Raw genomic sequence first — 71,015 nt, 5'->3', positions numbered from 1 at the left:
GTGAGTATTGATCTATTCAGCTTTTTAACTTGCAGCGTGACTGGTTGTCCCAATTGAACCTTAACGTCTGTTTGCACTGCTGGAGATTGTAGTGCATGTTGTGTGTCATGTACACAGTATGCAATTTATTTGGTTCAGTAATTATTTTAACATAAAGCTGCCAGGAGATTTGTCATCTTGCCTAGACATTCCTGCAAACGAGGCTGAAGATATAGATATAGCCACGTGATCCGTCTCCATCATAGCAATCGCCGTTCGACTGCACAACCACCACACTAAATGTTCGACACTGCCTCCATGAACAGTGAGTGATGCATTATTTCAGCCAGTAATAGGCCTTAAACATGTAACCCGTGTGCAATGTCCTGGGTAAATTGTGTTTTTTAAAAGATGCAAACGTGTAAACAAAGGGAGGGAATACACATAGCAGACGGGTCTATTTTAAAAGGGGTGAAGAGGCTGGTTTACAGCTTAAAATAGGGATGTCAGATACTTGCTTCGAGGATGTAATTAATTGCACGGTGCCCCCGTGAAGCCGCCTTAATCTGCCTCTGCTGTTTCCTGTTGTCACCGAAGATAAAGAATGTAGATCAATGTGTGCAGATGACTCGCTGCCGTTCATCAAGGGAGGGACGGAGAGTTTGGATTTGTTGCGCCTCTGCTGTATTTTACAAGTTCCAACTTTTTGACTTTTGCCAGAGCTAATTGTCAACCTGTCAAAACAGTCGTTATGTGCAATAAATTCAAAAACAATTTGGAAAAATTTGATTTCACAAGCAAGGGATAATCTAGAAGTGTGTTCGTACAGTGACAAAGTACGGCAGCACATAAAGGTGGAACAGTAATTAATGCAGTAAATATGCACACACATTTAAAATAAAGAGTAAAAACACAGATGAGTTATCCCAGCAGTAATTCAGCAGTTAGTTACTTAAGGTGTTTAATTAAATGGCAGATGTATCACTGACAGTTTAGCAACAGCTGCTTTAATGTAGAGTTGCAAAGTGGGAAATGCTGCTAGTTCTGTGTAGTTTTTTATTATTCAACAAAATGTAGAATCATAGCTGCTGAATTCAACCAAAACTAGCTCCAAGACTTGAAGTGAAATAATCTATGAACTGTGGCACGTTCGAAATCTGTCCTATTTTTTTTTTTTTAAAGAAACAGACTATTTTACATTCATATGCTTTACTTTGTCACACCTGGATTATTGCAATACAATAAATTCAACCTGTCTGGCTTCTACCCAGAAAGAGTAAAATATCATATCACTCTGGTTTTAACAAGTTTCCACTGGCTCCCTGCATGGTTTAGAATTGATTTTAAAATCTACTGATTACTCTTCATGGCCGTGCATCCAGCTATATTACTGACCTTGAACACCAGATGTGCCACTGTGTACTTTTAAATCCTTGGAAAAAGGTCTATTGTCTGCTCCAGGGGCCCGGCTGAAAACAAACGGGGACAAAGCGTTTGCAGTTTGGGCCCTTTGTGAAGTTGACGGATCTATTTTAAATCTCTCTTAACTGAGTTTTATGTGTTATGATCTACTGTGACCAACCAAATTTCCCATGTGGATCAAGTCTAAGTCTAAGTTTGTGGCCAGTAGATGAATGTACGTTGTGTTTTAATGCTCACTTTTGAATCTATTTCAACCTAGACTTGCATAGTCGGACTGAATTATTTTTAGAATATGAGGAACTCACCATGTGGATTTAACCATGGGCCGTGAAGGTAGGGGGCAGTTAGATAGTCATATGACCAATTTGAGCCATTGTTTTGCAAACAAAATCGAATAAGTGGTCTTCAGATGGTGTGTATGACTACACTGACGTTACGCATATATAAAAATAAGTAATACGATTTGATTGGTCCAGCAGATTTATTCTAGAGCATAATCAGTTCCCAACAAAGCAATTCCAGACTAACTTTCCACCACAAACTTTCTGTGTGTTGGGAACCATCTCTTCACACCATTTTGTAATAAAGCTTAAGAAGTAGAAAACCAAAATAATGTGAAATAATAAAATAATAGACTGCTGTAGAATGATAATAATTAAGGCTTTCACATGCCACAGAGAAAATAGTTAATTCCTTTGTTGAAAAACACTGATTAGTACAGATTTGCAAAAGAAATGCAAGTGAATCAAAAGGTGTTTTGCATATGGACCACCAAACAGGAAGAATTTGAGACCATCTGAAGCATTCACACAACAAAGTTTAAAATGAACAAAAAAAAGATCAACAAAGGATGAACGCAACCAAAGTTGCCTCGCTCATTTGCTGTGCCTAATTCTTCCCTTGTCTGACCGGAGGCGAGCTGTTTCATTATGCGAGCATGAAAGTTGTCTTTTGAATCGATTTCAAGCGTAGAAGGCAGAAGAGTTGTTTTCCTTTTTTCTTTTTCTTTTTCTTTTTTCTGCTCCCCAACACTCGCGAAGTGTTCAATCACACGTTGACACAATCCTTTTCGGTGAGGATTTATACCACTGACTATACAGCAGATATCTCACTTGTCTAACTCTCACTCTTAAACAATGTTGCAGTTCAGTCATCATTTATGCCCTCACCCTTAAATGTTGATACACAAGCAACAACCTTTAACAAGACTGAAGTTTACATAATGTCAGTGAACACAACTAAAAAATTACTACTATTTAGTATAATACCACAGTTCCGGTATGGCAAACTTATTTACACATAGATAGATAGATAGATAGATAGATAGATAGATAGATAGATAGATAGATAGGTGGTGTCATGTAGAGAGTGGTGGACATTGTTCATGATGGTCCGGATTTTGTTCAAGGTCCTTGCATGTGCCACCAATGTCAGGGACTCCAGGTCTGTCCCTACCTCAGAGCCCACCTTCTGTATCAGTTTGTCGCGCTGTGAGGTGCCCTTCTTCTTAGTGCTGATTAACCAGCACACCACAGCATAGAAGAGGGTAATGGTAGAACATATCCAGCAGCTTCCAGCAGTTCTTAACTGAAGCTGCTGGACACTGAGTCTATGTTAGCCGACCAGTCCAGTCCAGGTACTTATACGTGCCATTAGTTTTGCGTTGTAACTGTGTCCACCTGATGAATGCCACTAACTCCATTTAGCTGCTAATTGCTCAACTGTATTCACCAGCAAGTCGCTAACTTGGTATGGCAGCTGGTGAGGAAGTATCTATCCAATGAATGTTTAATGAAAACTCTTTCTCTACATTTCCCTCGGTCGCTGGCGCTGCTTTGGCCGATGCATACACTCTGGTTAGAAGAGTCTTCCATCACCAGATGCAGTCACCGAGGTTAATAAAGTCAGGAATCAGGCAAATAATGATGTTTCTGGTGTGTGTACAATTGTGAAAACTGTATTTATCTTAAAAATGATTGATTCATCCCCCACTCTTGATTAATAACTCTCCCCACTCTATGCAAACAAAATAGCAGAATTTCAATGAAGGCAAAAACAAACAAACAAAATAAAGTGATCTATGTCTCAGTTGGGTCTGCTTTTGCGATGCAGGCTGCTAATAAGGAAGCATTGTTACATAAAGTATGCGCCGCAGCCCTAAATGGAAGCGGGGAGGCGGACACCGGGGCTTTCGCTGACAAGTCGTCCTGCAGACGAAGAGGAGGCGTCGAGGAGACGGCGAGGAGGCCCCCGGAGGAGGCAGAGCTGAGAGTTAATGATCTTTCTGTATGCAAAGGCCACGGTTCAAAAGGCGCTCGGATGATAGGAAGTGGCAAAACCCCATTAACTCCGTGACAGAGTCTGCCACGAGTAATATGCTCCCTTCCGTTTTCTTCTTGTCTCTTCTTTCTTTTGTCCTGTTTCCCATTCTCCATCTCTCACTGAGGCCATCTTCCACCCTGCCTCTCTCACCTCTTCTGTTTCTGTTTTTCACTTGGGGTATCTCTCATTCTTTCTCATGCTTCTTTTCCTGTTCCCCTTGTTTTTTTCTCTCTCTGTTTATCTCCCCTCCCTGTCTGTTTTTCTTATCTCTCTTCACCTATTTTCCTTCCTGTCTTCTGCCTCTCCCTTGTCATCTGTTGTGTCCCTCGGTCTGTTTTCCCCTTATCCTTTATCATTTAGCTCTCTGGGCGTTTGCTCCTGTCTCTTGTACATCTTGTCTTTTTTTTTTTGCCCCTCCTCCCCCCGGTCCACTTCTCCCCCGTCTCTTCACACATTCACAGATTCAGTTTCGGTATGCACTCTTTGATTGTGAATGATGGAGGTTACGTTTCAGTTAATTCATGTACGGTTCACAGTAATCCCATAAAACCAGATCACATGATTTACTTGATATTGCCTAGAGTTGCTTTCATTTAAAGGAAACATCTCCGCGGTGCCAAAATGTGGCTCGACTGAGTTGTTGCGATGGTGGTTGTTGGTTTTAGCCTCATTATTTTATTTTAATTTAATGTCCAAACTCCATTATCAATGATGGCAGAAACATGTAATTCACTCTTTTTGTTCTTGGGCCATATAAATGTCTTTGTAACGTACCTCATAAAGATGCACAAGGAAGTTTATCCAGAATTATGAGTCATTTTGAAAACCTAAAGTTCATGATAGACCCTTTTATGAGAGCATATAATATCTGGAAATGTTTATTATTATTATTTCTTTTAACCTTTATTTATCCAGGAAAGTCCCATTGAGATTAAGAACCTCTCTTTCAAGGGAGTCCTGGCCAGGACAGTCAAAAAATTACAAAATTACACAGTTAACACACAGACAAATAAAAGGAAAAATAAGTAGATTAGAAAAAACAAGTGCATATTGTGAAGTCAGCCTCAGGTAGTCTCAGTTTGTTAGGATTTAAAAGTGCTCAGTGATATGAACTCAATTAGTTTCCAGTCGCACATGGACAAATGCCCTTTTTCCCAATTTGATTGTGCAGTATTTCACACGAGTGAAAAGTGTACCGATAGTGTGGTTCACTGAGCAAACACAAATGCAAAGCATGTACAGTCTCACTCATTTTCTGAACCTACTTTCAAAATAGCAATAATTTATCTTTGGATGATAGTTTATTATAAGGTCAGATGTACTATGCCAATGCATTGGCAGTGTTTACCACATACCCTTTTTATTACTTGTAATGTACAGTCATTTGGACCGTGACACTCATCAGAAAGTGACACTGATTCACATGACGCCTGAGGGAGGAGGATATCTCATTTTGACCATGAATGTGTTTTCCCTGCGTCTCTTGATGCATTTTATAGAGGGAGGGCCTAAAATGCAAGGGTGATGCCACTGGTGGAAGTATGTAAAGAAAAACAGCCGTGGCCCTGATATGCCCAGCAGATGACCTGAGGCTGTATCACCTCTCTTGTCACCTGAGCTCCACATACACACCTATCCACCTGCTCCCAGTTCATCGTCGGCTCCCTTCCACATGTACAGTCACTGCCATTTTACAGCCTGTCACGGACCATGCCATCACTGTTTCAATCCTGCCTGTGTGTGTACTCTGCGGTGAAGTCAAAACACACATGGTCCCACAACCTACCCACTGCTTATGCTGATTCCTAGTCGTCACACCAACTACATACACGTATGACTCATGTAAGAGGCAGTGCAGCCCAAAACTAAGTAAACTGGCAGTGTAGTATAAGAGGCATGCAGTCACCTCAATGTGTGTGGAATTTTACAGTCTCAACTTTTTGGATTCCCACTTGCTATTGGCACATTGGAATGCACATCAAGGGCCAATCCAAATGAAGGAGACTCTGTGAACAGAGTACCGATGGAATCCCAGCCAGGGCTCTCTGGGCATGCCCTGACTACCTGGTTGGAGCGTTTGCCAACATCTTTAACTTCTTAGTCAGTCTTGGGTCCCCACCTCCTTCAAGGCCTCTACTATCATTCCAGTCCCAAAGAAACCAGCAGTCTAAATGACTGTCGCCCTGTAGCACTGACATCAGTCATCATGCAGTGCTTCGAGTGTTTTGTCAAAACCTGCATCCCCTATAGAACAAACAGGTCCACAGGCGATGCCATCGCCCCGGCAACGCACACTGCTCTCACCCACATGGAAAGAGGAAACAGAGAACACTCTTCATCAACTGCAGCTCAGCATTCAACACCAAATACCTTTTTCCTGCTCCCCGACATTCGCGAATATCGGGTGTTCAGTCACACGTTGACACAATCTTTTGGGTCTTTTTTTCCATCTACAGTGAGGATTTATACCACTGACTATGCAGCAGATATCTTACTTGTCTAACTCACATTCTTAAATGCTGATAAGAAATACACAAGCAACAACCTTTAAGGAGACTGAAGTTTACATAATGTCAGTGAACACAACTAAAAAAGTACTACTACTTAGTAGAATACCACAGTTAAGGTATGGCAAACTTACTCACCATCTTTAAATTTGCTGATGACATGACCACCTTGGGTCTTATCTCAGACTATGACAGGACCACCCACAGAGAGGAGGTAAAAGTACTGGCCAGCTGATGCCAAGACACCAACCTCTCACTGAATGTCAGAAAAAACTAAAGAGATGGTTGTGGACTGCAGGAGACAACGGGGAAGTGGACACGCTTCTATCCATATTGGTGATGCTGAAGCGGAGAGGGTCACTCGATGTGCACATCACAGAGGACTTGTCCTGGCCACTGCACACTGACACTGGTCAGAAAAGCTTGCCAGAGGCTTTATTTCCTGAGGAGACTGAGACATCCTCATAAACCTCTTCAGGGCCACCTTCGAGAGCCTGCTGACAGGTTACATCACAGCATGGTGAGGGAACTGCTCCAGTCAAAGCCGGAAAGCTCTACACAGGGTGAAGGAAACAGGCACAATATATCACTGGAAACAGTCTCCCATCCATTCAGGACAGTTATCAGAAATGGTGCCAGAAGAAGGCACACAGCATAATCAGGAACTACAGCCACCCCGCTACAGGAGCCTGTCTGCACAAACCAAAAGAATGAGGGCAGTTTTTACGACCAGGCCATCAGACTCCTCAACATTGCAAGGGTCAAGAATATAGAAGTACTGGTAGTTGCAAAGGTGTCCAATGTGTAGAGCAAGTTTTCCAACACCGGTGCCTTGATGGGCGTCAGCAAGTAGTCATTAAAATACGTATTACACTTAATAATCAATGTCGCATATGTAAAACAAAAAGCAACAGCCAGGAAACATAACTTTGGTAATACCCAAACTCCCAATACCAAAACCTTAGGGTAAAGTGTGCTTTCCCCAAAAAACAACAACTGTGTATTTAACAGCTCATCAAGAAGGGATCCTGCCTGGAGACAGGGGTTGTGCCTGTGGGCAGTTTTACCTGAAAAGGTAGAAGGTTGCACCAGACAGGGGATGTGCATTTGTTACATACTCTGACGTGTATGCAGTGTGGGCTTACTTGTGGTTCCTAGAGTTTCTAAAAGTAGAATGGGAGGCAGAAACAGCTCCCAATTTAGGTTTCAGAGGGAGTTACTCTCACTATATCTAATATTAAGCCTAAAATGACCAATAACCATCCCTTAGTTAAAGTGCTATAGGCCTAGGCTGCTAGGGGATGCCCCATGACGCACTGAGCACCTATCCTCTATTTTCCTCTCTCTTCATCTATCCATGCATTTGTGTGGTACTACTGTATGGCTCATCCTTAATTCTCTCTCTCTCTCTCTCTCTCTCTCTCTCTCTCTCTCTATCTATTCCCCCTCCCCATTTCCTTTCTGTGAATGTCACTGGCCTGGAACTGCATGCTTCTAATCTGCAGAGGTGCATTTTTCTAATCTGTGGTCCTGGCCCCACCAACCTGCCCATTGTTGACCTTGCTTACAGTTATCTGTTCCTACCTAAATGCTATGCATAATTCTCTGGTTGTAATACCTTATATATTCATACATTATGGCAGCCAACTCACCTGAAATATAATAACTATGGCCTCTGACAGACCTTTATGCTTCGGTTCTCTGGGTCATTCATGTAACCCTGGGTATACAGTGTGCTCAAGTTATTAATTATAAAATTAATATTTTGGATGCAACTTCATTACATTGTTTAAAACTATCTCCCATAAATCATTCTTCACCTTGTATCATGTACTTTTGTTTGTGTCATAAATGTTGCACGTATGCTTTATCCAGATGTACTGTATGTTTAAATGTGTCTGCTTGCTTCTGCTTCTCTCTTCTCCACCTCCCCTCCCTTCTTTTTTTCTGTCTGTCTCTGCACGGCTTGCCTCAAACAGATGGGTCCTCCCATAAGAGCCAGGTTCTGCTCAACGTTCCTGTTAAAAGGGAGTTTTTCCTTGCCGCCTTCACCGGCTCTGTAAAGCATCCCCTAGACAGCTCGGATTATTGACACAGCATGCACATTCCCCTGTGAATTAAAGCATGATGTTCTGTACCATGTCAGTATTTTATAAAGATGTAGACTGTGCAGATTGTGCAGTGTCAGGCTCATGTACACATGTATGAGTTGCCTTATAACACAGTTTGGTTGGGGTTTTCTTTGTAAGGGAACCAGATGTGCAGTCACACTCTCCTCATCACCAGTGTCCTCATCTTGGTGCTGGCCGCAGTGTGACGACATCACCGGCCACTGCTCCCACACAAACATGGGCAATATGGGGAAATTACACCACAGGGTTGTGTTACAATGTACCTATGACTCAACAAGCTCTTTTTCTCAAAAATCTGAACACATTCTCACTCACTAAAGCACGTTTTGTAGCTCAGTTAAATACAGTTACAGTGCAGATGTAACTGCGTACACACAAAGAATCAGTCGTTAACGCTTGTTGCTTATGATGATGAAGCTAATATAAACCCGTTGATACCAACAATCAATGGAAATGATGTGAAAGGCAGAGGAGGGAGAGTATAAGAGGAACACGAGATAGAGCAAGTCCAAGAACAGTTGTATTTAAAAAAGCTGAGTCTACTATCAACCTATCTATTTTACTTTTTCAGCAGTGTGTTTGTGTGTGTTTCCCCACTTATTTTGGCCCTGCACTTGGACGTTCTGTGTTAGAATATGCCAACGGCCTTTCTGAGTGGTTTCTGCATGTGTTTTGGCTTCCTTCAACGGTACAAAGACATGTTCGGTTAACTGCTATAGACGTATGAATTTATCTTCCATCTCATACCAGGCTTAGGCTTTTCATCGACACAGCAAGCACATTTCTCTGCGTGCCCGGAGTGCACACTCATCTCATTATTTTGTGGTTTTCTGGTGATTCTAAACTGGTCGCAGGTGTATGTGTGAGTGTTAACAGTTATTTGTCTCTTTGTCAGCCCTGCGATGGACTGGCAACCCTGCAGCTCTCCATCTGGGACAGCCTCCAGCCCCTGTGATCCTCTACACGATATTGGGTGGATGGCAAGTTGGCTTTGCAGTCCTGTTGATTTAGTCTAATAGAGTGACTGCAGTGATGAGGGTTTTCCAAATAGAATAAATACATCTGTGGTAAATTGCTCTTCTTCTTTTGATAATAATTATTAGCCCATCAGTGCTAAAGTACAATTAAAAGTGTGTATCAGACAGTGTTTAAGCTGAGACTTGGCTGTATTTAGCTATGATATAATAAATTTTACATACATAACAGCTGTTTCATGACATGGTTTGCATTGCCTGTGTTGAATTGTGATCTCACGAGTCTGATTTGCGTTATCTGATTTTTCTACTTCCTGTTTAATTTGTTCTCAAGACGCTCAATCTCAGTGGAGCTACCCGTTAAATGTATGACAGCTGTTTAAAACTTGTTTGATGTGCTTTTATTCTTGTTTTTTACCCTCAGCGTCAACTAAAATTGTTTCTGCACGATCGGCCCCAATATGTTGGCTGTTTTACCACTATAATGTCAGTTTTGACATCAGAACTAAAGGAATCTTTCGAACGAAGGGTCTTCGGTCATACAAGAATCTGGTGAACAACTTCGTCTCACGGTGCGGAGCAAACCAAGGAGATGGTAGTGGGTTAGCGGAGGTTTAACATCTGCTGGAACCTGCTGGACATGCTGTACCAGACTATCATTGCCAGTGCCCTCTTCTATGCTGTGGTGTGCTGGGGAGGCAGCACTAAAAAGAGGGACACCTCGCGGCTGGACAAGCTGAAACAGAAGGCCGGCTCCGTGGTAGGGACAGAGCTGGAGTCCCTGACATGGGTGGCAGACGCAAGGACCTTTAGCAAACTCTGGTCCATCATGAACAATGTCCGCCACCCATAATCAGGCAAAGAAGCTCTATCTATTCATGTGTCCAAAAAGTTTGTCATACCGGGACAGTGGTATTGTACTAAGTAGTAGTACTTTGTTAGTTGTGTTCACTGACATTATGTAAACTTCAGTCTTGTTAAAGGTTGTTGCTTGTGTATTTCTTATCAGTATTTAAGGGTGAGAGCATAAATGATAACTGAACTGCAACACTGTCTAAGAGTGAGAGTTAGACAAGTGAGATAGTCAGTGCATAGTCAGTGTCATCTATCTATCTATCTATCTATCTATCTATCTATCTATCTATCTATCTATCTATTTATCTATCTATCTACAATGCCCAGTCTACAGGATTGATTGCAACTTTGTTGTGCAACTCATGTAGATTAATGTATGGTTATATGTCATAGAATGGACTGAGAGCAGAGACTCAAAGGTAGGGCCGCGGACAAGGCATGACACACAAGATGCACCCAGCAAGACACACACTAATGGCCAGGAGTCAGCCATTTAGTCCCTGTCATACCCGGCGAGCTTCAAAATGCCACCAACTGCGTGCATAGAAATCATCAGAGGGAGCGACAGAACAGGTCCAGTTGTTATTACAGATGAAGGAGTCGACATGGTGGGGATCTCTGTCGGAAAATAAGAAATCACAACACACAACACTGGTGTTTCTGTGCATTTAATTCAGGATCTACAGATGAGCTCACGGCACAGACAAAGCATCAAGCATTCAGAGTGGCAAATGAGCAACGGATACACAGTGTGGATGTGTTTCATACTTCTTATCTAGTGGAGGTCACGTTGTTCACTCCTTTCAGCTGTCTGTCTGGCTCCCAGACACAGGCCCTGAAAGAACATATGACAGAGACACCTCAATAGACTTACAGGTTAAAGCAGCATCTAAACCATGCAAATTGATTGCTTGAAAATTTTCCTTGACAGCAGGCGACTGAAAAAGCACTGCGCTCCTTATTACCCATTAAAAGTTAAAATAGCAGATGGCAGCGTTTTGACAGAAAGCACAGTGACCAGTTGGCCAGAGGCCCAAACAAACAAAAGCACGCAGTGCCATGTCACACATTTATATCCAGACCGTTTGACTTATTACACAACACATCAAGTGTAGAGAAGAAGGGACGAGATGAGTCTCTCATCCCACACACGGACTTTAATCAATTAGATGGCCCCGACCCCATGGCTTGACAGTTTTCCGCATCCCACCTCCCAAAGTGACGGAAAGAAAAAAGGAGATTTAAGGACAGGGGTGGGAGAAAACAGACTAACAACCGCCTGCCGGATTGGTGTTGACAAATGAGCTTGGTAACGGGGCATTAGCCTTTTGCTGTCACAGGGAAAACCCTGCGAAACAACATCCAGGCCTTTGCTTACTGTCAAATTGGCCTAACCGCTATCCGTCTCACCTAGTAAACCAAATTGAGACAGTGAACGTTCAGGTGGATTTAGAGACTTAAGAGGTTTTGTTTTCTACCATTAGCTTTTTCCTTTTTCTTTTTTTCTTTTTTTTTGCAATGCTAATGCTACCTAGCTGCTGATTAGTATCACTGTGATATCGGCCTCCTTCCCAAAAGACTGAGCATATTTCAAGGCTTACACACTATCCATGGGGCAGAACAGCAAGAGCGATATTAGGTTAAATATTTCAGCTGCAAAAAAGGTGCAGGACTCGCAACCCCACCTGAACCACACAGAGTAAAATCCTGGTTCACATACATACAGTATACTGCAGGCAAAAAAAAAAAAAAAAAAAGTGGTGAACTGTTGCCATCTACTGGCCAGATGTGGCAAAAGCTTCCTAATATTGTGTAGGTCTCCCTTGTGCCTCCAAAACAGTTGTGACTCATCAGAGAATGGACATGGGCCTTCTGAGGGTGTCCTGTGGTGTCTGGTAACAGAATGTTGTTGGGGGGGGGGGCCTTTGGGTGCTATGGGTTGAGGTTAAGGGCCTGTGGGGATCATCCCACAGATAGTTGATCAGTTTGGGATCTAGTGAATTTGGAGGCCAGGTCAACACCTTGTGCTGTTTTTTTGAGTTGTTCCTAAAGCAGGCTGCATCCTGCTGCTGGGGATGGCTGCTGCCATCAAGGAGTGTCATTGCTATGGGGTGTGGGGTGCCTGGTCTGGTCTAGGTGGGTGCTACATGTCTAAGTAACATCCACATGAATGAATGCCAGGTCCAAAAGTTTCCCAGCAGAACACTGGATTGTCACAAGATGGTCAACGTTATTCACTTCTCCTGACAGTGGTCATAATGTCACGCCTGATCCGTGCACATTTGGCTGTATAATTTATAATTAGCCATTAAAACAGGCGGTAGCAGTAACAAAGGTGGAGTAGCTGTGATATTTGAAGCGTGTCATTTTAACTGTCCTCGAGTTATTTCTTCTTTTAAGGGTTCTCGATTCCTCTTTAAGCGACGTACTACCGCGGTTAACATTTGTTTTACCGGGTGGACAATATTTTCCGTCCCTTCTCGTGCGAGGAGTAGTCGGACGATCCAACATCCCCCCCCCCCACACGTTTTCTCTCAGAAGCGGCGTGCTCTCGCTGTTGAAGGGGACCCGCTCTGATCCTGTGAATTCTAATTCCACTACAGCACAATGACTTCCTCTTTTTGTGTGTGCTCATATGGGTCTGTTAATAACGAACTGAAAGCTGCCACATTACCACATCCTGTTATCTTCACCCCTTCTCAGCGCAGAGACTTTAAAACGCGTTTAAAACGTTTTACAGGTGCCAATTAGCCGCAGTGGTGGACATTATCTGATAGAAACTGATAAAAAATGACAGTATGTTAATGAAACTGTTATTGTTATTCTAAATGCCACTTTAATAATCTGACCTGCCCACTCCCTGCCATGCACCGTGCTATTTTAAATCGTATTGACGGGATATTTGCATAATGCGGAGCCGGCGCCGGAGCTAAAGCGCTCAAACCACGAATCATGCGGAAAAACAAGTTTGGACAACCTCTGCATTTCACTTCCTAGTTTCTTTCTCTCCGCTCCGTTATGCCAGGCGGGGCGGCTGAGACTGCGACCTGTCTGGAGACCCTGAAGAGGACGCGCGTCGCAGGCCACCGGAGAGGTGCAAGCACGGGACTTTAAATCACGGCGAACGAAAAGGACGGAACGGACTTTCTAAAAGGAGCAGTGATTAGACTGTTATCTTATTCTTCTTCAGTCGGAAGCACACCTCGCCCCTGCCGAGAGCGCACGGGCTACCTGTGCGGACTTGCCCCGCAGCCCAAGTGGCGGTGGTGGTAGAGGAAGGAAGGGGGGAGTGATTGAAGCCCAAGTAGACACACCTTTGCCTTTTTGCGTCTCTCTCTCTCTCTCTCTCTCTCTCTCTCTCTCTTTCCAAAGGAGCGGAAGAATAACCGATCCGCGCGCTGAAATGTCGGTCAGTGAAAGAGCCGTTCGCGCACTACGAGAGATCCTCCACAAGCCTGGAAATGACTCCTGCGCTGACTGCGGCGCACCGGGTAGGTTAAAAAGAAGTGCAGTAAAATGGGATAGTGGGGAATCGATAAGGAAATGCCTTTTTTAGACGCGAGCTGTAGAGGGGGGTGGCAGTGCATTCAGGTAAACCTGTGCAGACGTGGTCTTTAAACGCATCTCCATATCATTTCTCTTTTATCATCCTGACAGTTCAACTTAAAGTAGCCTAAAGACTTCTAACCAAATGTTTAAGGCATTTTAAGTTGCTTTTCTGATTTATAATCTGTGACAAGGTGAGTCACAGAAATCTCAGGAGGAGGAGGAGGAGGGGCTTTCCTTGGGCTCTTGAAGGTGCAGATGAAGCCCTTGAGTTCTGCTGAAAGGTGGAGGCCTACCTCTGCCTGCAAGTCTTGACAGGAATGAATGTGGGGCTTGCACGCACGGGCCTTCTGAGGGTGTCCTGTGGTGTCTGGCAACAGTGTTGTTAATGGGGGGGCCTTTGCATCCTGTGGCTTGAGGAGGGGCCTCTGTGGATCATCCCACATATACTTGATCAGTTTGGGATCTAGTCAATTTGGATGCCAGGTCAACAGGTCAGGCTAGGTTGTTATTCATGTTTTTTTGAGTTGTTCCTAAAGCGTTTTTTGTGTGTGCGCCTGTGTCAGGCCGATCCTGCTGGGGATGGCTGCTGCCGTCAAGGAGTGTCATTGCTATGGGGTGGGGGTGCCTGGGCTGGTCTAGGTGGGTGCTACATGTCTAAGTAATGCCAGGTCCAAAAGTTTCCCAGCAGAACACTGAATTGTCACAAGATGGTCAATGTTATTCACGGCTATTGTCAGCGGTTTTAATGTTGTGGCTGATATAACATTAGCAAGACATATATATATATATATATATATATACTCAGTGCTCTCTCTCTCTCTCTCTCTCTCTCTCTCTCTCTCTCTATATATATATATATATATATATATATATATATATATATAGCACTGAGTCTACTGCTATGACTGTTACATTTTCAGTTTGTAGTTTAGCTTTTTATCAGCTGCGTCTGGAGTTAGCTGCTCTATCTATCTATCTATCTATCTATCTATAACATTTTTGACCATATCCGTGTGTTGCTGCAACATTCCAGTACAAGCCCTCATGCACGGAAGGCTTTATAATGCATGCATTTTCAGCATAGCATAATAAAAACCAGTCTCTCAATCCGTGCCCCGGGGACATACCAAAGATAATATCGCTGTGAGGCCTTATCTCCTCGTCTCCGCATCTTTGTTTATTCAAGGAAAGTCTGTTGAAGAAGCTGTTAGTTCCTCGCTCAAGGTGGACTTTCATAGCCAAGTTCCGAGATCACACACACACGGTCACACTCTGGCGCACGTTGCGTTCGGTTCCTCATTGTTAGAGGCTGCGGAAAGTCACTTTGTGTTAGTTGGCACAGGTGAGGCACCGGTTCGTTTATGTGCAGCTCTCTGGCTGCCCTCGTGAAATACTGAAACAATATTAAAGAAACAACATTAGGCCCGAGCGTTAACCAGCCGGGCGCATCGTGCTCTAATCTGCCTTTTTACGGCTGGGGAAATTAATGAGCGCACCTCTCTATTCAGACATCTGCGATTTGAACCGATACTCCCTTTCTCTCACACAGGAACAAGCTCTGTTCAGTCGCGAGCTGCAGAAAGGTTGCCAGGAAGATAAGACGGGTGTGGTCAAAGCAAAGAAAGTATTCCTTGCATTTTTGTGCTCGGAAAGGAAACAAAGGTTTTGTGGAAGTGATTTGAATTGAGCTTATCAACGTGTGGCTTATGTCGACGAATGCGCAGTTTATACTTCTGTGTCAGCCCAGACCCTACGCAGACCCTAGCGCCATAGCCTGACGTGCACCTCCCCAGAAATATAACTACGCAGACTACAAGAGCTGTGATTGGTCTGCTTGGTAGTAGCGTGTTTCCGCTTTGGTATTTCCGGCTGCTTCTCCATCTCCACAATGTTGGAATTGCTTGTTTTGGATGAATAAAGGTGGAACACATGAAGGAAAGGTTAAGTGAGGAGGTTCGGAGATACAAACATTTGTATGACTCGTCTTTGGTGAAATTCTGGCGAAGGGTTCAGTCGCCGTTGTTGCAGGAAGTAGAAACAGAATTTAACCCGACTGGCAAAAAAGACACAGCGCCGACTAGTGTCTGGGTGGTGTTTTTACAGAGCGAGCCAGACTGACGAGGCACAAGTATAAGTAGCTCGCACCAGCGTAGGCCACGTACGTAGGCTACGACATCTATGTCCCGCAGAGGTATAAACCGTGCTTAATGGCAAAAATGCCATCGTCCTCCCTGGCAACGACTCTGGGTTTCCCTTGTAATTGCAAATTCAATAATTTGAGATACCCCGCCTCCCATTCTCTCTCCAAGACCCTTGTCTTTAATCATTTGTTAGACAAAGGAGGGTTAAACCCAGGGGATGTTCGTCAGGTATAAATGTGTATGTCTCCCCATGCCCAGGGTCTTTCCTTTACCTTTATATAGAACTTTGTGCAGCCTTAATTTCCAGCCATATGACACATGGATTTCTCATCCCTCTTAGCCCTTCCCATCTTCCACTCCATCTCCTTCTCTTTATGTCTACATTTATGTCTCTCCACTGTCTTCTATCCCTGTCTTCAGATCCCAGCTGGGGCTCCTGCTCCCTGGGAGTGTTCATCTGCCTGGCCTGCTCCGGGATCCACCGCAACATCCCAGACATCAGCAAGGTGAAGTCCCTGACCCTGTCCCGATGGGATGACCACGAGATGCAGGTGAGACGCCAGTGTCAGATGCACCCATCCCCCCACTGTGTTCCATCTAGAAGTAATCCCAAATATAGCCTCAACCAAACCAAACTGGCAGAAGATCACATTTTGAGATCTTTCTTGTTCTTACATATTGCATTTTAAGTAAAATTTTCACCACTGGAAACTTTTGAACTCCACACAATGAGTATAGTCGTCAAAAACTATTGCTTGGTGGTTCTTTAACGTATTTCCATGCATTTGTTTAATTAAAATAAATAATAAAAAAAAAAAGATCCATAACAACTGTCGGCATGACTATGTTGGACAGGGACATGGCGTTGATGAACCAGCAGAGGCTACAGGAAGGTCATGGAGCCATCCAAGAAAAATCTAAACTAAAAACTTAATCAATTATTTAATAAAATTAAATACTTTTAAGGGGCGATTGAGTATGGTTTCTTTAAGCTTTAGTGGTAAAGCAGTTACTTTTACCTCAAGACAGAAACAGACACTGAACCCATTGCCCATTGTAGCTTAATTAGGCTTACTGGCTGCTGGCTCTAGACAGAAATGAGAGTGGTATCAACTCTCATATCTGGATGATTTCCACATTTTTTTCAGGATGTTGCCAGCGTGTACTGCAGCTAACTTAATGACAAATCTGATCTCATTAAAGTGGTGGTTATGGAAAAAGAACCGCTCCAAACACGTTCATTTACCTGGTTAGAGACTCTACATCTACAAAAATCCAGGATCTACGAACGTTCGGCATATACGCGGTTGCCCATAAAGTTGGAATAAAATACTTAATTGTGACAATTTTTTATTTATTCTCGACAGAAAGTGTATATCTTCTCAAAACTGCTGTGTATAAATAGGAATAAACGTCTTCCAGAACGCAAGCTTTACGTTCCCACACCACATTGGCGTAAGCTTCCAGTTGTAATGTCATAAACCGCTCTCATGTCCACGCCTTGAACTGAGAAAACATTCCAGTTTCAGGAGAAAAATGCGAAAACAGCCTTTTAGTGTCCAACTCTGACCGGAGGTCATTCACATGTTTATATGGACCAAAACACATTTTTGTCAGTGCAGGGAGATTTTTAAATAAGAAGCACCCTTAGGGCAAAAAAAAAAAATATTACTTTAAAACCTTAATGGAAAATCAATTATTTGAAATGTTAGGACATTTCCCCCACCCTGTTTTACAAGATTCATATAAATCAGATAACCAGTGGTGTGGGTTGTTTGCACAACGTAATCTTGAAATATTTGTTGCATTTATCATCTTAGCTCATCGTCGGTTTCCCGTAACATCAGTGAAGATTTGTTTGAGGAATTGAATTCTCCCGTTGTGGAAGTTTGTCCAGTTACTCAAGAACTGCCCATTTCTGCACTGCGGTGTCATAAATGTTCGATTAACCTGTTAATTTTCCACACGTATGCGTGCGTGTGTGTTTCATTAGTTCATGGCTGAGAACGGCAACGAGCTGATGAAGAGTAAATACGAGGCCGCTGTCCCCGTCTACTACTACAAACCAACCCACAAGGACTGCCAGTAAGTAACCATAGCAACACACACACACACACACACACACACACACACACACACCATTATTTCTTGTAAACTATAAGTTCTTATTTGAATAATATATTTTGCTATTTTTAACAAGGGCACCCGTGCGTATCCGTGTGTGTGTGTTTTCCTGTTGTGCATGAGTGAAATGAGGTATTTTTAAGGCACGTGTGAGCGCACAAATATTCAAATTAAACTTTATTTATCTTCAGACTTAATTCCAGTAACATATCACCAAACAGTCTCTTTTTTTTTTTTTTTTTTGTTAAAAACTTTTTGAAGTGTTTACCAGCACAGCTCTCAGACTAAATTACAGCTGTATGTGTCAAAGGTGAGTTGGATAGAAGCAGCACTCAAAGGCCTGAAACACATTTGTTTTGTACCAAGAGCAAGTGGTGCTTGATAAAAATAAGATTTTAAAAGTTCCTGCAAAGAAGAGGTTTCAAAGGTGAGCTGACAGCGTAACACTATATTCTCAATTGCGTTCACAGCTAATGTTTTGCATTCAGGAAGTGTTTGAAATAATACCTCCAAGGTTGCAACACTCAAACCTTTGTCCCGTCGCACTCTGAGTCGGTGGTATTTACCCGTGAGTTGTGCACCTTTTCAGCCCTGTGGCAGCACTCTACAGAGAGTGCCACTTTGCACTTTGCAGGAACTCGTGCACTATTTTATGTGTTTCTTTTGGGATATTTCTTGCTGTTCTACCTGGCAGATTTGGGAAAAAGTTTGCTTCTTCAAGTCAATGCATGAATCGTGATTGGAACCCAAGGCTGGGATCTGACTCTGCTGCCCTTCTGGTTCAAGAACTGAGCCCAGAAAGCAAAACTGTTGTGCTCATTTATAAAATTCAAGCCTTTTAGCGGCCCTGTTGGTCTTGTCAAGGTATTTTTTTAGCATGGCAATTTTAAAATCCCACAAATGCATACATTTAGAGTGATGCACGGTGCATACAAAGCTTATAACGGGGGGAGGGTTATTTTAAAATGAATTTCACTATAGTGCACAGAATATATATGCCTTATACATAATTAACAACATATTGTGTAAGACTACACAAAGTGAATAATCTACTTTTGTACTTTTGACCACTTCAACATTGTCTATTTGTGGAAGACACACAATGCTCACCACTCAGTGGAGCAGAATCTGCTTTAGCAAGGCAACCCCAGACTATGCTGACAATGCTAAAAGGCCACTCGCCGTGGTCTTGCAACTACTGCAGGTATCTTGCTGTTGGCACTTTGACTGACACACTTTTATTTTTAACCACACGAAAAATGAAACTTACCTTAAGGTGTTTCTCAGAAAATGGTGTGACTTCCTCTTGAGACGTGTCTCAACCGGGCATGTAGGCTACTCTGCTTGCATATCTAACGCTGATGTAGAAAGACTTCGAAGCTTTGTTTTAAATCAGGGCCTTATGGTAAATTCGGGATGTTTTTACATTTTAAAGGGCACAATGCAGACTTTAAACAAAGCAATCCATTTCCCCAATGAAAGTGTTCTATTACCATGTACAGTGTTTTATTTTGAAATGTAACTTAACAGCAAGGACCACATTGTTTCTGTCAGTATGTTACGTTCCTCCATAGACAAACTGACGCTATTTTCCCGGGGATATGAGCAGCACTATCTTGAGACTTTGAAGCTGGAGTCTGCGCAGTACGCAGTACTATTTATTTATTTTTTCCAACTCTCACAGTCCTGTGTGACTGCCTCACGGAGCGGTTGGCATGGCCGCTTGTATTCATCATGATGTCAAAACCTGTTTCTGCAGTAAGTAAAACCAAACTTCTCCAAAAAATGGACTGTTAATTATGCACCAGTATTATATTAACTACCTAAAATGACTGAAACCATCCTTGAAAAAAATGTATTTGATGTGTAGTTTTGTGTTTTAATTCGGCCCAAGTCCCATCCACTTAAATGGAGGAGGCGGAGCTTATGACCTATACTGCAGCCAGCCACTAGGGGGAGCTCTACTTGCATTGGCTTCACTTTAGAGGAGCTGTTCCACCGTCCATCTTTACACAGCATGGTTCCTCCCCAACACTAATGCTGTGTTCACACTTTCACAACAAAGTTACAAAAGGCCAAGCGTGGGCAGCTACACGGTCATCGAGTTGTTATGTTGTTATATTTTAATGAACTGACCCATGAGATAAGATAAGGTAATCCCTTATTTATCGCCGCTATTGTCATTGGAGTGCTGAACAACTTTAATTAGAAGGTAAACCACAGTGTCAGGCGTCAGTTTGTTTCTTTATTTCACTGGCTTGTATCAAAAATCACTTCTAGCAAGCTGCTCTTCTGTTGATGCTCTGAAGACGGTCTTAGGTTTAAAGGCAATGACAGCATAATTTGCGTTTGTCCAAAAAGAGTTTTCCCCTGTGGTTGCAGGAGTAGTACTTTTAAATGTCTCAGTCCTGAGTAATAGCCTTTTCATAGTGGGTTGTTAGTGGGGTCTCGCCAAATATAACAGCTCAGGTCAGAGTCAACCTCAATATTAGCCTTATCGGCTTGCAGTTTGAAGCTGAAGTTTACAGCCACGGGTGACAGCTAACGGAGATTAACCACTCAGTTACTCATACTTAACCTCTGATCTTTCTAAATGTTCAACAACTTTATCTAATCTGCAGAAAGCAGTTTGTGTGTGTAAAATCAAGATGTCATTTATTTCAGTATTTGTGAAATCATTTTAGAAGCTTTTTGCTGACTGTCTCTCTCTTGCAGAGACGCCTTCTTTTTTTTCCTGTCTATATGTAGGGGTTTACCTGATGACAAATGATTACTGTGTTTTTGTAACTGTGGCTGAGCCAGAAGCTCCCAGACAAGAATGTTTGGAATTATATGAATGTTGGAAAAGAGCAAATCTGCTCATGTGACACACAAACGTTTGTATGGCTAACTTTGTGAGGACATTCATTGACATAATGCATTCCCAAGCCCCTTACTCTAACCCTCACCATCTCAACTAAGTGCCTAACCCTAACCCTTACTCTAATCCTTACCATAACTAATTGTAACTAATTGTAACCTTAACCCTCAAAATGTCCTCACTTTGATAGAAACCGAAGTAGTCCTCAGAAAGATAGCTGTACAAGATCACACACACACACACACACACAGAGTACACCGTTTGCTTGACAGACATTATAGTGTGCGTTGCATTCGTATAAAAATCCCAGACAAGAAGCACAGAAGTTGTCCCTTCTGCGATCATTATATTGTTATGATTGTGTGAGAGAGAGAAGACAAACTGTACTTTATAATGATATGGTTACCAGAACCTAATTTAAACGTTTTCTGCGCATATTCTCCTTATTTCCGTTACTTGGCAATGCATGTGTTGTGTCTGTGTTTTTGACTCTGTTTTGACACCTTTTTTTTTTCATTTTTTTTTAAACGCCTTTTTGGGTAGTGTTTTTGACAGATAACATTATGAAACAGGGGATTTTTAACATGGTGCGATTCAGGTTAGGGCTAAGTAAAGAGTACTGCTTGCACTGCCAGAGGCTAACTGGATGATAAACAAATCCAAAATGGCAAACACAAATTTAAGTCCAACAACTTCAGTGCAGATCAAATGAAAAGGTTTATGGCTATTACGCTAGCATTATAAAGTTTTATCTTTATAAAGCTATCAATACCAATTTACCAATAAATTCCAACATCTCAAATAAAATGTCAAATCAAAGTAGTCATGGCATAGTTTCTCGTATATATCATGTGTTGATCTATTTTTTTTTGTCATTTTAAAAGAGTCTTGTTTTCCACGTCATGCTGCTCACATGTGGTTTAAATTGACCCCTGGGGACGAATAGAGTTTTTTGAATCTCATTCAGTGTTATTCTGAAACTTTACTGGAACAGCGAACTATAACAATTAAATGATTGATTAATGATTGACAGATAAATGGCTTCTTTTAGTGTTCTGTTGTTACTTATTATACGATTGGATTGTTATTACTGTTTCATTAACATGCAGAGACCATTTAAAACTGAGGCTGACCAACTGCTCATTTGTGTTGATTTTACTCATTGTTATACAGTCAGGTGTCTTCAGTTAATTTGTAACAGTTCATTGTATTTCACATCATGATGGGATTTTAAAGTCCATGAAGTGGACTAAAAACTACAACATTTCCCTCTGAAGTAAAATATTACCCAAGTTAAGTCTTTATTGATTTAATTTACAATACTGGATGTTCCAGCCTTCACTATAAATGCAAAAACCATCCAGCTGCTTTTAGTTTGTACCTGTTTTCAACCTAGTTGTATTGACATTTCCATTTGTTTGCGTGTGTTCAGGGTGTTGAGGGAGCAGTGGATAAGGGCAAAGTATGAGAGGAAGGAGTTCTGCGATCCTGGGAACAACTTAACATACGAGGAAGGTGAGCGCGCATATGCGTACACACACCTGCGTATACTACCTGCATTGAAACTCTCTAACGAATTACCTTCTCCGGCCTCCTGCAGGAACCAGAGACGGCATGCTGATGAAGAGGGGGCGGGACAACGGACAGTACCTGAGCAGGCGATTCGTCCTTTCGGAGAGGGAGGGGACACTTAAGTATTTCACCAAATTTGACGTAAGCATGGACTTTTAGAGATGGGATTTTCAGCTCTTTGAAGGGAGCCGAATCTTGTGGATCCATTCCTTTTAGAGAGTCGTTCAAAAGACTGGCTCATTTTGACATTTATTTATTTATTTGTTTGTTTATTTATTTATTTACTTATCAGATGCTATCCTAGTTTTACCTGGGAAATAATCAGTGAGAGGAATGATAGGGTAAGATTTGGATCCAAATCATTCAAACTTAAAACTCTACCAGTATATATTGTAATGGTGGGATATTCTGAAATGTATTATTCTAGATAGATAGATTATTTATTTATCTAGAAATTTGTTAAAATCTTTAGCATTGACCGACTTCTAAACTGGGTAAACTACTCTAAAGTTAGCTATAGTCACCACCGTACAACAAACCTATTACACCTTACGACAAATCTTACACTTTTGAGTCACCAGACGCCCCCTCAAATGAAGAGTAGTGATACATGGTACACATGATGCATTCATGTGTGAATCACAACAAAGAAAATGAAAGTATCACCACTGCGACTCGGTTTGTTCGATTCTTTCTCGAACGTCACAACTCTAGTGTGCAGATTAGCAAAACATTACCAAAAGTTCCCTTTAAGCACATGTGCAAACCACAATGCAAATACCTTGTAGTTATAGACTTTAAAGACATACTGCAGACAACATCCTCACATTATGTTATGCACAGTTTTTTTTTTTTTTTTTTTTTTTTTTTACACGTACACACATTTAGCTTTGTAACCACGTATACCTACCAGGAGACAAGAAAATAAATGCTTGCTCTCGCCATTGTGTTTGAGCTTGCTCAGACAAGCTTAACCAGCAGTCTGTCCTCTCTGTCAATGTGGCTGATTCGCTAAGCTGTGCACCACTCAAACCAATTAGGTCTGGAAACACTGGGAGCACTTTATATGTCACAGTAAACCAGCTCAGGGGAAGCGGGAATAATACGTTAAAAAAAAGGCTGACATGCTGTTTTTTTAAAAAGATGGCTTTTAATTGTGTTTTGGGTGTGTTTTGTTCTGGTATGTTTCGGCATGCAGGCGTACTAATGCCTCTACACGGTGAATGTTTTTTTTTGTTTTTTTGTGTTTTCCGAGATACGTCTTGCTGTGAAATACGTCTGCTTTCATATATTCAGGTGGAGTTACTCGGGTCCAGCTGACTCCCTCCTCAGCCAATTTGTCACTCTCTCTCTCTTGCTGCTTTATAATCTCAAAGAGTCAACATTCACCCTGAGCAAGAAGTAATCAATTGTCTAATCTCTCGTACGTAGACGTAGCTGTTTGTTTTCCGTTCAAGTCAAGGTCAGAAGGAAAACACAGATATGGATCGTGTTGCCCATTCACATTCTAAGCAGAGCAGGTTGAAACACAGCTCGCACGTAGGTTTGGTGGGATAAGTGTTTGCCTTATTATGGTTATCTGAGATGATGACCAATGTGTGGATAATAGCTTTAGATATTATTTTGATGGTTCTTCTGGATAGAATGGCAGCAAAAGATTCATTCGTCATGATTTGTGTAAATAGTTTTCATTCAGTTTTTTAATCGTCTGGTCTGTTTGACGAGAGTCTGCAAAAGGAAATTTGTCTGTTTGGATTTCTGCGATTGGAGTCGTACACTTGTTTGCACAAAAAGGGTGTTCTAGGGGGTATACAGGTGTGTTCCTTTTGGGGCAGACTGACCCCAAAATACATAGGATATTAGCACAGATTTATTTTTTCTTTGTTTCTCATGGTAACGGGTGTACTTGCATCTTGGTGCCATATGTTCCAAACGAAAAGGTGATTCATTGGACCAGGCCACCTTCTTCTACTGCAAAGCGAACTGGGATGCGTTGTCTGTCCTGCCACCTTTTAGTCAAAGCCAAGTCAGCAATGTGGTCTTCAATGAACCTTTGCTTCTCATGATGATGTTGCCAGTTGGAACCCCAAACAATTGACGCAACAAACACATATAGTTTAATAATTAACATTATTAATAAGGTAAAAGAACAAGATTAACAATGGTTTTTGTGTGTTTTAATCCCTTGGTTTATCTACTGACATGTACACACTTGTTTCATAGATATTAAATCTCTTCCACAAATCTCTTTACTGTATCCGGCTTTGGATTTGCTCCAAACCTTCTGAAGAGGGGGCCAATCTTTAGCTTATCTCGCTGTCCTCTGCATTTCACGCTAATACTTTCTTATTTTCTTGGTCTTCCTCGCAGGCGAAGGAGCCCAAAGCAGTGATCAAAGTGGACAGCATCAATGCAACCTTCCAGCCGGAGAAGATAGGAAATCCCAACGGCCTGCAGATCACCTACCTCAAAGACTACAGCACTCGCAACATCTTCGTCTACCACGACAACGGCAAGGTCTGTGTGGTTGTCAGAGTATACAGCAAGATCTAAAAAAAGATGTGTATATGTAAGCATATTTATTAAAAAAAATGCCCGTCACTTAACCGTTAGCTAATTTGAACAAATAAGGTGACATTCATATCAGATCCTGGTCATCTGTCACATTGAGAGACAGATGTGTTGAGACTGCCGAGCTTGCAGCGTTGTGGGCGAGTCTCCAAACCTTTTGAAAACCATCTGTACCAATTTTTGCTGCCTGATGGAATCCATTAGCAGATGACATCCGGACATCCCGCCCACCATTTCTGCATTATTCATAAACACATTGAAATTGATGGAGCAATTCTGCGTTGTGATCAGGGTTGAGGATTTATTTGCAGGGATCTGAGATGTCATCCGAGACCTGGGGCTGCAAAACTGCATCTCATTCATGAAATACCTTCTGATTTGAAAAGTGATTATTTTACTGTACACTACAGTCATACGAACCCATAAATAGTAGCTATTGTTTGGTGGGGAAAAAAATGAATGCACTAAAGGTTAGGGTATACTTTCTAGGAATCTTTTCGCATTTTATGGTTTGAACATGTTAAAACACAATAGACTTGAAGCCAGACGAGCTTTGCTCTGGAGTCACTCCGCTGGGAACTGATTATGCTCCAGCATCCTTTTGGCGGGGCTTCATGTGGTGATGGACACAATAAGAACAGGAACATAGTCGTACACCTCATCTGAGCATAGGCAGCCCAAAGTGTTTTGTCCAAAATTCTGGTTTAGCGAGCTGCAGCTTGACTACGCAAAGTCCAACTCTATGCTTGTTTCTGAAATGTTACATAGATGCTTTCCAGACTGTACAGAGATAATTAGTCCATTACTTAGATCCCCCCTGAACTATCTCAGCAGCTGAGATGCCGTAGACGTTATTGAAGATATTCGTGGTGCCTCAGTGAAGAATCCTATGTAACCTACAACATATAACATGATGTAAAACAGACATTTTATATTTTTGAAGACCGTTTCCTCTCTGTCTTCATTAGGTGATCGTAGACTGGTTTAATTCCATCCGCGCCATTCAGCTTCACTATCTAAAGGTGGCCTTTCCTGGGGCAACCGATGCTGAGGTGAGCGTGCACATCCATCTGGCTAAAATCTATATCTATATTAATTAGTTTTTCTTTAATACACAACACATAACTCTCGATGGCAGCCACATTTTACAGAATTTTATCCTCATGACATTGTTCTTAAAATTAGTTTTTCTTTTGCTCATTCCTTTCAGCTGATACCCAAACTTACCCGGAACTTTCTCAAGGAAGGATACATGGAAAAGACGGGTCCCAGGGCAAGTACACCTCCACTTGAAAATATATTACGTACCCCATATATATATATATATATATATATATATATATCTTTGCTGTAGTTCCCTCTTCTTCGGCGGTTATTTCCTTCTGTATGTCTCGTATGTGTAGACGTGATTCTTCTATAGATGGCATGGATGTTTCCAAGGTACGAATAATTCAGACTTTTGTATTTTGCTTCAGGGATTGTACACATGAGAGTGTATGTGTGCTAGTCTAATGCCTGCCTTCTCCTAGCTTATTAGTTAATCACTATTTTTTACTCCACGTATAACACATACAGGTTGATTATATTGGTAGACAGTTGATGTCAGTCTCAGTGTTTGTGTTAAGATCTATATAATGTTGGTGAAAAAGCATAGGACAGTAACGCTTGTGGGGTCAGGCCTTTTTTGTGTTTTTGTATAAAATCACAGTATTCAAACTTAATAAACATAAATTTATAAAGTATTTCTCAGCAAGATAGACCGGGCTAGACTTCCAAAGATGATAACATTTTCTTTTAATCTATTCCTCAACCCCAGCTTCTTTTAATATAATTATTCTATTAGAAACTGACACAACTAAAATTCTAAAAATCAAATTTACACAATTAAGCATGAACAGCAGTGGTTTCTTACTCCTGCTCATGTGAGTCACGAAATAAACGTATTAAATAACATGAGGTCCCAGTCACAGAGATGTATTTCACTCTTTCATAATGGACAACGCCTTGCTGTGACAGTTCATCTGCTATTGCTATGATACTGTATAGTATTGTGCATAAAGCTAAACTGGAAAAGTACAGGTACAACAGATCTAAAACTCAGCGCGGCTGCTTCCCGCCTCCGCCAGGCAGGCTGACTGACAGCTGAGAGCACCACCTGTACCTGCATGCCTAACCGTCCGTCCCTCAGTCTGTCTGACGGGGGAATGTAGGGCTTTCACCCGTGGATCGACTTAATCCTGAACTGTCAAATGCGTGCACAAAACAAAGGACATATGTTGGGATTAAGCTAACACACAAAGAGGCGTTTGTACATATGCATGTAGTCACGCACAGCTGCACAGACGCTTTGATATTGGCATATGTATACGCATGCAGGTGCTTCCACACATAGAATTCAGACAGAAGCACCTACGTGTGCAACGTCAAACAACCCGATACTCGGCGACACAACCGGTTCTGTATTCACATAGACACGGAGTCTCAGTCTAATCTCCGTCTGTCAGGCTTGGGAGATGAAAGAACACACTACCTCCCTGCGTTGGGTTGATTTGCTAAATGGATGTCATAGTTCATTTCCTTAACCCTCGCGTGAGACGTATTTGTGGAAGGAGTCAACCCCGCAAAATGATAAGGGAACAGTCAGCTGTTCAGCGCAACACTTTTATGGCGGCAATTTGGCAGCAGTGTGGGACCTGATCGCCCTCATTGTTTGAACCTCGGATCTGAAAGGATCGCAAGCTGCTCGCGCACTTCAGTAAACTCTCCGAAGGTGCTGTGCTCCGCTTTCCGCTGCTTTCAGAGTCGATGTTGGAACTGCTGCACCGATGTACAGATTCAACTGTAGCAAGTTTTTGAATTAAATATCAGTGCTCTGAAAGTGCAGTCCACATTCAGAAGAGAAACCAAAAGAAATCCCATTTGGAACGATTTAGCGCTGACAGAAACCATGCAAATGTAACAAACCTATCAAGCAGAATGCTTTCCTATCGCTTCTTTGTGTTTCCTTGGTGTTTTTTGTCTTGTGTCGCTTCCTGTGTTTTTCCCCCTTTGATTGTTGGATTGGTTTCTCCTTGCGTGCTCCGCCCTCATTTGTTTCACCTGTGTCTCGTCACCCCTCTCCCCACATGTATATATAGCTCTTGCATTCCCTTTGTTCTCTGCTGCGTCCTCTGCAATCTTTCCCCTGTCCTGATATAGGGGTTATAAGGGTAAAGGGTTGCCCTTGTTAGGTCCTTGCATTCTGAATGTCTCATTTTGGTTTTGGTCTTTATCAGTGTTTGGATTTTCCTGCCATCCCTGCAGCACCTTTTGTTACTCTTTTGTTGCTGTTAAATTCGTTTCGTTGGGTCCCACCTCACCGGAAATTGTGACAGAGATCAGTTTTCGTGCACATTCACGGTTGAATGACGGATGCAAGAAAGGGCTGCACTACTGATCTATAAAAAGGAAAGTACATCTCATAAAAAATTAGGCCCCAAACACAGTCGGATCAAAAGACTCATCTTGACGTTTAGGGCCTGTCCAGACGTGGCATTAACATCCAGTCCAGGCAATCTGATCGCAAATGACCAGCTTTAAGTATGTGTGTTCAGACCTGGGACTAAACATGCGCCTCCAGATCCGATCTCGGTTTTGCGCTCTATATGCATATAAACCCCAACATCATCTGGGGTGCAGTCAAATATTTGAACAGCTGAATGAAGAAAAACTCTTTAATGTGACTCAGGATGCATTGTGTTCACACCACCAAAGGAATGCAGACAAATGCCACCCGGACCACTGCCAAATGTGGTCAGAGATCGGATCTCTCAAATGTCTCAAGTGCGTCCTGGGTGTGTTCATCGCTGTCTGTTACGTGACTGTATCGCCCAGATCGGCTCTTAATGCAAAGTCTGAAAAGGCCCTTAGTCTAGTCTGACTTGCAAAACCTTTCAAAACATTTGCCTTTTTCTCAGACATCAGTCTTTCTCAATGTGGTGGACATCATGTTGAGATCCGGGAACAATGGACCAGCAGCACTTGCCTTAACATTGACAGTCTCGGATAAAGTATGAGGAAACTGATATGGTGTGGGTTCTCAACATCAGAGTATGACTCACTTTTTAATTTAAAGCCAGACAGACACCACTGCTGTCACAAACACAATGCCTCATTGTCACTGTACAATGGCCTTCTTTCTCTGTGTCTTACTCCATGTCTTCTTCTTTTGTGTCTTAATAGCAAACGGAAGGTTTCAAGAAACGCTGGTTCACTCTGGACCAGAGACGGCTCATGTACTTCAAAGATCCACTGGTAGGACATCGTTGCACACTCAAACATCTTCTCACATCTGAAAGCAGTCTATATTTTTGCAACAAATGACCATGTGCGGAAAAAAAAGATATAATTGAGAACTATGAAGTGTCAGGGAGAGTCATTTTTTTATCAAGGAAATTAGATTAAGTAGACAATGTTGGGAATATGAAGTCATGGCTCAGTGGGGAGAGGTGGAATATACGGTACTTTCATTCTCGACGTAACTTAATTACACATATGGTATTTCTTGGCATGACTTCTCCGTAGGGATTGCCTCAGAGTGAAACGCTAACCTGCAATAAACTACGCTGACACTTCTACAGTCACCTCCCGGTGTATCCGATAGCATTGGTCGAGAAGTTGTTTGGGAAGATACTGAATGATTAGAGCGGTATTTATTGTCATCACAGAGAGTTCCGACAAAGGCTTCGAGAGGGGGCGGCTCCGATTGCTCAAGCCCTGGCTGAAGCGCATATCAAGATAGCCGAGGCGGATTATCTAATTATTGTCGCTGATGTAATAGTTCAATGGAGAAACGCAATAACTGGAGATGCTAAGCGACTGAAATGTCGGACCTAACCCGGGGTGTATTGGACAATGAAAGCTGGAAGATGAAAGAAAGAGGAAATCTAGTGAAGTCGAGTGTGTGCAGGGAATATGTGGAGGAAGCTCCTCAAAACGGTTTAATTTGATCACTTGGATAATTAAATTATGCAATGTCTGATGTTGTATGCACAATGGTCCACTGTGTATGTAACATGTTCACACTTCTGCTTGCGACTCGGTGAGATCTGAAGCGTCTTCTTTGGGTTACAGCGGAACAGAATTTCCAAAAATGGAACCAAAGCAGCCTGACCTATAAACAATCCCCTTCCTCCGATAAATACCCAGAACGTACGCTGTGAAAACACCCGATCCTCTCATGGATACAGAAGCTATTATGTTAAAACAGCTGCTCTCATTGGTTGTTTAACATGTTGAAACAAAGGAACATGGCACACCTGATGCTTTGTTGAAAAAAATTAAAGTTCTAGTTGTCTTTGGAGTACGTCTGGAGAAGGTGTCTATGCTGAAGAAGGCCCTTCCTAAAGCTGCCAATGAGTACAGGCCTATAGGACATATCATGTAGGCATTTGATTCCCTGCAGCTACTGGTCCAGCCTTCATTAGATCTCCTCTAGTCCGTCTGCCAACCATATTTTGGAGTTGAAAACGTCACTGCATACCTGCTCCACTATTCCTGCACCGACTCCAACAGCTCAGGGGGTGTTGTCAGTATCATGTTCTTGTATTAGCATTTAGCCTGCCCTGCTGAGAAGTAAGATGACAGCTATGCAAGTTGATGCTCACCTTGTGTCCAGAATCGTGGACTCCTTCTCTTTACTGCTGAAGTTGTGTAACTTTACAACTTCCACAATCCCTAACATAAAGAAATATCACTGCAGAAAAGAATAAAGTTACTTCTGCATTACTGTATCTACTGAACAAATGCATTTGTTTTGTGATACGGCAGTACACGTATGCACGCTGCGCCATTATTCTGTTCTGCTTATGCTTGAAGGACGCCTTTGCCAAAGGCGAAGCCTTCCTGGGGAACAAGGACCATGGTTACAGCGCCTCCGCCGGCTTGCCTGCAGGCACCCACTGCAACGGCTCCTGGCAATATGGCATCACCATAGAAACACCCGACCGCAGCTTCCTGTTTACCTGCGAGACCGAGAGTGACCAGCAGGACTGGCTGAAGCACTTCAATAATGTCATGAGTGCTCCGATGTCCCCTCAGGAGTACACAAGTAAGATTTCAGGAGTTTTAGCAGTAATTAAATATTTAGCAGGAATCAGCGCATAACTTTTGACCTGCAGATTACTTCTTCTTCTTTGTATTATATAGTTCCTCTGCCCCAGGGATACACTGTGGAATTAATGCAAGCTACTGATTGCACATTTAAAAAGACTGTTAACTGTGATTGTTAGCATTATTTTAGTAAGGAAATCTTGTGCATCTCCCAACAGCTGCATACTGTATATGCATTATGTACCAAATCATCTCTTACTGGACACTGAGTAGTTCCAGTAAAGTAGAGGTGGGTTAACTACCTAAAGGACCCCAATTAACTTTTATTGCTTTACTAAACTGCAGTATATTGCCTTTACATCGCCAGTAGCTGTAAGTTGTAGGTAACAAGACTAAAGTTCTCTGCCTCATTCACTCATTGGTTACTCTTTATAACAGTATCTCCTAGTACTACATAGTAAGGTAAGGCTTCATTTTCTGGCTTCATCAATTTCCAGGAAACTGGGTATGGCTTTCTTATAAATTATCAGGTAAACGGAGAAAGTGTCAGGGCTAGATGATAAATTTCAATTATAAGTTCAAACAGAATGGAGACAGTTATGATTTGTGGAAATTGCCCTTAAGTTTGGACCGTTTCCATGTGATTCAACAAAAGAATAAAGAGGTTCGGAAACCAAAGGCTTGGTACTTGTTGTGAAAGACTCAATAAAGTATGAATGTAGTGCACTTAATTAATATAAGAGAAATACTACTTAAGATTGTGAAAGTGGTAAAATGATACACTTTAGTAAATCTCTGCAGAGTAAATCCAAATCCTTATATGGTTAAAAGTAGAGATCCATAGTTTGGTCTTGATCCTTGATCCTCAGTAGTCTGTGTTAGGGTTAGCTAACTTCCTGTGTTCTTTTTCAACGTGATAGCAGGTATGCAAATTAGCACAAAAAGTACACGATGCAAATATCATCAGTTTTGCATAAACCTAAGTATTTGATTAATCAAAACACCCAACGTGATAATATTTGAATTCAGGTTCATTTAAACATTTCATTTTTTTCTAGTGTTGTTTCTTTTCTAACTTTGGACCTTCATGTGTTTTTATTGTTTCCAAGTGGAGGCCTTGTTCAAGCACAGGCATTGATGGATCAGAGGCCCGTGGGACCATTTCTTCACTTCTCAGCCCATTACCAGTCTGACTCTGGACCCACAGTCACCCCTGCCACCGACCACAGCTCTGATCTCCATCGCTGCTATGGTCAACACTGGAGCCGGCTGATAAATCCCAAAAGAATGGTCGCAAGGTTAAGGATGCAAACGAGAGGACCAAGGCAATATCGACCGGTGCATAAAATGACAAGAGCAATGCTGTAATGTAACAGTGGTGTTTCACATTTATCTTCACGACGGCCTTTGGCGTCGTGCTGTTTCTGGACTGCTCATTCAAACGATCACTCATAGGGGATGTCAGTCACGTCGGGTACTGCTCAGGTTAAATAGACACTTCCTGTGTGCTGTGTGTAGAAGCACTATTCGCTGCATTTAAATGAGTCCATGGATTAGTAATAGTATAAAAAATGCAATTTATTGTACACTAAATGCAAATTCAAACAAAAAAGCCATTCAGAAGGTGAAGTGCCTTGGTCTTCTTGCATATCGTGCAAGTATTCCGTGTGATCAATTCTAATGAGGTGCAGCCAGTTATGTACACATGTTCAGAGAAGACATTTTGACATGACACCGTGGGAAAGGCATCGGTAATTAGGTTAATGACAGCTGAATTCCATTTGGCCGCTTTGGTTTCAGTTGTCCTGGTATTGTTTGTGCGGCTGGCATAGGGTGAAAATGCGGGGAAACTTGTGAGGACATGTCAAAATGTCTCCTGTGACAAACACAAATAGCTCAAACAGATACAGAGCTTTTTTTTTATTTTTATTTTTTATTATAACTATTATTAAAAGACATATTAGGATTGTTGTTTTTCTAAGAACTCCCCTCTCTCTCTCACTCATGAGCTCTAGTGTTAAATACATATTGTTTTTTTCCTCTTATCCTCTAAGCAAACTGATGTGTACAGTCATACATAGTGCAGTTAACATCACAAATCGTACTGGACGTTAATAAGTTTGTGCGTATTAGAAAACACAAATCTGTCTGTCAAATATGCAAATGAGCGTGGTCAAAAGCAGATTTGTAAATACATTGGGTTAAAAAGCTGGAAACACTACACTGCTGCTGAACGGTGTAACAGCACCTCCACGTGGCGTCAAGTACATGTGCCTTTGTTAAAACAAGCATCAGGTCCAGTAGTAAGTTATTGTTTTTCTGTATTCTGTCATTACTCATTATCAAACGCCAGCTGATACATGTTCGTGGTACTTTTTTTTCATGTTTTTCTTCTTTCGGTTTAAGAGGTACTCTTTTAATTTTTATTTTTTTTTATTTTTTTTAAAAAGTCATTTCTATGTTTGACCGTGGCTGACTGACATAGAAAATAATTAGGGTTAATAAAAATATTTCTCCTGAATGTTGTCAAGTTTTTTTTTTCTGTCCAGATTTGTATGTGGATTTAGTTGCATGAATAAACAATTTTGAATACAAATCAGCCTTAAATATCACACTGAAGGTGAGTTATTAAAAGCAAAAGCTGGATAGATGCAACATATACTCTAAAAGACATCTGGAGAAATAAGAGATTATAAATAATCTCTCAAACAATCATTTTTGCAATTGCCCCCACGCTTTTGGACTGAATGTAAAGTATAACGTGTCTGATGACTGTAGATGTGTTAGTATATTCGCAGACAGTTGCCCCCTTGCCAGCGATTTCTGGGTGTCTAAAACTACACCTTGGTGCTCATAGACGGCAGGTTGGGGCCCGGGAGGAATGCCACATAAATCTATAGGTCCATGCTAGTTTGTCACCTTGGTGTGAAAGAGGGAGGACAGAAGAGAGGAGGGAGGAGTGCTCCAAAGAACAACAACGGAGAAGCATTCTATCAAAACTGGGAGATAAATTGGGGCTCAAGATTTGAGCAGAAACTGATGGTCCATCTGCCACCAAATGAATCCACGGGCGCGTAAAAGAGCTGCAGGGAAGCATCATAGATGACTTGAATGCGACTAAGGATCTGTATCTTAATGCTTTGGGAGCCTTAGAAGAGCCAGATGAGCATTGACCGGATGCGTTACGGTTCCTGATTTGATCTTCACCTGTTTGACTTCGTCATCGTAAGACAAGAAACTTGCTTGAAAGCTGCTCCAGATCCAGTAGAAGATAGAAGAGCGGATATCCGATCACCGCCGGGCTGAAATGGACAGTGTAAATGAAACTCTCTGGAGGCGTCAGCAACTGAAGTGAACGTGTTTCGGCACTAGAGGAGTTTCGCTTTCAAAGGGACGTGGAGCACAGTTTGTCCGGTTGAAAGGCGGAGGACCTCCCTGCTGCTCCCAAGTGACCCTTGTCGGACCATCTCTCGTATCTGAGATGTTTTGCTAGCCTAAATCTTCGCTGGAGGCTTTACCGCTGAGATGGTTTTGGCAAAAGCATGGGATCATGTGTGTGCGTAGAGGAGCTTGCATTTGGGAATAAGCAGGCAGCTGTGAAGTCACCAATTCACGAGCCATGTCGGTGGTCAACCTTCATCTCCACTGTGGATTAATACAGTTGTTGTGCATGCACTTTCTTCTACTGCCCCTTTGATGCTTTCCCTTGGATTTAGCTCTCAAACAAGTTTCTACCTTATGCACTGTGTTCAAAGATTTCCCTTTGATTGTCTTTACATTCCCCTGTCGTCTGTACTGTTTACATCACCTCACGCTGTGAAATGTTCATACAGGCTTTACACCATTTCCATTTTTGGGAGCCAACCGTTAAAAGAGCGCTGTGCAAACTGGAAAGCCTGACCTCTGATCTGTGAGCTGTGAACCTGCAATGAACTGCACCTCTAATGCTACCATCACTCCCCTGCAAGGAGATGGGGATGGAGGGTCCCAAGGGAGCGGTAGCGATGCCGGAGGCAGTGGAGGCCTGTGGGTGACATCCCTGCTGGGTGCCACGCTGATAATCATGTGTGCCATGGGTGTGGCGGGCAACACGTACACGCTGGTCATTACGCGCTCAGCTGCTTTGCGCCGGACAGGTTCTATGTACGTTTACATCATTAATTTGGCCCTAGCTGACCTGCTCTACCTGTCCACCATCCCCTTCGTTGTGTGCACCTACTTCGCCCACGACTGGCTGTTCGGCGAAGCCGGCTGTCGCATCCTGCTGAGTCTCGACCTCCTCACCATGCACACCAGCGTCTTCATTTTGGTTGCCATGAGCCTGGAACGTTACCGTGCCGTGGCCAGGCCCTTCAGCGCGCACAGATCCTCGTCTCGCAACCGACGGATATCGGCGGGGGTTATTTGGGGGTTGGCTTTTGTCCTGACTCTTCCCATGATGGTGATGATCCGACTCAGGGAGGGCAAACCGACTGTGACCGGGTTGGTTAAGAGAATCTGCTTCCCTACCTGGACTCCCGACGCTTTCAAGGCTTATCTCACCGTCCTGTTTTTGACGAGCGTGTTAGTCCCCGGGTTGGTCATCGTTGGGCTGTATGCGGGGCTTGCCAGGCACTACTGGGCGGCGCAAGCTAGGTTAGGAGGAAGCAGTCGCTCTGCCCGGAGGGGTGGACTCAAACAAAAAGTCATATCAATGATCTTTAGCATTGTAGTCGCTTACTGGGCTTGCTTCTTACCTTTTTGGGGATGGCAGCTCGCCAAACTCTTCTCTCCGGAGTCCCTCAAGGCTTTGTCTCCGGCCGCTCATAATTACGTCAACTTCTTCGTGACGTGTCTGACCTACGTGAACAGCTGTATCAATCCATTTCTTTACACTCTCCTGACTCGGAACTACAAAGACTACTTGGCCCAGAAAGGTCAGTCTGCGGGGTCAAGCAGGACCGATCCCGCGTCGGCCGTGACGACCCCTCTGCAGGACCTTTAGTGCACGCGTATGAAGTCGTAAAATGTTTTTTGACAGCCTGAGAGAGGACATCTTAGGCTCTACACGGCAAAACATTTCAAGTCGGCTTAACTGAAGCCTGTACTCCCCTGCAGGTTTTAAAAATATGACTCAGCTGAACTTGATGTGGAATAATGTCTTTTGTGGGTGTTGAACTACCATAGTGAACTGCATTATATTTAAGCTATTCGCTCACAAATGAAAAGACATATTCAATTTAGATATAGATTCAACTGCATGCTATATGCAATCTAATGCTGTTTGGCATCCATAAGTGCAGATAGCAGCAGGTACAACATTAAACTACTATAACTATTACTACCAGCACTATATTTTACAGTAGGTTTCTTTTTTTTGTGAGATATTTGTGATCTGTAGGAGCACTTTCTACAAACTTTGGTAAAAGTATTTGGTTGTGCCTGCTCTGTTGAAGAAGGAAAGCATTAAAGGATAAGGAGTGAAAGATATTCAGCAAAGCAGGTGGAGGTTTTAGGAAGAGCTGCTTACGGAGAGACAGTGCCTCTCGAAGCAATACATTTGAAACTGACGCCAGAAACCAAATCTAACCGTTCAATAATGGACTCAAGTGTGAAGATTCCTCCACTGTAGCCTACCGCTGGACGACCGCACCGCACGCGTGACAGGAGTAGTTCATCTTCTTCCAGGGAATGTAGCTGGGTCGTGCGACATTCCTCAGCCCCGGGATGCGGTTCTTTTGAGTCCCCCTGCAAATTGTCTCTGCAACAGAGTGACTTTTCTCAACTCCGGCGTGCACCGCTCCCCATTTTAACCTTGTGCTTGTTCTCTCCTGCATCGTGCACACCGAGCTCCCACTGCAGGCCTTAATGCTCGATTTCCCTTGTTTTTGTCTTGTTGTTTTGTTTTTTTATATTACATTCAATGTGGTCAGTGTCTGTAATTGCAAATATGTTCATCAGAGCACCACAGATCGTGACGTGCATGCATGATGATAAAAATAAAACAGAGGCTATACTAATAATGTCATTACCTGCAGTCACACCGTTTCTGCTGTGCATGTCTTTTTATGTGTCAACACTGATTTTATAAATTTTAAATAAAACCCGTATTGTCTCAAGCTGCATCCAGAGTTCAACCTCCACTGTATCAGTGACCTAAATGAGAAACTGAAGTAATGCACTTGACTTATTCCAATACAAGTATGCCTTTAAATGATATGTCTGTAATAATGCATTCTAAAAATCAAAAGTCTTTTAGGACTTAGACCACATTGTAGGTTTGTTGTAGTGGATAAAAACAGACATTTTTTTATTTTTTATTTTTTCCACAGCTTTTATTCACAAGCAGAGTTGACAGCATGGCGAGGTGTGCTGTGGCTCCACCTGTAGGCCATTTCCGCTCGTTACAACATCACCCCACCAAGTTGGTTCACATGTTTTTGTTTTTTTTTTTTTATTTCTTAGCAGGGGTAAAGGCCAGGCCATCAGGCTCAGTGATGTAAAACGGACTTCATTTTACTCAGAAACTAGCAAAAGGCCCAGCTCTATTTGATCTTGATGCCGACGACCCTCGCGCCACCGCCGATGGCGAAGTACTGGTACTTGACGTCTCCCAGGCGGTTGGGGAAGTTCATCATGTGGCCATCGGGAAGCTTGATGTAGAACTGCTCGTTGTTGAAGTTGATGTAAAACTGAGGGAGAGAGAGAGATAGAGATAGAGAGGGACAGGCACAATTTATCTTTCTGTTAAAAAAAAAAGAAAAAGAAAAGATTGTGCATCTAAAAGGAACTACTAAAGTGGCGTTTTTAACACAGAACAATGCCCCACAGAGGACGTTACAGCTAGGGCTTATCTCTCTTCCATGGCAGCTATTAAGTTTTATGAGCCTATAAACCCTCACATATTCATCTGTGGACCCTGTAGCGTTGGTGAAACTCATTATGACTTTTGGACTTGGACCAAATGAGCCTGCAACAAAATATTCTGTCAAAAGTAAATGTGTGTGAGCCGTGCCCACGGTTACAATTGTTAAGCCTTTGTTGTGTGGCAGCACCATTTACGTTGCCCATCTATCAATTTTGGTGTTTTGAGATATAGTGATTGTGCACAAAGTCATAGCACAGATGAAGTCCGTTATACATTTTCCATTATTGTGCACTTGAAGCCTCAGAAGCATGTGTGCATAAAGGTTTAATTTCTCACACTGAACTTTGAATCTTAATGTCGGCTGGTTTCTAATAAATCAGACTAAGAGATTTTCAGATTGCAAATACTTCCCCATTGCGGCACCAACACACCTTGCATTCCTCCCCACGTGAGAAAGGGAAGTGTCCCTCTCGCTCCTCTTGACCCCAGGAACCCCCAGACAAAGAGTTGCACACGATGGTGTTGGAGTCCCCCTCATGGTCGAAGCGGGGGTTGAAGTGCATGGCGATGTTGTCGGGGTCGTGGCCGATGTTGAGGGAGAAGCTGCAGCGGGGCGAGAACGGGGAGCGCAGAGGTCATGAGTTGGCGGCGGCGCGTGCAGCGACAAGAAAAGGGGAAGAGGCGGACGAGGCCTGCCTCGCCGGACGCCACTTCCCCCACGAGTGAACTGAATCTGCGTCTATAAAAGCTGAACTGTATGAGGCAGAGAAACGGTTCGGCTCAGTTTGAGGGGGACTTACGAGCAGCAGTCATCCTTGGGCTTGATGCGGACCTTGAACTCCTGGCCCTCCTTGAATGACATCTCCTTGACTTTCTGCAGAGGGAAATGACAGAGAGGAATATTTCAGGTAAATGGGGGGATTTTTGCATTGAAATGAAAATATAGACCTTCACTGCGGTGACGTGTGCTTTACACATTTCAGATTACATTTCATTTTAGGAAATGCAGCCAAACGTGTGGCGTGAAACCCCGCAACGAGATAAAAATGATCTGTGCAGTTCTTATCTCGGCTGTCGATGATCAACCAGGATGAGCGGAGTACCCCGGGCTGTAAAAGTACCGAAACGGGAAGGGCGCCGTGTTTGCTCGTTGACATGCGGTCATCATATAGAGACAGTAAAATAATAAAAGGGACGCCCACACAGGGACCTTCTGCTGCGGCTCAGCAAACACTATACACCCCAGGCACCTATACGGTACCCCCCCAGGGAGCCCCGGTTTGTGTGCTCATATGACGATTATAGAAAACTAGAAAACCTAATAAGACGCCAGAGATTGATTTCAAATATTTGCACTCTGGCAACTCAACGCGGAACACCAGGAAATTTTCGTTAAAGTTGGTTGAGTTTGTTCAACGAATCAATAAAGCAATAAATTCCATCCACTTCCTATCTGTGTGCTCAGCATCACCTGAGATGTGGACTCCAACATGCTGGCCCCTACGTGTCCCACACACCCATAGAAACCTTGGTCCATGTCAGATTAGTACTGGTTTATCATTGACTGCACAGGCAGGTGTTAAAGTTATACGTGATCAAATACTGTGGGCATTTAAAGTATTTTAACAGTAGTTTGTGTTCCCAGACTACTGTCCGAGTATTATACCTTATAATATGTCTATATAAAATAGGCTTCCTTAGGATTTACTGTAAGACTTGAATTACTGAGCAGGTTATTTGATACCAAGAAGTGTTATTCATTATAGTTGAGAGCAAAGTTGATTTTTTCTTTCTTAACTGGACATAAACCACACAGGCAATGAGAATATTCAAGGAAACAATGACTCCTGACTGAATGTCAATGATTTACTACAAAACTACATGTACAAGTAAAAAAAGAAGAGGTAGAAAACTTGCAAAAAGTGATTTCTGTCAAGCATTCAACGCCTTTACAATACCTGGAGCTGTACTGATTGCGGAGAATCTCACACAAACCTCTGCGTAGTGCTCCGCGTTGACCTTTTTGACATTCAACGCTCACCTTTAACATGTGTGGACATTTGTTTGATCGCTTCACGGGCAGTTTGACAAGATCTGCTGTATCGCCGCTATGCACGCATCACGTCTTCTGTGCATTTACAGTGGAATATTGAACATCTAAGTTTCAAAGTCAGATTTTGAAAGCGAGGCCGAGTAAATCAGTGTTAGTGTAAAAAAAATAAAAAAATAAAAAAAAGTAACAGCAAAGATAACAAATGCATTTGATTGCCCGCGTGAAGGTTGAAGACTGAATGAACGCTTCCCTTTACTTACCATCTTGCCTGTCTTTGGTGGGTTGCGTCTCCCTCGAGTGACAAACGGGCAGCTGTACTCAGGTGAGCGGTTTTTATAGCCCTGGTGACGCTGGGGGCAATAATCGTTGTAATTCATTAACAGGTCGACGACAGTTGCCTATCAACACATTTTAAGAAATTGCCCTGCTTCAGTGACTAAAAACTAAAAATGCCTTTTTATTTTTCCAACACACAATGATGCTTCCCTTATGAGTTTTGATGCATATCATTGCAAAATATCTATTGAATTGTAGAAAAGAGACGGAGTGTCTATTCATCACAGTGTCTTACTTTTCACTAAAAAGATTTTGTTATGATAGATAGAATATAGATGATAGATAGATAGATAGCCTGCCTGATCATCTTCTCCTGCCCCGGCACACCACAGGACAGAACGCTGACGACCACACACTGACAAAAAATAAATCCCCAGGAGCTTCTTGCAGATGTTAAAGGATCTTAGCCTCCTCCAAAAGTACATCCTAGCACATCGGGCTATTAAAAACCTCTGTGCTGGTCCTTGCTTTGTGTCCTGTGATGGTTCTGACACCTTCCCAGACTTCCCTCATGTTGTTCTCTCTCAGCTTCTGCTCCACTTTCCTCCTGTAGCAGTCTTTTTGTACAACTAAGGGGGAATCCAGGAACAGAATCGTGCAGCTTGTGAGATGAATCATGATAAATAAACGCAAAGATGTAGTATTTATTAATATTTTAACTAATAACTATATTGTTAATGTTATATTTTAAAGATAAAATGCATTACAAATTCATAATTTCTCTTTGAGAACGTGGTGGAAGAAGCCTAAAATAGTATATTTGATTAATATTTCTTTATACATGCATTATTACTGTAACAAATAAGCAAATAATGTTAAAAAAAAAAAAAAAAAAAAACATTTAAGAAACCAAATTCTGAAAGTAGGTCATGGGTTTCAGGCTTTCACCCTTCACCCCGAGCAACATGCTGACCGCTTCTGTCTGTTGTGTTGTACTTTGTTGGAGTGGGCGTGGTTTGTGCAGTCCAGCCAATAGCGTGGCTCGATTTCATGGTGGGCGTGAGCAGCCAACGAAGCCAACCAGAATAAACAACTAGCTTGTCAGCTAGCTAACAACTTCTGGTATGGTTTTATTTGACTAGATATTTAACTATCTAACTCCATTTAGATGTAGAGCACTTTTAAAATGTACCTGCCATTTTACGTCCGTGGCGATATATTAAAGTTCTTAATTTTCTGTTGTGAGTGGAACATAGCATAAGAGCAAGTTCGATGTTTAGTTAGCTTTAGCTTTAGCTAGCAGGCTCCAGTAGCCCAACTTTCTGCCTCAGCCAGTGGAGCTTAGAAAATAACAAGAGTTCGTCTGTTTATTTTTTTTTTCTCATTTTGCATTGTTCGTCCTCTTAGAAATGGCGTCGTTAACGGCGACGGATCCGCTGACGTGCCCGAGCTCGATACCGGCGGCAGAGTCCGTAGTGCCCGCTTGCATGTTTGCACCGGACCGGGGATGTGACGAGGATCCATCCGGCGGAGAGGGCTTCGAAGACGGCGAGGGTACAAACGGAGAGGCCGCGGGTCATTTAGACTTAAGCAGCAAGGTGGGCCTCACTGTGAATTGTCGCTAGCGACGTTTAGTTTTCTTTTTTTGAATGTTGCATCCGTGCATACTTTTGCTTCGACTCTGTAAACGAATGCTGTGCAGAGACGTTGCAAGACTCTACCTGCACACAGCGCTTTTTTTTTTTTTTGTGCTGGCTGTGCAAAACGCCAGAAAGTGACACGTATGTAACTGCATCCAGCTGGCAGGCTGCTACACCACATGGGGTGCACTTGAACTGTCTCTGCAAACTAGTGAAAAGATCAGCCTCATGCATCAGACCCAATAAGCAAAACCAAAAGTTTGATTTGCAAGAGCAAACAGTTTTAAAAACCTGATGACTTGTTAAAGCGCAGACTTTCAAGACACTCACCAAAGATTCAGTTTGTGCAGCTCGGTGTTTTTCCCTGGCTGACCTTTCCGAGTCTTTCTTTTGTTCCTCACCTTTCAGGTGGTCCTCGTTAGTCCAACAGGAGAACAGTACGATTCACTGCTGCGACACCTGAGGGAGCGGATAGATGAGGGCTGCGGAGAGACCATCTACGTGTTGGGGATGGGCTCAGGTAAGAGTAAATAGCCTTGGAGGACGTTAAGGAGAGCGCCTTCATTTCAGCACGCAACTGGTCAAAGCAGCTGAGATGTTTGGTTACACTTAGTTCTGCAGATTGAAATGAGTTGCCTCGCTGGGTGAGCATGTTCTGACGGATCATTCGTCCTCATCTGTCGCGAGATGCATGCAGCCTTGAGTTATATTTCCAACCGTGCTGTGACGAGAAGGCGAACGTCTGTGTCACAGTTGTCAAAAGTTTCAGGAGATTTAACAGCAGCGCTTCCTAGTCCGACATCTTCCTCAACACTCAGCCGAGTAACGTAATCGTGATCCACCAGAGGGGAAAAAAGAGTCCGCTTTATCTGCGACTTGTCGAGACAGAAACGCTGAATACTTGTCGTTATGCTGATGGAAAAGAATACTAATAAAATAAAACACTTAATGAAATAGTTATTAAATCTTAATTGATGCAAAAACAGCCAAAAATCCACAGAGATACAAAGATACAGAGATAGTGTAAATAAGATGAAATGCCACGATCTTTTATGGTTATAAGTGATGACTATGTTCATGTATCTTGAACGTTAGTTTATTTTGGGGCCTGGTGCATCAAAGGCTTCAGTCTGGCTTGGTAAGAAAGTTATCTTTTCTGTCCTCTGGTGTCTGTTGTGAATAGTTCCCATAGATGGCACCAAAGACTTTTAATACTTCTGCAGGCGCGTTGATCTTAGAATAAACTTAGAAAAATCTGCTAATATGCTGAGGAAGGGGAGTGATTATCTAATACTTCATCTGACCTCCAGAAAATACCTGTTGTTCCGTTTGCACAGGCTTATGTTTTCTCACGTACGTATCACTTGTCGGGGGAAGTGTTTTTCCGGTTATATTGAGGTAAAAGTGACACCACCGTCGTGCAGCGGCAGAGCCGTCACTCCTGACAGCTGTGCCTCCCAGGCAGCTAATCCCGTTTGTTTAGTTTTCACTCTGAAACCTTCTCTCCACCCACAAACCGGAGGGCCTTTTGTCGGCAGCCGGGGTTATTTTTTGCCTGTTACAGCAACATGTCTGACCTCTGTGGCCTGTTGAGGGCGAGAGGGGGTCAGAGTTGATGTGTGAAAGGGGTGTCATTTATCCCCGCTCAGCACAGGGACTGCCACTTGTTCAGTACTTACATACTGTATGTTTTGTATTCATGGATGTTGGACAAGCAGCTGTCTGGCCCTTTGACCCGGCTTGTTGGTTTTGTTCCTCAGTCTTGTACAACATGACTTTGTGACCAGCGAGCAGTAGAGTTTTATTGTGGTGTTTACGTACTTTAACAATACAATAACTGACGGTGAGCAAGTGTAGGCTATGTGGTGCACAAATGTGTCTTTGGAAATGTACAGTTACATAAAGTTATACAGTATCTTGCTGTTTTAGGAGTTTGTCTTCATTGCGGCCACAGGTCATCTCATCTCTGCGCACCGACTCTCGTCTTTCACATACACCACCTGTTTCTTTTTCTTTTTGGCTCAATGCAAAGTCTGCTTCCAGCGTGGAATTTGACTTAGACTCATGCTGCCTTCCAGGAAGCTGGGATGTCGGATTTATCCCACTTGAAGTGTACTAGATGCGACCTCAAAGCGTTCCAAGAGAGCAAAGTTGAGCATAAACCAGAGGTTGCGCTACACTTTTTCGTTGTCTGTCATTTTGACTGACGGGGTCATAAAAATCCCATCATCATAATCTATTTTTACCCGTCACTTTATTTTTTTTAAATGATAATAAAGACATATTCAATAGCATACTTTTTTTCAGAACAGTATTGACTTTAAATGGTAACAAAAAAAAAAACTTTCGGCTGCCGACAGTCAGTGCTGCCGACACGTCTTGTCCGTACTCGGAACGGGACTGCTAGCGTAAACAGCTCTTAGACGGTACCGTAGGGTTGAAGTGCTTCGGTGGTATGCTAATTCCATTTTGGTATAGACGTAGCAATATATACTGCGTAGACATAGACAAGTTCCGCGATGTTTGGAACGCAAACTGTGATGAGAGACAAGAGCCGATTAATAACGTCACTCGCCACCAAGTGGTCAGGGCTGTGAATTGCAATCTGACAAAATGACGGATGGCCTTCAGATTTTTCCGTCACGTTTAAAAAAAACAAAAAAAAACGGTCAATAACGGAAAATATTCGGTTAACGTGACCCCGGCATAAACAACAAACACAGAAACTGAGGGTTTCCCAAAGTTTTTCCACCAGCAATGGGCAATATACTTCTCTCTGTGCTGAAAGCTAGCGGTAGACGCTCAGCAAACCTCCTCTGTTTTTATCAGACTCGTTTGTTGTTTTTTTAACTTTAGGCTACACTTCATCCAATAACTTTATGCAGAGACATTATAGCGACATATCCTCTCGCAAAAGTCATGTTGTGTAATATGATGATTTCTAGTATGACCAAAAAAAAAAACCAGATAAATGCATTTTATAGTCTAGTAAATTATGTTTCAGCCTTCACGGCGTGCATCTCCATGGGCGCCGCCATTGTTCTGTGACGTCAGGCTGCTGCATCTCAGTGAAGTCGGGGTAGATCGACTTGCCCTGACTTCGCCAGAAGGACCTCCGGCTTCAAGTGGCATTTCAGAGCACTTTTCTTAGTAGGAAGTCGGAAATTTCAGAGCTCCCCGTTTTATGGAACGCAGCATTAGACTAAGACTTAGATAAACTTTATTGATCTACAAGGGAAATTGCTTGGTCACAGTAGCTTAGTTGCGCATAAAAGAAACACTCTTAAGAACCACAAGTAAAAGAAATAGTGCAATAGAAGTCCATTAACATGAATAAAATGGAGTTATCTGCTACAGAAAGGTGAGTTGTTGTACAGCTGGACTGAGAATGGTATCTGTATTCCGCATCAAAGTAATTTTCCCTTCCTTTTTTAACTTCCTTCCCCTCTCCGTGTAGATGGAGGGGACTACGGTCTGGATGAGAAGGACATGGAGGCGTCGGTAGCCACGGTGCAGTCGCTGTGCGAACAGATCGAGGCCGACCTAATCCTTCTGAGGGAACGGACGGACACCGGCGGGAAGATTCTAGACTACCTCATCCGCCGGCGCGTGGGCGAGCAGGATTTCTTGGAAGTCAGGTATGAGAAGCAGTTCAGGAAAAAAAAACAAAAGGGGGGATGTGTACTTTTATCTACTTGATTATCTACTGTTTATGGCGTCCGCGAGCATGGCACTCATGGTCAGGCTCGGCTCGCGCTCAAATGTTCCTCGAACGTGTGAATAGCTGTTGCGTTATATGGAGTACACATGAGTGTTGAGTTCAGAAAAAAGTAAATGTGGATCTTTAGAGCTGTGTGAAGAGGGTGAGGCTCGCAGCTAAAGTTTGTGATCTCAGGAAGAACGGCGTCTTGAATTGTTGTTGACCGTGTTGTGCGTGGGCGCGGTTGTGTGCTGTTGAACTGAGGGCATGTTGCAATAAAAGAAAAAAACAAAAAGAAGATGAAAGTTTGTCTCGCTGTTTGCTCTGGACGTGCAACAGATAAATGATAGTCTAACATCTAAAACATTTTCCATTGGCACGTGAGCTACCGTGCCAATCGCGTTATTTGGGCACCCCTATCCTGGAAGGTTTTGTATCTACTCTTTGCTGTAAGAGTTTTGTCGCTCTGCCATCCAGTATTGTTAGTGCCATCTAATGTCATTTCATTCATTCATTCATCTTGTAACCGCTTGTCCTGTGAAGGGTCGTGGGGTCTGCTGGAGCCTATCCCAGCTGTCATCAGGGGAGCTGCACACCTACGGCCAATTTAGAATCACCAATTAACCTAATGAGCATGTCTTTGGTCAGTTGAAGGAAGCTGGAGTACCCGGAGAGATGAGTGCTAACCACCACGCCACTGTGCCGCCCATGCCATTTCAATTCACGACAGATTCACATCAGACATCCTGGATTCCATCAGAACTCAACTAATTTATTTTGGTTTCCTCTGACTAAAGGATGCCAATATTCGTCCATGTTCTTTGGCTTAAACGGGAGCGGTGGTATTTTTCTCGCACACCTCCATCCGTAGAGGCTGTATCGTGTATTATCCTCCCGACGCTCTCGTCGTTTTTGAAAGACTGCCGCTGCTCCAACTGTGTTTGAGCTCACGTTCAGCTGCCCACAGATGTCTTCCGTCTTTCTAAAGTCTTGCAGCCTGGTTGTGTATTTTGTTCAGGCAGTTCCTCACCATGCAGCGCCATGTTGACCTAGACCCAACCCAAACCATTACTGAGGCTGCTGCAGTGTTTACAGATCCTTTTTTATAATGTTGTTCATGCAGTAAATCAAAAAATCCACATGCAAACGCTTTTATTGCTGATTTATCACCGTGAAGTTACACCTGATATCACATAAACTTTAGCTAAACAAATGCTCTTAAAAGTGGCATGAAATAACTTGTACATTCACCGATCAGGCATAACATTATGACCACCTTCCTAATATTGTGTAGGTCTCCCTTGTGCCTCCAAAACAGTTGTGACTCAGTAGAGAATGGAAATGGACCTTCTGAGGGTGTCCTGTGGTGTCTGGTAACAGGATGTTGTTAGTAGGAGGGGCTTTGGGTCCTATGGGTCAGAGGATGGTCCTCTGTGGATCATCCCACAGATAATTGATCAGTTTGGGATAGGGATGCACTGAAAATTTTTGGCCGAAAACCGAAAATTGCTGCGGTTTGTTGCTTGCACGTGTTGTTTCAGTGATAAAAGTCCGAAAATTTTCGGCCGAAAACCGAAAATGCACTTTTGGCCATTTTCGGACGAAAATTTGTCGCCGAAACAACATAGCCGAAACAGGATGTTGTGATGATGCAAGCAACAACTGCAGCAATTTTTCGGCCGAAAATTTTCGGATCCCACTAGATCCCATCTAGTTTGGGATCTAGTATATTCTTTGCATGTGCCTGTGTCAGGCTGCATCCTGCTGGGGATGGCTGCTGCCATCAAGGAGTGTCATTGCTATGGGGTGGTTGGTGCCTGGTCTGGTCCAGGTGGGTGCTACACGTCGATGTAACACTGAATTGTCACAAGATGGTTAATGTTTGTTTACTTTCACTGTCAGTGGTTTTAATGTTATGGCTGATCGATGTATACTGTCTCAAAAGATATGTCTATAAAGCAGCGGTAAAAATGAAATTGACTGAAGTGGGTTGAACAAATGACATTCTTGTTTGTGGCGGTGGCAGTGCGTGCTTTATTACAGCGCAGCCTCTTGTTGTTTCTGGTTTTCCTAATGGCTGTATTTTATTTTGACATGTCCTCTCCATCTGATTGTTTGTGTCATCTCGATTTCATTTGTGTTCGCTTTGATTTAGTGCGCTGAAAGTTTATTTGAAATTTGATTTAATTTAAGTCTCGGTTTTTCTCAGGCTATATGTTCACTTCCAGCAACGTTCAATTTCGTTTTGTTTTTTTTCTCCTTCAACCAAATAACTATAACACAAGAACAGGAACAGACAAATAAATCAATGATGTATCCGTCTGCATTTCCTCACTCATTCGTGTTCTCTTATCTTGCCTTCAGAGTGGCGGTCGTGGGGAATGTGGACGCTGGAAAGAGCACCCTGCTGGGAGTGTTGACCCACGGGGAACTGGACAACGGCAGAGGCTTCGCTCGCCAGAAGCTCTTCAGACACAAACATGAAATGGAGAGCGGCAGGACCAGCAGCGTGGGGAACGATATCCTGGGCTTTGACCAGGAAGGACAGGTGAGCTTGAGTCTGAACGGGCTCATGGAATGCAAAAATTGAGAAGAAGGGTTATCTAGTTTATTTTTTTCTACTCTATTCTGTTTTTTTTATTCCTCTCACGTAGTCTGTTCTCTGTCCACCTTTTGTTTCTTTAGGTGGTGAACAAGCCAGACAGCCACGGCGGGGGTCTGGACTGGACCAAGATCTGTGAGAAATCCTCAAAGGTCATCACCTTTATCGATCTGGCTGGCCACGAGAAGTATCTCAAGACTACCGTGTTTGGCATGACGGGACACCTACCCGACTTCTGCATGCTCATGGTGAGAGAACCAAGCGTGTGTGTGGTTGTGCGGCAGTTGTACAAAGAAAAAGTTTGTGAAAAATGATGTGGATATTTACTACCAAAACTGAAAACCCTATAAAGTTTTCCATTTGTGTTCGTATTTAACTCACTGTCCTCTTTTAATCCTAGGTCGGCAGTAACGCTGGCATCGTTGGCATGACGAAGGAGCATCTGGGTCTGGCTCTGGCCCTAAATGTACCAGTGTTTGTAGTGGTTACAAAAATAGACATGTGTCCAGCCAACATCCTGCAAGGTAAAGAGACAAATACACCTATCAGCCACAGCATTAAAACCACTGACAGGAGAAGTAAATAACATCGACCATCTTGTGACAATTCAGTGTTCTGCTTTGAAACTTTTGGAGCTGGCATTCATTTATGTGGACGCTTTAGGAACAACTAAAAAAAACATGAAGAACAGAACAAGGTGTTGACCTAACCTTCAAATTCAGTTGATCTCAAACTGATCAAGTACCTGTGGGATGATCCACAGAGACCCCTCCCTTCAACCCATAGGACCCAAAGGACAGGATTAGATGTTACAATCCCCAAAACACATTTAGAGGCCCTGTTCAACTGAGAAACTCTAATAAACCTATAGTCGTGATATGACGCTTAACCTACAATCTTAATAAACTAAGTAAATGCTGCTGGCTTGTATGGCCCGCTCAGCAGCAGACGCTAATTCAAACCTTGTGAAATATAAGCTAACCAAATGCTGCTGGCTCGCTTAACCTACAATCTAAATTAACTAAGTAAATGCTGCTGGCTTGTAGGCCCACAGAGCAGCAGAGGATAATTCGAACCTTGTGAAATATAAGCTAACCTAACACTGCTGGCTTGTATGGCCCGCTCAGCAGCTAACCATAGCTACCAAGCAACATGAAGACATCAGGAACCTGGCCTGAACAACAGCAGTTTGCAGCATGTCATTGGGGTTTTCAATTGGGCACCTCCCTTCTCCGATGCTTCGTTAAGTTAGGCCCACGACACCGCGAGAAGGCTTAACAGTGACTTCCAGCGTCCTGGAGTCACCCCCCTCCACACTGCCACTCACCATTCAGTGTCTATCAACAACTAATATTTCAATCATTAGCCTAGTCCTTTTATGAACCACGGGCCAAACAAACAAATCTACCATGGTTCGCCCCGTTGATGCGGACTGAACCACGTAACAAACAAACAAATTACGTAACAAACAAACAAATCTACCATGGTTCGCCCCGTTGATGCAGACTGAACCACGAACTAAACCGACCACATCTAACATGATTTGCAAACATACTAAAGTCACGCAGCCATCCTTACCTTTAGCTAGTTCCCCAGCTGGCATGCTTCCTACGTACCCATAGCCACTCGCTCGCTCTCTCTGCTGCCCGACACTAACAGCATTCTGTTGCCAGACACCACAGGACACCCTGTTAAAGTTCCCATATAACCAGACTGCAAAGACAGTGAATGGTCAATGAGAATAATGCAACACAGTCATAACATATGCGCCATTCTGTTGTTAGAGACAGCTTGTAGACACTAATTCTTTCTATCTACGACTGTGCGTTAATGATGTCAAGTAAAGGTTTGTGGCAGTCAACATTTACCATAGACATCTCCCTGGGAAGGAAATGAATGATACCACCACAACTGCTGGAGGTGTTTTAATGTGAATCCACAGGAGAAATGACAGAGGAAGTAGACGGTCAAATAAACAAAGAAAATGGGTGTAATTAAGAAAATGGCAATTCTCCTTGGTAAAATACAAGTAAATGTGCTTGAAAACGCAGGGAGTCCCTGGTAAAAAGCTTGTTTCTACTCCATAAATTCACCTCATTACGACACCCACATGTCTGTTATGTTGTTCTGTGTGTTACCAGACTGTGTGACATCTGTTGTTTTGGTTCTGAGAAACACTCATCACGTGTTTGTGTGTGTTTCTTTTTCTTTTTCTGCAGAAACGCTAAAATTATTACAACGGTTATTAAAGTCGCCAGGATGCAGGAAAATCCCAGTGCTGGTGCAGAACAAGGACGACGTCATCGTCACAGCCTCCAACTTCAGCTCTGAGAGGTAGGTCCAGAGAGGAGGTGGGCGGGAGGATGTGGAGACACGAGTTCTCCTTCAGTCTGGTTCGTCTTTTTCTTTTTGGGCAAAGAAAGAGAAAGCTGACAAAAAAGATGGACATATTATAAATGGATTAAACAGTACTGCAGTTAATAAAAATCTATTCCTGAGTGGTATTCCTATCCACCCAGTACCAGAGCTGACCTTTTACCCACTTTTACCACCAAGTCAAATCCAGACCGCCCCAATCCATTAATTCAAGTTCTGCTACATGACCCATGATTTAACACAGCGGCTACACAGTCGTTTATGATAAATTGCCTAATTTTTACTTGCGCAACAGGCCAGAAAACATTATGCAAAAACGAATGTGTAATCATAGCCTTTTGCTTAAAGCACACAAAACATAATGCAGGGTAGCTTCTTCACATTAGCTCATGACTTGCTTTTATTAAACTGAATTGAACTGAAACCAGCTTACAATGTGGATGGATCAATGGGACCAGAAACTATAATAATTATAAATTGAATAATACTTTCTCAAAGGTTCTTTTAAATTGTGTCAAATGAAGGTCACTTAATATGACTTAATAGGCTCATTGGAGTATTACAGCATCATATAGTGGCCTATGATGTGTACGAGCATGAACTGATATCATAATTAATTATATTTTGGCTGATTAGGAATAGTATAATTAGATATACATCGATCAGGCATAACATTATGACCACCTTCCTAATATTGTGTAGGTCTCCCAAAACAGTTGTGACTCATCAGAGAATGGACATGGGCCTTCTGAGGGTGTCCTGTTGTGTCTGGCAACAGGATGTTGTTAGTGGGGGGCCTTTGAGGGGAGGGGCCTCTGTGGATCCCACAGATGCTTGATCAGTTTGGGATCTAGTGAATTTGGAGGCCAGAATCCTACTGGGGATGGCTGCTGCCATCGAGGAGTGTCATTGCTATGGGGTGGGGGTGCCTGGTCTGGTCTAGGTGGGTGCTACATGTCTAAGTAACATCCACATGAATGAATGCCAGGTCCAAAAGTTTCCCAGCAGAACATTGCATTGTCACAAGATGGTTATTGTCATTTTCGCCTCCTGTCAGTGGTCATAATGTTGTGGCTGATTGGTATATGTTTTCTTTTTTATTGAGAACAATGCCTCTTTGGCACCAAGGGAAAAAGCTAAAGAGAATGGCTGTGGGTTGTGACTGGTGCAACAACGTGCTGTGTTATCAGTGGTTTTAATGTTGGGGCTGATCAATGCGTATTCAGGGTTGAAAGTTGGTCCACAAAACTGAAATTAAAATGGAAATAGTGCAATAAAAAAATTACTGCTTGATATTAGGTGTTAAAAATACTGCACATTATTTATTTTTTTGGTAATTCTTGCTGTTTCTAGGTCTGGACATAGAAGTTTTTGTCAGTTAAGTTGAAAAACTAAGCCTCTACAACAAAATATAGAAAATTCTTACTAGCCAAAAAGCTGATTTTCCATCCCTTTGTTTTGTGCATCTACAGTTACTAGTAGAGCTATTTTGTGATTGAGCATCTACAATTTGGTACATAGATATACATTCAGAGGCATCACAATACTCATATTTATATTTTAACTACCCCTCCCCCCTCCCAGGAACACGAGTAGAGTTAATTTTCAGGTGCATATTTACTTCTTGCTCTAGATGGAAGTGTTGCCAAGTGACTGTATTCACTGCTGTGCTGGTAATTCATTTAACTCCCCTGAAATCTAACATTTTAATTTAGCTACCCACAACGCTCTAGCAAATAGTGCACACGGGCATGTCCACATCGGTTGTCTGAAGTGTATCATCTGATTAGAACCGTGTATTCCTGACTGGGTTGCCATATTTCTTTGCTCAGTTGCTTGCATGTTCCCCCAGTCTCCAGTTGCCTGGATCATCACTGACTTCTTTGTGGCGTGTGTCGTGCACTGCATTATATCACCTTGCTAGAGCTTAACAGAAACAAGAGCAAAAGTTTAATGCTGTTGATATTTTCTAATACAGTAGTATACGTTAACACTATGATATTACCCAAGCGTAGGCGGTGTTGTTCATATTTTAGGCTTTGTGGGACAGGCACGTATATCCCTTTCTTTTCTTCCTGCACCTTCAGTTTGCTCGAAATATCAAGTGTTAAGTCCCTTTTGTGTAAATATTCATGAGCTGGTTTGCTAATCCCTTCAGGGAGTCTGACTTTCCACCCACTGGGAGGTCAGATGTGTTGGCTAAGTAGCAGTTTCCTCGAGCGCTTAGAGCTTAAAAGTCTTGCCGAAGCCCATTTAGGTACATATTTGCTGACTCTCTGGCTGGAAGTTCAAACATGTAATTTATTTATTGGCCTTTGACACTTAAATGTCTTTGTCTTGTAAATTACAGTGTTGCTGAAACAAAATTTCAAAGAAAAGATTTTTTTAAACCGTTCTACTTCTCTTCTTTTCCAACTCCCTCCTTCTCTTAGGATGTGTCCAATTTTCCAGATCTCAAATGTGACAGGGGAGAACATGGACCTGCTGAAGATGTTCTTGAACCTCCTCTCACCGAGGACCACCTATAGCAATGACGAGCCTGCAGAGTTCCAAATTGATGACACTTACTCTGTACCGGTAAGAAACCAAACACAGATGTTGAATAGTTTTCATTTAGCATTTTAACAATTAAATGTGTTTGCTGAAAGCGGCAACTAAACCAAAGACTATTGTTGTCAAATGTCCAGATGCTAAGGTCTAGCCCAGAGGGGAGACAGTAGTCATTTAAAGGCTGTTACATACACTGCGAGAAGCCAGAAATTTGTTCTCGCAGCCATCGTTGGGGAGTTCTCGCAGCTTTTTCTCAACACATCAATTGAATGTGTTTGCTGAAAGTGGCAACTAAACCAAAGAGAATAGTTGACAAAGGTCCAGATGCTAAGGTCAAGCATAGAGGGGAGAAAATAGTTGTTTAAAGGCTGTTACATACTCCGCGAGAAGCAAGAAATTTGTTCTCGCAGCCATCGTTGGGGAGTTCTCGCAGCTTTTTCTTGACACATCAACCGGGCAGAACTTTCTTCTCATGTGGTGTCCGACAACTAACCTTGGAAGTGGGTGTGGTTAATGCGGAAATGCTAGTGGCCACTCTGTGAGCTTCCAGATAATATTCGTAGTGTGACCACTAATCTCTCCTGGGTAGAGATCGGCATACTCTGTGTGGGCGCATGCTGAATGAATGGTGTGATCCGATGGACGGACACGGTCGTCAAAACGACTGGTCGACATCCGAAAAATTGAGAAAAGTGCCTTTGATCCTCCATCTCCCGCATCTCCCACAATGCTTAGCGCATGTGACGTATGCTGCAGTGGGAGGGGCCCAGAGATCGAGACTTCAGTTTCTTGTGAAGTAAAAATGACCTGGCCAAAACGAACTTTGCTCTTGTTCTTGCCCAACTCGAGAACAAGAAAAAAAATTTTCGCTTCTCACTAAGTATATAAGACTCTTAAGACTCTGCTGTTGCAGGTTGCTACTGAAGCTTGTCACATACTCCGCAAGAAGCAAGACATTTGTTCTCGCTCCTTGGGCTGCAAGAACGAGAACAAAATTCGTTCTGGCCATGTCATTTATACTCAACAAGAAACTCAAGTGCCGAACTCTGTGGAAATCCTCATAGGGCCCTCCCACTGCAGCATGTGTCACAGACGGACAACGAGAGCCACTTTTTTTTATTATTTTCAGATGTCGGCCAGTCGTTTTGACGAATATGTCCGTCGGATCACGCCGTTCATTCAGCATGCACACACACGCAATATGCCGATCTCTACCCAGGAGAGATTAGCGGTCACACTGCGAATATTAGCATCTGGCAGCCCACAGAGTGGCATATCTAGCATTTCTGCTTTTCCGCTTTAACCACACCCACTTCAATTTCTTGGACACCACACGAAATCCAAGTTCTGCTCGGTTGATGTGTCAAGAATAAGCTGGGAGAACTCCCAAACGGGGGCTGCGAGGAAAAAAATGACGTCACGTCTCGCTTCTCGCGGAGTATGTAACAGCCTTGATGCAAAAGCCGACGTGTCTGTCAGCAGCTGTTGTGTCGTGTCAAAAAATGGGAAACAAGTGATCCGAGTGTGTGCACTCACTGTCAAGAGCCCGTGTATATAAATGTGCATGTGGGTGTAGAGACGTAACAGTGACAGTATTTTTTATTTGCACATCTAGGCTGCCACTGCAGAGCAGAATATAAAACAAGGGCATTCTGTACATTGCCACAACACATTATATTAAAAGCAGGCAGTTGCCATAGTGTTGAAAATAGATACAGGGAGGTAGTACTTTGCTGAATGTGAAAAGAAGATCGTATATGTGGTGTGAAAATTTATGAAAAGGTGTGAAGTTCCATTTCTTGAACTATTTACATTTATATAGAAAGTATTAAGAAAAATGCATCATTTGTTGGAAAGTTGGTGAGTGTCTTGAGTGCACTCTCAGGACTACTATTGAGGACACATAAGGACTGCCTCTATGGACAATAAAAGCACTCTAACCTTATATTGGCCTTTTCTTGCCAGGGTGTGGGCACAGTAGTTTCAGGCACTACATTACGTGGGTTGATACGGCTCAACGACACGCTGCTCTTAGGCCCGGACCCGCTCGGCACCTTCATGCCCATCACCGTCAAGTCCATCCACCGTAAGAGGATGCCTGTCAAGGAGGTTCGCGGGGGCCAGACGGCCTCCTTCGCCCTCAAAAAGGTCTGTAAGGGAACCGTTTGACCTGTAAAGAATAATGTAATCCCTTTCATCTGTTGCACAGCCAGCGAATAGACAACTTGACACAGTGTTTTGAAAACTTGTCAAAATTATTCAGAAACTTTTTGGATGTGATATGCATGTGAATTAGTTTCCCAACTTTATAATCAGTTTTATAATACATGCAAATCCCAACGAGTCGGAGCAGGTAGTGTTCTGGCTCCAATTCTGTTTTGTTTTTACTATTCCCCAAGCTTCATTTTTTATTTTTTTTCCTTCCCTTTTGCTCCTGTTGTTTTTCTGTGTGTTGTCTCAGATCAAACGATCTTCCATAAGGAAAGGAATGGTGATGGTTTCCCCAAAGCTGATGCCACAGGCCACTTGGGAATTCGAGGCTGAGATTTTGGTGCTACATCATCCAACCACAATATCTCCAAGATACCAGGCCATGGGTTAGTGACAGCTCACAATCTAATGCATCTAACACTGATATGTTCCTAGTTTGTATATCTTCTTTGACGTATTCCAATCTTTAGGCTTGGACACACAAAAAGGGCAATGAAGCCCAACTTTGACCACACCTGACATGGTCCATGTCTGAATTGGATGCTTGCACTTGAACAAACTGCAGACTACAGCGTCCTGCACCTGCTTGAGTGGAAGTTACTCTCCATGACAGAAGATTCCAGAAGTTGGTAGTCATCGTTCAAAAGGGAAATCGGAAGAGCTAGGTCAAGCTAGGTCAAGCTAGGTCAAGCTAGGTCAAGCTAGGTCAAGCTAGGTCAAGCTAGGTCCAGATAGGACCAGATAGGACCAGATAGGAAGCAAGGCAGAGCTCAAACCCGTTGTACAGAGCTGGCCTCTCCTGATACTACATCCAGAGGATCATGCAGTTGTGAAAATATTTGCGTCACACAGACACTACTAAAGCAAGTTTCTGATGGGTAACACCTAGGGATGTCCCGATCAGGTTTTTTTGACCCCGAGTCCGAGTCCGAGTCATTTGATTTTGAGTATCTGCCGATACCGAGTCCCGATCCGATCCGAAGTGACGTCATGCCGCATACGTTGTTTCTGTGTGGAGTTGAGACGGTCTGACTCTGTACCACCACATAACAGCAAATACTAAGCTGTTATTTTTCCCATTTGTTTTGAAATATTATAGATCTGATAAAAACAAATAATGAGAATAAATATAAATATATATATATCCCTGATCGGGATGTAACGTCCGATTCCGATCGAGTCTGAAACCACGTGATCGACCCCGATTTCCGATCACGTGATCGGATCGGGACATCCCTAGTAACACCCACAGATGTTCCTATTTAAACCCAGACTCCCCACCAGTCCTTTACAACTGAAAAAGCTACTCGGTTGAAACGTCTTCAAGAAACATCTACAAGTCCAGTTGCCTTACTTTAACATTTTTGGACGTACTGTAATGTTCAGATAAGAACTGAAGGACCTCCAGTGTGTGCCTGTGAGAGATATCTCTCTCACTGACAGGCTCCTCCACTGATTCAACAAACCGAATCTGCTGTAAAAACCACGATTACGATGTTTGCTTGGTGTGTCATGGCCCTTTTGATATGACCAGTCAAATATTTCACTACATTTTGTGCGCAGTTGCACTCTCTTGCTCTGAAAACTAGATTACCATGAAAAGAAATCTCACTAATAGAAACTTGGTCTCTCTTTTTCCATTTCATTAGTCCACTGTGGCAGCATCAGGCAAACAGCCACAATCCTGACAATGAACAAAGACTGTCTAAGGACAGGGGACAAGGCCACGGTCCACTTTCGCTTCATCAAGACCCCAGAGTACCTGCACTGCGACCAGAAGCTGGTGTTCAGGGAAGGACGCACAAAAGCTGTAGGCACCATCACCAAGGTACTGGAGCTTACAATTACTTTTTTATTTTAGCGTCATATCAGATTTTGTTTAATGCGTGTTATAACTTACACGGACCGGGTTTGCAATTTCAGCTTCTCCAGTCAGTGATGACCCAGGCAGCTAAGGCCCAGCAGTCGAAGACTCAGGCCAAGAAAACATTTAAAGACCCCAATGAGGAGGCTGGATCAGCACCACGGCCTTCTAGTCCTACAGCGGCACAGCTACCAGTGAGTAAAACAGAGCCCAACCTTTACATTTTAACTGAGCTAATAGTAGTTGATCCTTATACCCTCTTATATTATTGAATAGATATGATACTTGTTGTTTGTTGAGTATCATTTATTTATGTCATTTTGCTTAGTTTTGTGTCATTTGTGCATGTAAAGTGTTGGAGTTGAAGTCATTTAAAATGCTCCTTACACCCTTACTTCCTACTTTTGACTTCCTTTCAAACTCTGTCCCTTATCCCTGTCAGTTTATTTCTCCTCTTTACACAAGATTTCTTCCAAATCACCTTTCATTTGCCTTCTCGCCCAGCCCCCAGCCCCCGTCCTCCATCTCATCCTGTTCTCCCTCTCTGGCTCTTTTGCTCTTTGTTCTCTTTCCTTCGATTTTAACACTTTACTTTCCTGCTGTTATCTCCCTCCCTCCCTCTCTCCCTGTCTTGGCATGCTGCGTCAGACAGTGACAGAGGAGGAGGCTGTCTGTAAAGATGGCAACAAAGAAAACAAGGTAAAGAGGTTTCCATGGACTGATGCTGGCATCTCCTTGAGCTTGGATGTTTTTTTTTTTTCTGTTGTTGTTTTGTTCACTTTTTCTAGGCATATGTGTTTCCTGAGCATGCCTACTTATTTTCAGTGCATTCAACTTTACACTGATCAGCCACAACATTAGGACCACTGACAGAAGAAGTGAATGACATTGACCATCTTGTGACGATACAGTGTCTCGCTGGGAAACTTTTGGACCTGGTATTCATTGGTGTGGATGTTACATGTAGCACCCACCTAGACCAGACCAGGCACCCCCACCCCATAGCAATGCCACTCCTTGATGGCAGCAGCCATCCCCAGCAGGATGCAGCCTGACACAGGCACACACACAAACAGTTTAGGAACAACTAAAAAAAAACATAAAAAACAGCACAAGGTGTTGACCTGGTCTCCAAATTCACTCAAGTATCTGTGGGATAATCCTCAGAGGCCCCTCCCCTCGACCCACAGGACCCAAAGGCCCCCCCACTGACAACATTCTGTTGTCAGACACCACAGGACACCCTCAGAAGGCCCATGTCCACTCTTTGATGAGTCACAACTGTTTTGGAGGCACGAGGGAGACCTACACAATATTAGGAAGGTGGTCATAATGTTATGCCTAATCGGTGTATGTTTCACGTTTCATATGCCGACTGCTGAACTGGAGCCCAGTGGTTTTTGATTAATAAACTGTTAGGGTTAGGGTTAAATAGAATAACAGTTTTCCCCTGATTGTCCTTTAAGCATTCACAGTACTCTGATTTGAAATCCTACTACTTTATTACTGATCTTGTGTTTTTTCCAGCACTAAAATTCTTACTTAAGAATTTAACTTGCATTTTTGTATTTTGGTGTATATCTGCCAGGGTTGTCTGCAGTGTATTAGAGTGGAGGTGTTCCACCCAAACTAAAATGAAGACCACATTTGCTAGATGAAATGATTATACTTTAATTATACGTAACTATAACCTGCCGGGGAAAAAAGAAAGAAAGTTAAACAATGAGGAAATTCTATTCGTTTCATTACCCACACTTAAAAACAATCCTTGGATAAACCCTGAAGTGCTACCTTTTAATTATTAATTTAATTCCTTCCTTCCTTTCAAAACTTTACCCCCGTCTTTAGCCTCTTAATCTTTTTAGCTGAAGGCATGGATAAGTTCCCCTTTCTAAGAAATGCATCTGAAGTTGTGGACCCAGCCAACGTCACCTGCCGTCTTCAGGTTGTTTTGCACGACAGCTGGCTCACTCTGGCGTTTTTGTCCGTCTGCAGCTCAAGTCGGGAGGAGGAGGTCGCAGGAGAGGCGGTCAGAGACATCGAGGGAAAGGCCTGAATGGCGCGTCAATGTCGACGCCGATGCCAGCGGGTGCAGCAGGCACAGCCTAAAAACACAACCACGGGCTTCACGTTGGTTCGCCGTCGTCGTCATCGTCATCCTCTCACAGGTAGGAAAGGTGACTGTGCGACCCTCTGCTGTTTGTACAAAGACAGGCCAGTTATGCCATTTCCTTTAATAATATGAAACGATAAAAAACGAGGATTTAATTTTTTTCACTTGAAGTCAGTTCAAAGGTTTTTGGTGTAATCAGTCGTGGGCTGCTGAAACGTTTTTATTTGGTTGGAGTTCCGGTGCATTAACAATTGGTAGATACATGATATAACCCCTTTCTATTTTAATACAGATGTTTTTTTCGGGGTGTTTGCCTTCCAGCAGGGGCATATCAGTCACTTTTCCTTTCCTGTCACACGCCTCAGCATTATTATTTTTTTTTCTGTTGCTCTTTTCCTTTCCTCCCGTTCCTTTCCTCATTCTACATCCTTGTGATCTCTTGTACCTTACGTACGTACGCCACATAGCTCTGCCCACTGTTATGGTTCCAGTAGATTTGACGCTCCACAGAGGGAGGAAAAAATAAGATTATTTCCCAATTTTAATAACAACATTGGAAGAGAAACGATTGGATCAAGTGTTTACATGATTCCCTCTTTAATCTGATTTGCAAATTCCTTCCTATCAGGCCACTTCTGTTCTGCCTGAGGAGGTCGCACGAGGTATTGGTGTTGTGGTTTATTCTGATTATTATTAGTAGAATACTAGTGTCCATGTGAACATAGCCAGTAAGACTGGACACTGATAACGTTTCATTGCAGTTTTACTAAACTGAGTTCAGGAAACTGAGGGAGAAGGTGAATTATCCAGTTTTAACATGCTACTTTTTCCTCTGGTTGATGGGAAGTATCTGCGGACGATAACAAAATACTTCAAAGGCCTCTTAAACAAAAAGCATTTGTCAATTTTTTTTACCAATTTAATGCAAACGTCGCCAAACGCCAAGGAAGAACGTATTTCAAATCTCTATATTCGGAAGCACACGATCTCTTTGTATTATGAAGGAGCGAGTCGAAGCTAATTTCAAAGCCAGACACAGAGAAACAGTATTTTTGTATAGTAAATACTATACCAGTAATTCATACGGATATTTCTATATGATTCAGTTTTGTTAACTGGAGAGCTGAAGAACTCATCTCATATAAAGCGTCTAATAAGCTAACACAAACCACCGATCAGTTTCACGTAAAGGGAGCTAAAAGAAAAAAAAAATATAAGCTTTTGTTTGCTACACCTCTTTTCCGCTGCTTTTCCCTCCAAGATGTGTGTTTCACATTGAAAAGGTGATTAAACTACGTTCGTTATTCTCCAAGTTTTTCGATCTCCTCTCATATACATCTATTTTCAATGCCGGTCCGTCTCGTTTGAGAGTCTCAGACTCTCTCGGACAAACAGAACTGTCAGAATAATTCTCCTTTTGTTTTTTGTTTTCCCCCCACCTATTGATCTTACCGAGGGTGCATGGATTTATTTTTGAAAAGACACATTTCGTGTGTATGTATGTACAAAATGCAAGTTGTGCAGAAGAACCAAGGATAAAAAAAAAGGATGCCATTTAAATTAAGTGGTGCCAGTTTGTGTTGTAAATCCTTTTAAATAAAAGATGTTATAGAAAACTGTTTTTTTTCTTTTTTACTTTCAAATCGATTTGTGCTAGAAGGCAGCTATTCCAGACAAGACAGGAAGCATCACTTGTGTTCTGTTTTTTTGTTTTTTTTTAATATTATCTAATTGCTCTGGAGGTTTATTTGCGACCGCTATCAAATTGCAGTAGAATTGTACATTAACTGGTAACTGACCTCCCCCACAATGTATCTGGATGTCTGCTACATTAAATTCAAACTGCAGAGCAAACGATATAATCAACAATAGAGATTTAAAAATTAAAGATCTGTCATAAATGTTCTGAGTGAATGCAAAATAAGTGAGTTTCTGGCAGGAGGAAATGTACCTCATTCATATCCATGAAAATGTTAATAGCTGAATGAAGTCATCTTTTTATTTTAACACTGAAATTACTAAGTGATGCCAAAGAGGTTTATGAATAAATCGGTGAATTATCACCACCTTTAGCAGCTCCATTAATGCTTCTTTTTCTAAGTCACACTCAAAATTTCCCAAAAAGGTGGCAGGGATGTTTTACAAATTATTTAAACTTTATTAATTCATTCATTTTCTGTAACCGCTTGCTCTCTGGAGTGTCACAGGGGGTTGGGCTGGAGCCTATCCCAGCTGCCTTTGGGCGAGATGTAGGGTACACCCTGGACAGGTCGCCAGTCTATCGCAGGGCTAACACATAGAGAGAGACAACCAGTCACACTCGGACAATTTAAAGCACGTCTTTGGACGGTGGGAGGAAGCTGGAGTACCCGGAGAGAACCCACGCAGACACAGGGAGAACATGCAAAGTCCACACAGATTCGAAACCTGGAACCTTCATGCCGCCATGACACGTACAGTATGTGTTTTGGCGTTGTCTTGCTGAAATAAGCAAGGTCTTCCACGGAAAGGACAAAGTTTATCCCAAAGACACCAGATTTAAAACTCCTCTACACCCCAAAATATACAGGTGACTACCTTGACTTGCATGTCGTCATACTACCTCCGCCACCTACTAGACCAAACAACATATATGGCAAATTCAAGTCAATTATTATGTTAAGCTACTTAGCATGCCGCTTACAGCTATCCCATCTTGACAATCCATCAAACAAACCATCCAACTTTCTTTAACCACCCTGTCTTTGAAAGCAACACAACACACAGCAATTCTCTTTAGCTGGATTCTCCTTTTGTTCCCCTTGCTGCCCAAGAGGCATTGATGGCATGTTACTGCCCTACCCATCATTCAAGTGAATGAAGGAAACCAGAACGTATGGAGCACTGTCAGAGTTTGGTACAGGCTACTCTTTTTCTTACAACTTGAGTTGTTCTCAAGAAAAAGAGAATATATGCAACTAGCTAATGAAAAGACACTGTCTTTTGCTTTGCCTTAGCTTGTACCAGCCCTCAAGTGGTATGACATGCATGATACCGAGAACAATATCATGACGGCAGTGCTTGCCTCCAACATCCGTGGAAACCTGCCTTCACAGGTTTTCTAAAAGACTTTTTTTGCTGAACAATCTTAGAGTATTTATATTCACGGCCATGTCAATAGCCATTGTGGAACAGACCAGCAGAATATCACAGGCCCAGCTTTAAAATCTACTCTTAACTTCCTCTGCCTTTTGTCCACACGGGTTCAACGGAATGGATTAATTGTCGTCAGAGAGTTCCCGGGTTGCTCCAGAAGGAACTTTGCTGGGAAATCTGGTGCAACATCCTTGAACATCCACCCATTAATTAAGAGCTAATAGCTTTCTCCCGTTTCCACCAGGGAAGCTGATTTAATTGGATCGCTGCAGAGTCCCCACACTGCATATTGTTAGAGCCTTAGCTCGACAGCGGCCGCAGGGTTCGCTGTTGTTTCAAACCTTCAATCAAAGCGCGTTGAGCAGTGCAACGCGCCGATAACCTCCTCACGCTGCGCATCAACTTTATCCACCTGGAGCCTGCTTTGGGCCCCGTGGCTCTCATTCCCCATTTAACAGGGACGAGAGAAGATTTGCCAAATCCCCTACAGCCTGCCTCCACTGGGCAAACTTTAGGTTTCCAACCACGCTCTTTGGCCCCTGCTGCTCTGCATGCCGAAGCGTCTGAGGCGGTAAGCCATTTCCACCGCGGTGTTGTCATATCCTGGTACTGTCGGCTCCGCAAGATGAGAGGATCAACACGTCGAGATCTGATCTTAGATTAGAGGTTGTCGTCTCCAGTGGGACTTTAAGCTGTTTTCTTAAATCTACTCCTGTCTGCCAGTCTGGCCCTACCCTTAAGCTCCCCTACCACATACCAAACATATTTGATCTGTGAAGATAATGTTAATTCTTGTCACATTTTCAGTATCCTCTTTGCAGGTTTTATATTTTATTGCAGGTGTGTACTAGTAGAAGTCACTTTTGCAAATGGGCTATGCAGATTTTGTTTGTGTGGGTGAATTGTGATTGCTGCTAGGCACTAGGTTGATCTCAAGGTGTGTTGCCCTTTACACAGACCCTGCTAGAGCGTGCTAAAGTGAATCTGCACCTGGACACGGAGGGCATGGTGGAGCCTTGTCTGTTTGTCAACCTTCAGGATAGATGGAGCACAACTTAAATCGCTCCGTGCATGAAAATAATCCCACCTGCTTATATGCACCTCACTTCCCCCCAGCTTAGTTTCCTCCTTACCCAACCACTGGCCTTGCATTGAGCCGCAGCATCCTCTCTTCAGCTTGTTTCGTCGTTACAGCAGCTGCTGCTGTGCTTTGTTTAGCCTCTGGGTTGTCAAACCCAACCTCATGCCCTGCTCTACGACATGCATTCACCGATCTGGCATAACATTATGACCACCTTCCTAATATTGTGTAGGTCTCCCTTGTGCCTCCAAAACAGTTGTGACTCATCAGAGAATGGACATGGGCCTTCTGAAGGTGTCCTGTGGTGTCCGGTCATCAGAATGATGTTAGTGGGGGGCCTTTGGGTCCTATGGGTTGAGGGGATCTGGACAGATACTTGTTCAGTTTGGGATCTAGTGAATTTGGAAGCCAGGTCAACACCTTGTCCTGTTCTTCATGTTTTTTTTGTTTTTTTTTTAGTTGTCCCTAAAGCGTTTTTGTGTGTGTGCCTGTATCAGGCTGCATCCTGCTGGGGATGGCTGCTGCCATCAAGGAGTGTCATTGCTATGGGGTGGGGGTGCCTGGTCTGGTCTAGGTTGGTAACAGCCACCCAAATGCCAGGTCCAAAAGTTTCCCTGCAGAACATTGCATTGTCACAAGATGGTCAGTGTTGTTCAATTCACCTGTCAGTGGTCATAATGTTATGCCTGATAATGTCTAAATCTTCGTTAGCTCCCTGTGATTGGCTGTTCATCTCAGAAACCCAGGGCACAACAAGACAAACGGAAGTAACGTAAAGAAAAGGGATGCTGACGTGGGCAAACAGAAGGCTCTTCATCTCAAAATGATCATCTAGTATGAATGAAACGTAGACCAACTGATCAGCATCTGTACCATGGTTTGAAGGTTTTTCTAGCTTCCAGGCCTCCCAGCAAATAGTGGCACTTCCCATTTCGCCCTTCAAATGATGAACACAGACTAATGCCGCCTGCTGCTATCAACAGTTATTTCCTTTTCTTTCTGATCTTTGAGAAAATGCGCCGATGTGTTTCCCACAGCCGACGGAGCTAGTAATAATTTTACGCCCAAAGTGTTCGTATTGGAAGCATTGGTTGACATTTAGATGGAAAGCCAGCAATGCAAAGCTGGATTTGATATTCTCACAAGTTTCTTTTATAGCTGTGGCACATTTCACATACACCTGCTACTGATGCAAAGGGATTTCAATCAGATTTGCTTAATAGTTCAGAAAGAGTCCGCCTTCCGGCTGTTATTATTTTTCAAACGCCCCAGAGCTTAGTGTTTTAGTCTGTAACTGCCCAAATGTTTCCGTTGGAATCCGATCAAAGTCCTGCTCCGTGGACCCGTCAACTCATTTTCAAAGGTGACGTGCGCTCTGATGACATTAAAATGGAAACGGGAGCAGGTCTTTGATGCAGAGCCCGCGGTCAGCGAATGACTTGATGAATGCCGGCGGATGCGTTTCAAGGTTGCACCCTCACAGTTGATGAGAAAATTAAAACAAAACCACAAAAAAAACAATTCCCTTTAATCCTTTGTGTATCCATCCGTCTCCCCAGCTAGAATCAAACGCCAATAACAGTTTTTCACTTTGTCTCCCTCTGATTTTATTGGCTTGCACGCCGCGCAGCGTGATGGCCTCGTCATGGCCTAGTCTGCAGGACCATTGTGTCGTCTCAAGCGTGATATGAAGAGATGTAATTATTTCTTCACTGGAGATCCTTGAAGGGCAAAGATGGATTCATTGCGACGGGGCCCTCAACTCACACACACACACACATATTTTGCCGAGCTCACCCTGTTCGGTCAGCAACTTTAGTGCCACAGCGTTCGGTTTATTTTACATTTCGTACTTTATATTTATTGGTCTTATCTACTAAGAGAGACAAACGGTCAGATTCAGCCTATTAGTGGCAGGTAAATCTCTTTCTGGTAAGTATACCAGTGCTTTTAATCTGTTTCTGTTATCACTTTCCCACACCGGATCACTATTTCAATGTTTTTCTTATCTTCACCACCAACTGACGCAAGGCTCCAACAACTGGGAGATAATAAATTATTTAGGTATAGTAAGTGTACTCTACTGCTCCAAATATTTTACAGCCAGTTTGCCCAGAGTGCAAACTGCAACTATTACACCGATTGGCCATAACATTATGACCACTGACTGATTATCTGGTTATTGTGGATGGCCCTTGTCAGTGGGTGGGATATATCAGGCAGCAAGCTGAGCACTCTTAGTTGATGTTCGAAGCAGGAGAAATGTTAGAAAAAGAATACAAGGATTGGGAGACATGGACAAACTGTGATGGCCGGACGAAAGGAAAAAAAGGAGTAGGTGAAGAGGACGATGAGGAAGAAGAAGAGTAGGAAGAATAAGAGGAGGAGGAAGAGAAGAAGAAAGGATGAAGGGAAGGAAGAGGAGGAAGAAGAAACGGAGTACGGTAAGAGGAGGGGGAGGAAGAGAAGAAAGGACGAGTAAGGAGGAGGAGGAAGGAGAAATGAAGGAGTAGGGGAGGAGGAAGAGAAGAAATAGGAAGAGGAGGAGCAGGAAGAACAAGGGGGAGGAGGAGAAAGAAGAAAAGGAATAGGGGAAGGGGAAGAGACGGAAGAGAAGAAAGAGGAGGAAGCAGAAGAGGAAGAAGAAAAGAAGGGGTAGGGGAAGAGGAAGAGAAGAAAAGGCAGAGGAGGAAGATGAAGGAGGAAGAGGAAGATAAAAGAAGGATTAGGGGATGAGGAAGAAGAGGAGGAGGAGGAAGGAGAAGTAAGTAAAGAAAGGAGTAGGGGAGGAGGAGGAGAAGAAAGGGACGAAAAGGGCAGGCGGTCATAATGTTATGGCTGACCAGTGTATGCCTTTGAGATTATTCAAAACCTGAACACCAACTTGTTTTATAGAAATCCTCGTTGTGAGTTGCAGCACTTGGTGTGAAACTCATGTGCGTGTTGTCCCTGATAGCTTAGCTCAGGTCTGTCACATAGTTTAAAAAGAGTTCCTAAAAAAAGACATTACAGTTTGACAGCGTCCATGTGAAGAACAGCAGAGCCCAAGTGAAAGAGATGTGCCTGAGATTTTAGAAGCTAATACCAAGAACTCCACCATACCACATCACCGCGTGAGCACAGAGAGCCGAAAGTGCCGCTTTGTGTCTAACGTGCTCACCGTTAAACGTCTGTAATTGTGGAAAGTTAATGGAAAATAAAGCCCATTAAATTGCTCTGGGCGCATGACTAAAAAGAGCTATTCATTTTTGACGGGAGCGTGCTCTGGAATAGAGAATCCAACTCCTTTTAATTAGTTTAGGCTGTGCGTGTGTGTGTGTGTGCTCAGCTCGTAGGTTTTTGTACAAGAACGGATCCAATCAGTTAAAAACCGACTGGCGCCGCTCGGAGCCAGCGTCAACACTCATCCCTCTGGAAAAGGTTTCTGAGCACAAAAGTGCAAACTTCCATGTTTTGTTTATGACAAAACCACTTTCAGTTTCTGAATTATTCCCATAGGAGCATATGTTCCAGGATTAAAGACACTTATTTTCGAAATACTATAAATATACACCCCACCCATCAGCCACAACATTATGACCACTGACAGGAGAATAACATTGACCATCTTGTGACTATCCAATGTTCTGATGGGAAACTGTTGGACCTGGCATTTGTGTGGATGTTACTCAGACATGTAGCACCCACCTAGACCAGACCAGGCAGCCTGGTCTGGCACCCTGGTCTGGTCTAGGCAAAACAGTACAAGGTGTTGACCTGGCCTCCAAATTCACTAGTTCCCAAACTGATGAAGTGTCCGTGGGATGCTCCACAGAGGCCCCTCCCCTCAACCCATAGGACCCAAAGCCCCCCACTAACAACATTCTGTTACCAGACACCACAGGACACCCTCAGAAGGCCCACGTCCATTCTCTGATGAGTCACAACTGTTTTGGAGGCACAAGGGAGACCTACACGATATTGGGAAGGTGGTCATAATGTTATGCCTGATTGGTGTACGTCCAGTATTTCAGACAAACATCTATTTGAAGCTATTTGAAACAAGCGTCAGGCTTGTGCAGGTTCTCAGTCATCCAGGTCATAGTCCAGTTCCCCTTGTTCCAGCTTTTCTTTTGTAAATCTGGAGCAAGCCTTGCCGTCCAAGGACTCTGTCACATAAAGTATTTAGCTTAAAGACACTTTGGTAGCACTGCATCTTGTGGCCATTAGGCGAGGCTCGTCTTGAAGCGCCACACAACTCTGGCTTTAACGAGTACGGACTCACGCAGCTTCATCAGCTAATCGCCTCTTCAGTGTCAACTTTCTTCTATTAAAGTGAAAATCAAGCCTTCAGTTCAATTTACACTGACTGATTGATTGATGTCTCGTTGTGTCAGCCTTGGTTGTTGTTGTTGCTGCTGCTGCTGCTGCTGCTGCTGCTGCTTAAAAAGTCTCATAGATCCACCCTGCAGCCCAAATATGGATCCCACGGCTCAAAGAACTGTCAAAATGCCAGTTTGAGTGATAAACTCAACGGAAGTTTCAAAGTGTTCCCTTAAAAATGGATGGACAATGTTTGGTATGCTCTATGCCTTCCTTTCTACTATACACCGATACAGCCACAACATTAAAACCACAGACAAAGGGAGTAAATAACATTGACCTTCTATATCCAATAAAGGTTCAAAAAAGGCAAATGGACTTGTAGAGTTTTATTTATTTTTATTTTTTTGAGAAGACGTTTCACCACTCATCCGAGTAGCTTCTTCAACAAGCAAGTTTTCTCAGGAGGAGTTCCTATTTAAACCTCAGACTTCCCACCAGTGCCCTAGAACTGAAGAAGCTACTCGGATGAGTGATGAAACGTCTTCTCAAAAAAACTCTACAAGTCCAGTTGCCTTTTTTGAACCTTTTTTGGATATACCATGACCTGGATGACTGAGAACCTTCACAGACATATTGACCTTCTAGTCACAATACAATGTTTTGCTTTGGGACCTGGCATTCATTGGTGTGCATGTTACTTAGATATGTACCACCAACCTACACCAGACCAGACACCCCCACCCCATAGCAATGACAATCCTTGATGGCAGCACCCAGCCCCAGCAGGATGCAGCCTTGATCCCCTTGGCTCCACGGGACACCCTCAGAAGGCCCATGTCCATATTCTTATGAGTCACAACTGTTTTGGAGGCACAAGGGAGACCGCAACATTGGGAAGGTGGTCATAATGTTATGCATGATCGGTGTATCTTCACTCATCAGCAGGAAACCAACGACATGGATAAATGTGAAGTTTGTCACCTTTATTGCCTAAATGCGGTGAAGACAGGCCACAGGATGCGCAAGCATATGCTGACACGAATCCTCTGACTTGAAGCAGGTATATCCCATCATGTCTTACTCTAAAAGGGTGTCTTCCCCCCGCGTTTGGCAGCATGACCTCTGATGCCACCTCCATCCTTCCGTCACTGTTAAAATTCATAGAGCTGTCTCATCCCTGAGCATCTTTGTTCATTCAATATTCATGTTCAGTCGTGCTCTCCTGGCCATTCCCGACTGACTGCAACACTCTGGAGAGACTCTGCATACATCAACATGATTTATTTCCCTACATCCCGGTTCTTGCTACTATATCCCTTGTATAGCTTTATTTTGTGGTATTCTGACATCTAATGCCAGTCCTCCTCTTTTCATTTTCTGTTATTTTAGTAACACCTTCCCGGGGTGTAAACCTAACGACTCAGATTTTTGTCTTCATACCTTAAGTGCTCGCATTCTTATGTAAATCGCCTTCAAACCTTATGTCAACCTATCAGGCATTCATGGAGGACTTTAGAGAAAGCGTTTGCCTTCTGTCCCATGTGCGCTTCCAAGGGTGCAAACAATCACTCACGCTGACAGTCACTTGGTTCAGTATTGATCAGCATTGTGTGCTCTGGGCCATCCTAATGTCAGCTATCTGTGGGTAGCTTTAACAAAAAAAGCCGTGGGACGCGAGAAGTAGCGGCAGGTAGCCGGCGCTCAACGCCGTTGCCGGGACCGACAGTGATTCATTTTAATGAAGATGCTCACTTCTCTGTTGCACGGAGGTCGTGGGTCGTGAAGTTTGTCATGTTCTTGTGCACAATGCATCACAACGGGAATAGGAAGAGCATCTTGCCTTGCATAAAAGAATGATTGGCGCCTAAATCGAAGGATTCTTCAAATGTGGTTGAAGTTCGTTACATACTCCATGAGAAGTGAGAAATTCGTTCTCGCTCCTAGGGCTGCAAGAACAAGAAAAAAGTTTGTTCTGGCAAGGTCATTTATACTACAGGAGAAACTCAAGTGCTGAACTCCGGGAAAGTTCTCATAGGGCCCTCCCACTCTAGCATGCATCACATGTGCTAAGCATTGTGGGAGATGCAGGAGATAAATGACGGGAGGCGCTTTTATTATTTTTGGACACAGTATACCGATCTCTACCGAGGAGAGATTAGCAGTCACACTGCGATTGTTAGCATCTGGGAGTTTACAGATTGGCCGCTAGCATTTCCGCATTAACCACGCCCACTTCCAATTTCCGACCAATCACAAAATAGTTGACGAACACCACACGAGTAAAAAAGTTCGGCCCCGTTGATGTGTCGAGAACAAGCTGCGAGAATTCCCAAACGATGGCTGCAAGAACAAAATGTTCTTGTTCTGCAATAACAAAATGTTCTTGTTCTTGCAGCCCGAGGAACAAGAACAAACTTCCCGCTTCTCGCGCAGTAACAGCCTTAACCCTCTTGCCACAAATGTCAGGTAATTTGTCCAGTGATCATGTCGTTAGAGAAACAGAAGAAAGAAAGTAAGCATGCATATTGATATGACTTTTTAAATCTATTCTCTCAATCCTCTTTTACTCTGATCCAGAGCCAGAACGCTAAAGCAAGTTAGCTCCCTCCTTACCCATTATTTTCAGTGGGCGCCAGTCCATGGATAATTACAGCCGCTTGACTCTATCGAGACTCCGCGCAGCCAATTAAATAAGTCCTGGAATCGTACGAAAAGCTGCTTTCAGTGAGTGTTTGTACGACAAACGCGACAATCTGCCGGAGATGAGCAACAAGGGACGGGAGGTGAGCGAGCCAACTGCGGTATGTGCTGTACGGAGAGGAGGAACAAACAGACTGATAGACAGATGGAGAAGACGAGGCTGGAAGCGAAACGAAAGGCAGCGGGAATGGTGTATTGATTCGAGACATGGGTGGGCGAGGAGACAGACAACGTGAGAGTGAATGAGAACAATGGAGGGCACTTGATTGGGAAAGCGTCGGACAATATGGTTGCATTTACCAATTTCGATGAAAAAAAAAAGAGTAAAAGCTCACAAAGTAAAATGAGAAGAAACTTTGAAAAAGGGAGACACGACATTCTGGAAAAAAACAAACCACTTTAGATTTAGAACTAACTAGATTTGGTGATCAATATCTAATTCAGTAGAGAGTTTGGATCCAGGA

At 43.0% G+C, this 71,015-nt stretch overlaps 4 protein-coding genes across 7 annotated transcripts; 3 read left to right on the top strand and 1 right to left on the bottom strand.

Moving 5' to 3' along the window:
* Positions 1 to 13,137: 13,137 nt before the first annotated feature.
* Positions 13,138 to 33,619, top strand: LOC311507114 (arf-GAP with dual PH domain-containing protein 1). The gene is made up of 11 exons (XM_084571328.1): positions 13,138 to 13,682; positions 16,302 to 16,432; positions 17,875 to 17,966; positions 22,298 to 22,380; positions 22,466 to 22,578; positions 24,808 to 24,954; positions 25,977 to 26,060; positions 26,219 to 26,281; positions 29,230 to 29,301; positions 30,865 to 31,096; positions 32,208 to 33,619. Exons 1-11 carry the CDS (start codon positions 13,595 to 13,597, stop codon positions 32,234 to 32,236), a joined length of 1,134 nt encoding a protein of 377 aa, XP_084427454.1. The 5' UTR covers positions 13,138 to 13,594; the 3' UTR covers positions 32,237 to 33,619.
* A 1,372-nt stretch (positions 33,620 to 34,991) lies between these two features.
* uts2r4 (urotensin-2 receptor 4) lies at positions 34,992 to 36,082 on the top strand (the record flags this gene model as incomplete). The annotated part of the gene is made up of 1 exon (XM_084572377.1): positions 34,992 to 36,082. Exon 1 carries the CDS (start codon positions 35,027 to 35,029, stop codon positions 36,080 to 36,082), a length of 1,056 nt encoding a protein of 351 aa, XP_084428503.1. The 5' UTR covers positions 34,992 to 35,026.
* A 926-nt stretch (positions 36,083 to 37,008) lies between these two features.
* On the bottom strand, positions 37,009 to 42,317 carry lgals2b (lectin, galactoside-binding, soluble, 2b). 3 transcript variants are annotated; one of them, XM_084559677.1, is made up of 5 exons: positions 42,245 to 42,317; positions 40,259 to 40,348; positions 38,746 to 38,819; positions 38,377 to 38,548; positions 37,009 to 37,769 (listed from the first exon to the last, which is right to left on the bottom strand). In XM_084559677.1, exons 2-5 carry the CDS (start codon positions 40,259 to 40,261, stop codon positions 37,623 to 37,625), a joined length of 396 nt encoding a protein of 131 aa, XP_084415803.1. In that variant the 5' UTR covers positions 40,262 to 40,348; positions 42,245 to 42,317; the 3' UTR covers positions 37,009 to 37,622. The 3 variants fall into 3 exon arrangements, with proteins under 3 accessions (XP_084415803.1, XP_084415802.1, XP_084415804.1); XM_084559676.1 differs by lacking the exon at positions 42,245 to 42,317 and adding an exon at positions 40,785 to 40,972; XM_084559678.1 differs by lacking the exon at positions 40,259 to 40,348 and having other exon boundaries at positions 42,245 to 42,272.
* gtpbp1l (GTP binding protein 1, like) lies at positions 41,345 to 60,941 on the top strand. Of its 2 annotated transcripts, XM_084559656.1 has the most exons (14): positions 41,345 to 41,396; positions 41,682 to 41,872; positions 42,323 to 42,434; positions 45,372 to 45,552; positions 47,979 to 48,162; positions 48,300 to 48,464; positions 48,617 to 48,740; positions 50,436 to 50,550; positions 53,025 to 53,169; positions 55,108 to 55,290; positions 55,604 to 55,739; positions 57,003 to 57,181; positions 57,277 to 57,411; positions 59,213 to 60,941. In XM_084559656.1, exons 2-14 carry the CDS (start codon positions 41,684 to 41,686, stop codon positions 59,324 to 59,326), a joined length of 1,962 nt encoding a protein of 653 aa, XP_084415782.1. In that variant the 5' UTR covers positions 41,345 to 41,396; positions 41,682 to 41,683; the 3' UTR covers positions 59,327 to 60,941. The 2 variants fall into 2 exon arrangements, with proteins under 2 accessions (XP_084415782.1, XP_084415783.1); XM_084559657.1 differs by lacking the exon at positions 41,345 to 41,396 and having other exon boundaries at positions 41,438 to 41,872.
* The last annotated feature ends 10,074 nt before the right edge of the window (positions 60,942 to 71,015 follow it).

This window comes from Chelon labrosus (genome assembly GCF_963514085.1).
Source record: "Chelon labrosus genome assembly, chromosome: 2".
Lineage (NCBI taxonomy): Eukaryota > Metazoa > Chordata > Actinopteri > Mugiliformes > Mugilidae > Chelon > Chelon labrosus.
Note: the sequence above shows the minus strand (reverse complement) of the source record. Positions and strands in the feature narration are given on the sequence as shown.

Coding starts and splice junctions, on each gene's coding strand:
- LOC311507114 (XM_084571328.1), top strand. CDS start 13,595: ATGTCGGTCAGTGAAAGAGCCGTTCGCGCACTACGAGAGATCCTCCAC. Junction 17,967..22,297: donor CCAACCCACAAGGACTGCCA/GTAAGTAACCAT, acceptor GCGTGTGTTCAG/GGTGTTGAGGGAGCAGTGGA. Junction 24,955..25,976: donor TCTACCACGACAACGGCAAG/GTCTGTGTGGTT, acceptor TGTCTTCATTAG/GTGATCGTAGACTGGTTTAA.
- lgals2b (XM_084559676.1), bottom strand. CDS start 40,952: ATGATTCATCTCACAAGCTGCACGATTCTGTTCCTGGATTCCCCCTTA. Junction 40,349..40,784: donor AAGCAAGGACCAGCACAGAG/GTTTTTAATAGC, acceptor TATTGCCCCCAG/CGTCACCAGGGCTATAAAAA. Junction 37,770..38,376: donor CACGTGGGGAGGAATGCAAG/GTGTGTTGGTGC, acceptor TCTCTCCCTCAG/TTTTACATCAACTTCAACAA.
- gtpbp1l (XM_084559656.1), top strand. CDS start 41,684: ATGGCGTCGTTAACGGCGACGGATCCGCTGACGTGCCCGAGCTCGATA. Junction 48,741..50,435: donor TCCAGCCAACATCCTGCAAG/GTAAAGAGACAA, acceptor CTTTTTCTGCAG/AAACGCTAAAATTATTACAA. Junction 55,291..55,603: donor CCTCCTTCGCCCTCAAAAAG/GTCTGTAAGGGA, acceptor GTGTTGTCTCAG/ATCAAACGATCTTCCATAAG.